This window comes from Schistosoma haematobium, chromosome 2 (assembly GCF_000699445.3).
Source record: "Schistosoma haematobium chromosome 2, whole genome shotgun sequence".
Classification (NCBI taxonomy): domain Eukaryota; kingdom Metazoa; phylum Platyhelminthes; class Trematoda; order Strigeidida; family Schistosomatidae; genus Schistosoma; species Schistosoma haematobium.
In genome coordinates, this window is record NC_067197.1 from 8,737,371 (window position 1) to 8,809,459 (window position 72,089).

The window sequence follows — 72,089 nt, forward strand, 5'->3', positions numbered from 1 at the left end:
TATTTCCATTCTTTACTGTTCGATCCTCTTATCTCTCTGCTTCCAGACTTGTTCATTACTAACATTATACACTACTTATGTCAATATAAGTAGCACACCACAATATGACAACAGTTATAGAAAAAATTCCCTTAGATGCAAATCGATTGTCACAAAATTTATGGAAATTTGATCATTCCAGTTATAGTGAGGCTGATGAAAAAGTTGCAGAGATCATTAAAAGATATAGGTTAAACAATCATTAAAAAACAGGAAGCACTGGATGTCTGTTTCGTCCTAGTATGGAACTCATCAACAAAAGCATCATGTATTGAACCCAGGATCTTCAGGTCCCACGAGAACCATTTAACCTTGAGACCAATTATTTGCGTTGTTGATTAATCATCTTCCATTGTTTTCGATGAATAGTTACTTTATGCCCGACACGGTTGAACCCAGTTGGTTTCGGTCTCTAAAAAAAGTGATGAAAACAAAATAGTACGAATTTGCTTATGTCACGATTCAGATATAAACAGAAGTACGGTGATTGAAGGTAACTAATAGGAAGTCCAAAATCTGAATTTTGTGTTAGATGGGTCAGTTTGTCAAGTTGTATCTAAGATATTGAAGAAATTTATGCTGACCGCATGATTTGAACTTTTGTGTCAGTCAGATGGATTAACACCTTAAACTATTTTGACCATAATTTTTTTCCTATAAAACTCCAATAGTTGCAATAATTAATTGCTGAATAGTAATCACTGTCATACTACTGTTGAATTGTTGTGTCTATAACTTGTCTTCTTGTTACACAGCATACAACTTGAGCAATCAAACACTTGAATCCTCCAAGACTAATGGGAAGAAATCTCATTCTACACAGTGTCAAATATCGTACAAAACACTCAGGTATTTTTAGTTTGTTTAGTAAAAGCGAAATCATTATTACAGTCATCCAACCCGCATACAGTGGTTTGTAACTTTTGTCTAATATGGAAACTACACGTTTAGATTCTGAAATGTTTTTTCAAAAGATAACTGAATGGAATGTCTTGGGCTCTTTCCAAGCTTTTTGGAGCTTCCTTGAGTTCACTGGGGGCCGTCCCTATATAAAAAAGTATTAATAATCAATCTGGAATGCGGTTACTGACAATAGCAATAAGTTTATTACACCTTTGAAAATTCGAAAAAAAAACATAAATCTTCGTAGTTCACACAACGAACTGATCACAACTAAGCAACCAATGAAAACGAGGATAAGGTGATACGTCATATTATATGATTCCCCAGTATTGTGAACCAAAGACGCTATCAGTAATTGAACAAAAGATCTCTAACCAAAACCAACACTTGATGTAAACTATAAAATTTAACAATTCCCACAAATCTTTTGAAAGAATAACACTTGAAATAATTTGCGAAATCAATAATTTGTACCTTTTTATTTAGTACGTCAATGGTCACATCTATACTGTCGTCCGTTTAAGAAAAGGTGGACACAAAACTTCTAAAATAATTTTCGTAATCTGTAAATTCTTTTTTCAGTCATTTACATTTTAATGTAATAAGTAACCTTCTATCTAATCTTATACACCAAAGTATGTTATGTAGAGATGACATAGTCGGCCTGCTTGATTATCTGGGCTACCTGTTCCTGTCATCTAGATATTTCAACAAGTTATCTATTTTTGTCTGTTTTGATATATCATTACGTCCATTAATCGCATAAACTATCCTGGCGCATTTCTGAATAGTGTAAAACTTTTCGTTGTCAAAGTTACAAAAAGCTCAATAAGAGATAATGTGGTCACTGGCAATATGCAGTAAAAAGAATATACATTATTCAGATGTTCATTTACTGGACTGCTAACATCTAACTGGTGATCACTCAATATTTATCGCCAGGATCGACCGAGAAGTAAGAAACAGGAACTTGTTGAAATACTTTGTGCTGAGAATTCTATATTGTACCAAAAATATAAGGTTGAATTAAGCTTATAATAACAATAATTGTAGCTAGAAATGAGGATATTAAAGGTGTTATATTCTGAAGGTTAAATGGTTTTGTTAAAAAGTCTTCAGTCTTCCTCTTGATAGGACCATCAGTACGTACTTCACAAGTGATTAATAAATTGTTCAGTCAATAATAAAAATTAAAAATAACCTCAAGATCTTGCGATGGTGAAGATTTGTAGCTAAGGTAGATGATTTTGGTGGAGTTTTGTTCTGTGAGCTGGATGGTTTATTCGTGGAGCTTTTATCGTTCTTCTGAACGACATCATCAACTTTAAGTGAGAATAGAACAAAACTGAAACAAACACAAATAAATACCACTTAGTTTGAGAACAAATCATCAGAATCCCACATCCATAGAATAGACTTTTAGTCAATTGTAGAGAAATTCTAAAAGTTCACTTCACTTTGAAGTTCATATAGATAATGTTGTTAAGAATGATTTTGAAAGCTTTTCAATCAAATAATCTAGTACATAAAGGACAATATCTCTAACAATGTGCCACGTTTTTTATCTGCTAATTCAGCTAACTTCTTTTTAATCTAAGTGAAAAAGTTTTTTTTTATAGTCAAATTTCCCAAAATCTCAACTGAGTACTTTTTAAGTGATTTGTTATTAAACTCAGTATACAAATTTGTCAACTATTTTTCCCTTCCTTTTTCGTATTATCAAATATTCTTTGGAAAGATTACATAATTAGATTATTTAATGAGAAAATTGTATCTTATTAATTTCTATTTGATTTGAATAGATGATAAAAATTGTTGGATACTTCATACTTGTAAACAATTGTCTAGACTTGTAACTTTAAATGCGGTTAATTATCATGTAATTTATTCGCTAATCGAAATACGACTTATTCATTCTTGTACTGCGCTAAACCGATGATGTTCGACCGGTATGAGCAACCTAGCGTTCTTATTGGTCCTTTGTTCGCCTAGCCCGTCCAATTAAGTCCAGTACACCAATAACAGCTTCCACTATGAGAATCATTTATTTCAAATATACTTGGTTTATATACCAGTCAAATAGATCGCATCGCACTATAAAATAGCAAACAGGTCCTCCGTTGGAGTCCCGCGAGGCGGGATCTTGGATGTATATTGCTGAGTAGTCCCACAATAGGACGAAACAACCGTCCAGTGCTTCCATGTTTTCCATGGTGGTCTAGCTTCAATTGACTCATGATCTCAACTATTGAAATTACTACGATCTCCACAAAACCCCTTCTGATACTATACAACATTTATACAAAATAAAGCAAAAAGTGTCTGGGAACGTGGGAGACTGTAATCAATAAACTTAACATAACTTTAGAACAGTAAATAGTACAATAACAATCTATGAGTCAAAATGAAGATTATAGTGATGAGAATATAGATATATATAATATAATTACTGAATAGTTATATCGTAAGAATATATAGATAGTATTAGTCCATTAATAGGTCTTAGAAGCTACTCGTAATTTAATCTTCCCTAGGATATAACATAGACTAATAAACAAAATTCATGAAATTATGTATCTATAATTTGCTAACAAATAATATAAGTAGTATTTTCAACAGAACATTAAAAATATCCTACTACAAATTTTATCATTGTAAACAAGTTTCATTTATGTTGTTTAATAGAACATTCATTAACTTGAAACTAATTGCATTATTTGTATTTTAAAAAACAAATGACAATGAATTGTAAATTAAGATTAAAATCCAACTATTGTAGTATCACTAGTGAATCTTGTTAAATTAAAACATTTTCAGATTATTATCAGAGTGAGGGATTTGTGAAGATTGTAGTAATCTTAACAGTTGAATTCAATCTAAGCTAGACTACCATTGATAACATGAAAGAAATCAATAGTCATTTCGTTCTGTTATTGTACTAATGCAGTCCAATCAATGTCGAGTGTGAAACAGTTATCAACCTCACACAATCGATGAATGGTTGAGAAAGATCATGGATTGATTGAAGTTAGATATTAACACCATTTGATGCCGGTCGAATCAGTGGATTAGAGGTGAAGCAAGCGTTAGTGCACGAGATCGAATATGTTGGGTTTGGATCTCACATACGGAGTCATGGATGCGCGCTGCTGAGGAGTGTTGTACCGCAACGAAACGGTCGTCCAGTACTTCCAGGTTTTCAATGTTGGTCTACCTTTGATTAACTCATGAATAAAATTATTAAAATTATCATATTAAACAAAATAAAGTTTGATCTTGATTAAATAGTTTCCTGTAAGAATCTTAGTTATCTCACAACTAAGACAAAACTATAGTGGAATTTTTTGTAAAGAGTAAACAAATTGACAAATGAATTCTATTAAAGTTCTTTGATTTTATATATTTTAACGGTACACTTACTAAGCAGAATTATTTAATGTTAGTTATTCTATACCATGAATCGACTGAATTTGAAATTCATTGATGGATCAATCGTTTTTGATGCAGTTACTGATTAGTACACTATTCGTCATACGACGTGAAGATCTTTGATTTAACTCCGTGTAAATTTCTTTATACACATTGCTAAAAATCCTGAAATATCCGTAAGCGTGTAAATCTTCACTTCAGTTTTTCATAGTTTTCATGATCGACTTACTTACTTACGTCTGTTACTCCTAATGGAGCATGGGCCGCCAACCAGCATTCTCCAACCCACTCTGTCCTGGGCCTTATTTTCTAATTCCATCCAATTCTTGTTCGTTTTTTCTCATGTCTATCTCCATTTTCCGGCGTAATGTGTTGTTTGGTCTTCCTCTTTTCCTTTGGCCTTGAGGATTCCATGTGGGGGTTGTCTTGTGACGCAGTTGGGTGCTTTCCTCAATGTGTGTCCTATCCACTTCCAGTGCTTCTTTCATGATCGAACCTCAATAAATACTGCTTGTCGAAATTTCTTAAACGTAATCTTAATCAAATTTTTTTCCACTCATAAGTTTATTGTGAAATCAAAGGTTGAATGTTGAAAATTAGTATGATGAATTTCTGAGGATCTCGGTTACATAACCATTAAAAACTGAGAAACATAATCCAACCGGAGATTGAACCAGCAACTCCAAGCCTTGTTGTTGAGCATTTAACGTTTAAATAACTAAATACTAATAACTAAAAAAACACGATCCGTTCACGTAGCATTAACAATAAAGAAATGAAAATGACTTACAAATTATGTTTACATATATATGCACATATGTTAACCTAAATCAAATAAACTCACTTCTTATTCTACATCATTACACATAACAATCAAAGCGTTGATTATATCAACTTCATTAAATTTTATTTCGGTTTTCACATTAACTTTACAATCTGGATCTAGTTCAATTGACTTTATATTAGAATATTAGAATGAACGATTTTCTATTAACAAGTGAAAGAAGTAAAGGAAAGGAAGAAGAAAAAGAAAACAATGAGAAAACCAACAACCATATGATATTAGTAATCATACCATGTGGATAAATATTTGAACAAAGAAAATATGCGTTTATGCATGAAAATTATAGTAAAATTTTCAGTAGAGTTAACTAGTTTAATTTCAGTTATATTTACAACAACTAACTTTATAAAATATTTCTATGATGTTCATTGAAATTATTCAACTGAGTTGGATAGTGGCTATCAGTGGAATTCAGGACGCGCCTTTCGTCCTATTTGGAACTCTTCAGCTGGATTAATCTGCATCTCAGAGTTGATGTTCACTCTGGGACTTATAAATTAGGGTAATATTGAGACACTAAGGACGGTAGGTTTATATGCCAATAAGAGACTGATTAATTGGAGTCCTAAACATCAATAGGTAGATTTAAGTAAAACAATACCAAGTGAATTATTCAACTAGGTATTTTAGGTAGATATACCAATGAACATTGCGAATAATTGTTTGTTCATGTTGTGTTTCGATGAAGACTGAATTTGGTTATTCGAATTGTAATGTGGTCATTAATGGTTACACCCTAAAATTTCAAGCTATGTGATATGGGTTTAAATCCATCAAAAAGAATCATTTTCTTCAGGATTATAGATAAGGTCTATTGACGAGTGTTAACTGGCACGAGATCTGTTGGTCATTATTTGATCCTCACTGTCTCCATTACCACCTAACAACTCAAATATATAACCGCCTGACAACAAACTGTTGATTATTGTTCAGAAGCCGATTGGAACTAACGTTAGTAGCAACGTATCTGATTTCGGCATATGATGATACACATTCTAATTCGACACTGGAAAAGAAAGTTCTCTCATAATATAAGGTTTCCATCTGCACAACATCAATAAGAGTATACTACGACGTAATATTACCTAATTAAGTAGTCGTTATGTCAAATTATTAATAGATAACTGTCAGCACATATAACACTGGTTATTATTCAGTAATCGCATTGTATAAATTATACATAACTCGTAGAATTTAAAACTCATTAACATCACGAACAGATTTTCAGCTAAACAGTAAATAAACACCATAAAGCAGTGGACAAATACTTTGTCCTAGTTAGGCACACAAGATTCATTAAGAGAAAGTGAATAAGTTCAAGCTTCTAGACAAATATGTATCAATTAAATCACTGAGAAGCCACTTACTACTTCACAACTCCACGAAGTTGTATAGTAATATTATTATCATATTATTATTCAATTGCATTAATATTTACTAAAAGCTACGAGATTTATTAAAGATTTACATGTAATTAATTGAATAATTTCACTTGACTTCACATTAGTAAAGAAACCAATCTCCTTTTTACTAAAACAGAATTTTATCACTATGAGGATTTATAGAGATTGTAGTATTTTCAAAAATGAATTCACAAGTCAACCTAAGTTAAGCCATCCTTGGAAGTACTGGACGGCCGTTTCGTCGTAGTACAGCACTCCTAAGCAGCGCGCATCCACGATTACGTATGTGAGATACGAATCCAACATATTCGATCTCGTACGACAACACTTACGTCACCTATAGACCACTGATTCGGTCAGCACCCAATGATGTTAATGTCTAACTTCAATCGATTCATGATTTTTCTCGACCATTTATCCATTGTGTGAGATTGATAACTGTTTCACACTCGACACTGATTGGACTCCATTGATCCCATAATAGAACGAAACGACTTTTGATTGCTTTCATGTTATCAATGGTAGTCTAGCTTAGATTGACTTGTGAAGTCAAATGTCAAAATTCAGGATTTGTTTATAATTTTATTAGCACATTAGGAAGTTATTTAAATGTTTTTAACTAAGTGTATTGAAGACATTTATTCCTCACCTTACTTTATGCCTCTCTTCTACTTTATAAATGTAAAATGAACATTACTAAAAGGATTTATAAATGGTATGCAGATAATCATGTGTGTATGTATTTACGTATATTGTGGAAACACTATTACTTTCTTTTACATTTTGATTTTGTTAATTATATATACAAGTGAACATTTATTCAATGTTACAAATGTTTAATGCTATTCTGCTAGAATCTTTGTTCTTGCTCTTTTCAAAATGATAAAGGGAACTATGTGTATGAACTGTTTAATAGTTAGACTTATAAAGAGAAATACAAATTCCACTTTCGTATGAATTTAGTGTAAAATCCTAATTTATATAACAGTCGTTTATGTTGATTAATAGTAATCTATCTATGGAATTCATTAGTGTCTAATGTTTATGACATTATTTATAAGTTATTCATTAACAATGGTCTAGACAAATGGAAAGATTAGTTGACCAAATTAACAGAAAAACACAAAAGAAATAAGCTTAATAAACTAATAAATAAAAGGGGTTATAATAATATCTATTCAAGCTATCATGTTTGACACGAGAATCAAAGATGGATAGTGGTTAGCAGTGGAATCCAGTTTAGACGCGCGTTTCTTCCGATTTGGGACTTATCAGCTGGATCCATTTGCACCTCAGAGTTGAGGTTCAATCCAGGATTCAAACTCCGTACTGTTCGCGTTATTCACTTAGCTACTGAGTCCTGATAGCCACTTGCTTGTGTAGTGGTGTGAAGTTTAAATTCACTTGGTATTGTTTGATTAAATCTTCACATTGGTGTTTAGGGCTGCGATTGATCAGACTCTTATTGATATATGTGCGTCGTGTGTGAATTGCCTCGTTATTGCCTTAAGTCAAATGGCTTTTGTATCGAACGAAATTGGGTTAGAGTCCGGAGTGGATCTCAACTGGGCAATAGAGGTACATCCAGCTGACGAGTCCTAAAAAGGATGAAGCGCGCATACTGGATCCCACTGAACGCTACCATCCAACTCTACTGATGAAGCATTTAATTTTTACAATGGATCAATGACCTCTGATGATAAGAGAACACCATAAAAGGTTGAAGTGCAATATAAGAAATGCTTCAAAACTATAGTTTTTCAATATACCGGAGTTATCCCTAAAAATATCAGGAATAAATGTTGAGGCCAATAGGAAATCAAACAAATAGTACTGCTTGTGACGAAAGAAAGACCACCTCCTAGTGACTACACAACAGCGAAATGCTCTAAATAGGCTTGGAAGTATAGATGTCATGGGTTCAGAGGACAAAGGACAAGCCACATTAGTTATAGACAAACATGAGAAGTTGCTTGAGAATGGAAACGTATACAAACCGAATCAAAAAGATGGATAACCAGATCTCTAGGTCTTTGAACAAGCCTAGCAAGGCAAGACAAATATCTACATAAAAACAATGAAGAATAAAATCCAACTGACCAGTTCACTCTAAATACTATTATAGGCCCAAACTACACCAATCAGACGTTTTACTACTCTCTCTCATTACTCCATGAAACTGATATAAAAACTAACAAAAGAAATTTGATATATATTGATCTAGTTGGTCTAGTTGGTTAAGCGCCTGGCGTGAGACCGATAGGTCCTAGGTTCGAATCTCGCGGGGAGTGGGGTCGTAGATGCGCACTGCTGAGGAGTCCCATACTAGGACCAAACGGCCTTCCAGTGCTTCCAGGTTTCTAACGGTGGTCTAACATCAATTGATTCATGATCTCGATCAAAAAATATTGAAGCATTTGGTGGATTTATCTGATTACTCATCTGAATATCTTATCCAATTTTTGGATTATATTAAAGGCATTTACATCAACAGCAACGAAATGAGGATACTTTTCGACGTCCTAGAATTATCAAACTCAATGAACCAAAAATAGAAAGGGAGACTTTTCCTTGCTTCTACCAACGAAGCAAATTAAAATCTCATGACTCATCGATCTATACCTGTCAGTGTACATTCGAGTCAAACAAATTAACGAAAAAAATATTCAAATAGACTGAAGAAACCTCTGTGACATCGTCAATATCTGGAATTGTTTCAGGACCAGTGAACCGCGATCATACCACTAGTCGAGTCAGAGATGCGGACTCGTCATTTCGTCACTACCGAATAAGACGAACAAGAACGTACTGACAATTTGGTCAGCCACTTGTCAATAAACATAATGACATTGACCACGTTTATCAACCGATTTGAAAGACCACTGAAATAAGATCAAGAACTAGGTCGAATAGGAACCCAAATAAAATAGATATACAGATAATGACAGGATAAGGGTCAACGACAACAACCAGTCAAGAACAAATTCAGTAGAACTAGCTGTTTATCAAGTGTCAAAATTCTAATAACTCTCCTCTGCCTAAATTTTATGCAAATGAAGTTGATCGGAAGGAATAGTGAAGCTTCTTGATCTAACTATCCATCTCAGAAAACAAAACCCTGTAGTGTCTAGTACCATATCGAGCCCATATGGGTTATTCTAGCTTCCAATTTATTCACTCTCCATGAGTCGCATTTCGAACTTGTCAATTATTCGCTTATTAACCTTGAGTGTGTTTACATGAGCATGTGTGGTAAATAATTACCCTACTCATGATGTGTCTGTGACTTATTTTTGTTTGACTATAAATACCGATCCATGCTTGGTTAACTCGAGTTGTATCACTCGCATTCTCCACCGCTCATCATTTCGTTACAATTTACTATGCCGTCTTTTATTCTGAATCGCTGTTTGGATAAACGAATTACTCCAATGCCACGCAAATTTGGCTTCTTATTACCGCCGTCATACAAACGGCGTTAGCCTAGGTAACATACGGAGTCGAATGTAGGATTTTATATTTATAGCATATTCATCGTTCATCCAAATATATGCCAGATAAAAGGCCGCACTCAATTGATAAACCCAACGACGAACCTAACGAAGAACCTTCCTCACTCCATACTTTCGACGGACTCAACTCAGCTTGCTCAATAGATAACACCATACCACTACTAAAACCCTACCGAAAAAGTTTCCTTTATCCATGTTGCTCTTTTCATCACCTCACTTCATTAGGATTACCAATTATATCCTGAAAATATATTTTCTCAAATAAAGACAATTTATGGAAGTCTCTTCTTTATTTTTTATTCGGTAAACTAATAATTATGCGTGAATTAACTGAACTGAGCGGCACTAGTGACTAATTATTGCCACATAACAATCACTTTAAAAATTTAGACAGTCAGAAGACCCAAACGTTCAATATATAATAACTACTCCACATTACAAAATAATAATATGAAAATTTTGCATTTTGTTTCCCTGACCTGTAGATAAATGATAGTAAAAGAGAACGTTATCTTCCACTAAATCAGGACAACTTTAGTAACATACTTTTTTATATGGGAGTTAGTTTTGTCAGCACTAAGTATATGATTAACATTACGAGCTAATTTATTCTAGTAAACGATTGAATTAAGTAGTACAAGACAGTTTAGCTTGTCTGATGAGACTTCTAGCAGTGACAATACATGACTCTTCTAGGCGATCATTAAGTAAATCTGATAGTTAGTTCTTAATTTCTCACTCTAACAAATGACCCATATAAATCATATTACATAACCCTTGATAATTTAAGTCATATTTAAACATGAGTATGAATGAATATTTGAACTCATTTTTTTCGTACAATATTTTGTACATACGTATCATTTTTACTAGGTATAACCACTCGTTCTGAGCAGCCTTTTATAGTATTATTCTATCCATTCATAATGAATTTAAATACTCTCTCAATCCCATGGATATCATATTGGTTTGGACACAACTTTTAACCATTATTACATGTAAAACTTAGGATATTATGGAACAGAAACAAGAACATACATCGAGACTACTGAATTGAATTCAGTTATTCACTTTTTTCTACTTCTGCCAATCCACGCGATATTGTTTGACCATCGTCAATCACCATTGATTTGTAACCAATTCACATCTGATATAGCTGGATTCATTTTAAATGTAATCAAGACAGAAACCTTTCTAAAGAGTACCAGATATTTCTAACTTAATGGATATGGTTTTTTGTGTGAATTACTTCATCTTTGTTCTTACATCTCTATTTGATTTGTTACTTGAAATTGTCGAAACCGAAATATTGACAATTAGAGAATATTGATCTTTGACTGAACGTTTAACATAACGTTCAATCCCTTCTAATAGGATCTTGGAAGAACATGAATGAAAAGTTCTATTTTAGGATAAAACGACTATTCAATGCTTCTTGTTTCTTTCAATGATATTCTAGCTAAGATCAGTTTATGATTAAAATCATAAAATTTAAAACAAAAATATAAATTAAATAATTTAAAATGACCAAATACCCTTTATGAATCAGTAAAAATATGTACCCATGTCTCCTTTTTTTCTAATTTGTATACTTATGTCAGTAGGGTCAAACCTCTTTTTGTCTCCCTCATTAATAATCTCGATGTTAATAATAATAATAATAATAATTATTATTATTATTATAGTTATGGCGGTCATAGCAAATAAACTATTTTATGCCTATCGAAAAACAAAAAAGAGAAAAATTGACCCACAGAAGTGGATTCATTTAATTGGTGTTCATTTAATTTTAATTTTGTTTTTTCATTCCTTTCTAACTTGTCATTTATTTTGTTATATATCAAGTTGACGATTCATTATTCATTTGTTCCAACTAAAACTCTCTTATTTCCATTTGCTGACTCAGTATAAAATTTATATTGCCGCTTATAGAGGTCAATATACAATTCATAGTGTTGGTCATTAAAATAACAATTATATCTGACCTCCTTTCTTTCTAATCTTAAATTGATTAAATCTTGATGGAATCATTATTCACTAGGTTGAAAATATTTTATTATTAAATTAGTTTATTAATTTTGATTAAGCTATCACTTGATGTTGTAACTTTGTGAGTAATATGCTATTTTAAGCAAAGATGAATAGTGGCTAACAGTGGAATCCAGTTTACACGTGTGTCGATTCGTCCTGTTTGAGACTAGTCATCTAGATGTACCTGTATCTTAGAATTGATGTTCACTCTGGAACTCGAACCCAGTACCATTCGCTTCAAATGCCATCGCGTTATCCATTTAACTACTGAGTTCTGATATCCACATGCTTGTGCGATGGGGCCAAGTTCAAATTCACTTGGTATTGTTTACTTGAATCTTCTCATTGATGTTTAGGATTGCAATTGATTAGTCTCATGTTGGCATATATGCATACTGTGCAAATAGGACGAAACGCAGTTCCTGGATTCCATTACTAGACACTATCCATCTTTGCTTACAATACTTGTGAATTAAGTCAATATCGAACCAGTCCCCATAAGATGCACATATACCAATAAGAGACTGATCAATTTCAGTCCTAAACATCAATGAGAATATTCAATTAAACAGTAACAAGTGAATTCATTATGCTATTTTAATGTTATACTTTTCAAGTTGTTTAGTTTAGTTGTGGAGTTTTCATTTTTACATTGGAAAACAATATCAGCATCTATATAATCTAGGCTCAATAATATAATTAAAAATATTCACATAAGCTGTAAAGCATATCCATCGTTTCAACAATACTAAACTATAAACCTATAGTCAATACATTTTCGTAGATTGTTTACGTAATTCACTGATATGGTTAGTTTCCCATAATTGTCTGTACATAGTAACTTTCCGTATTACAAGTATTTAATCCTTTCTTTGTAACAATTTTCACATATTTAATTTGTGAATAGTAATAGAACTTAGGACAAGAGTTTAATCCAACTTTTGATTTGTCATTGATTGAGATTATGAACCGATTGATGCTAGACCACCATGGAAAACCTGGAAGCACTAGACGGCCGTTTTGTCTTATTGTGGGACTTTTCAGCAATGCATATCCACGACCCCGCTAGCGGGATTCAAACACAGGGTCTTCGGTCTCGCGTACAAACACTTAACTTCTAGATCACTGGGCTGGCATCCAACGATGTTAATGTCTAATCTCAACCAATCGTCATTTAGATTCATCTACATCCCAGTGTTAATTTCTATACTAAAACTTGAACCTAGATGTATTCTGTTCGAAATAAGTGATTTAAAGACACATATCTACCTGAATTCTGTATTACACATTAATTTGTTATTCATTTAATTTCAAGACTACTGAAATAGTAACAAGTTCAAATTTACAAAATGTTTGAATCAAGAAGGGAAAAATCTTTGCTGTCATTTGCACTTTCATATCATACATAATACTTAAATGTGAATATGACTTCAAAATTTGATTAAACTCACTTTTAAAATTTCCTCAAGACTGTAAATTACTTTGACTTTAAGCAATATGGATCTGAATAAAATAAATATAATCTAACTTCAATATATATCGTAAGTCTGGAAAGTTATAATTTATCTATTCATTAAAATATATACACGATCTCGTCCGTGCAAGACTGAAAGTCCTGGGTCCGAATCCCACATGCGGTATCGTGGGTGCGCACTGCTGAGCAGCATCATACTACGGCGACACGGCCATCCAATGCATTCAAGTTTTCGATGGTATTCTAACATTCATCGATTCATGATCTCAATCAAAAACTTAATATTCTCCTTAACCCCACAATGTAATATTTTATAAAATCAAACTTATAATCGGCATTGACATACTTATAAATACGAAGGTGATTAGAGATGAATATGTGTATCATGATGTACCGAAGATTCCAACAGAATGAATATGGTCATAAAAATCTGTTTGTTTCGGATAAATAAATATAGTTTGAGAGGCAACGTTCCATAATGGTCAGAACTCATAAACTTAACTGACATTAGATGATTGCTTAATGAAGTAAGTGGAAACAGATTAATAGGAATAATGAAAGATATGAATCGAGATCAGTCATTTGTGAATTAAAGTAAAATGACAATGATGTAATCAAACTTCACAGAGTTGAAATAAAAAAGAAAATGTTTTCAAGACAGAATTATCTGATATTATCAAATGTCCACTTGAAAATTGACACCCAATTTGATATCGCAATTAACATTTAAATTTCATGTGGAAACGATGTCAGTGTAACCATAATAATAATCGATTTGTTCAGTTTCTTTTCGGGTATTAAAAAGGATGGTTAACCAATAATTTATGGACGACCTTCGAGCGACGCTAAGGTGACCTTAAGATTTTCTACCTACATACTAGAGCTTAGTGAGGTTTATAAAGCAGTATGAAGAATAAGGATTATGATTTACGGTTGATGATTATGGTTAGGAATTAGATTTAGAGTTTTCATCACGAACTGACATAAGCTATAATGCCAAGACTATTTAGCCAAATGAGTGAATGAATTTCGCGCCAAAATCTCAGACCTGTTATCGTAAATCTGATTGATTCGTCCAGAGATTATAGTTTCGCCTAAGGGATTCTTAGTAGTGAATGAAGAATATTTGCAAGCAATTATTCTTGTATATCTGCTTGATTAATAAATATTTAAACAACTACGTTAAAAGAATTTTCAGTAGTCACTAGCATTCATTGACCATGGTCAGTACGATTTAAGACCAGTTCAGCTCCTAAGAGTGTGCACCACTTGCTACCACTCAAACGGTTCAGTAGTTAAGCTCAAATGGATAGCCCAAAAGTTATAGGTTTATTCATGACAAACTGCGTAATGTAGATGAGTTCTCCACTGAGAATAAAGACATCTGTTTTTAATACTTTCTAGTTTCTGGTGGTTCTCTGACTGAGGTAAGTCTGTAACAAATACTATCAGAAGAGATTCTACAAAACTCCTCCAACAAATGACTGATATTTTTGTCTAACGATTTAGAATTTAATTATCTCTCTAATTCCTCCAGCGAATAGACAAAGAAGAACAATTCTACCAACCATTAAGGTGGTTTTACTTGAATTTTGATTCCCCACAATATATAAGTTTCTTTTATCTAAACATGTGAGTACATCAGCTGATTACCATACATTATTAATTGGTTAAAATAAACTTACAACAAGGAAACATATTGAGATATTTGCAGATTTGACAGGAATAACTTGGCGATTTGTGTAAGCCCCCAAGGTGTATATATTCCATATTCACTATAACTGAACGAAATGTTTATATAAAAGGCAGACAACCGAACTTAATAAAAACTTTTAAATTCAAATTTAATTCCTTATAATACACAACTATGACAAAAGAGAACTAATTGTATTTATTTATTTAAACACGTAAACATTGATACAAGGAGGCATCAAACAGATATACGCCACACAAATCATTCTATTTGTGTGACGGGCTGGGATACTGCTTGGTTGCCAAAACCGAAGCACGTGATTTTCTTAGACGGCCACACCCTGAGCCTTTGACCTAAAGGTCTAATCCACAAGTCAGTGAAGCAACATAAGGAGATACAATCCCATGGTAGCCGGTGACTAAAAATAGGTTCATACGCCATTTGTTTTCATAGGATCCTAGAACCCATGTACACCATTGGTTTGGAATCAGGGTCTTTAAACTCCGTTAGATAGATCTTCCATATCCACTAACCCAGTTAAAGAGCCAGACATTCGCTTTTCGTCCTCTCAACTTCGTAATCAACACCCACGCCGGGAGATGGTAGTGAGTAAGCTTTCCCTGGCAGTGATTGTATGCACGTGGCCATGTTAGAGCATTCGGAGAGGGAGTGCTAACTCTTCTCACTTTTGGCCGTACCAATGAATTTGGTGACCAAGGCCATTTGAGGGTAAAAGAAGAAAAAAACAGAATATAAACGATTTAGTAGCAAACATTTTCTATCACTAATATCATACCATTTCCCTATTATAGTTATTTAAGAAATATATTAGTTTGTTGAAAAGAGGTTGCGAGATTTAAATATTATATCATAAACTGTAAATATCACAAGAAGACTACGCAACAATTTAGGTATTCAAGCTGACAATAATTTACCGATTAGAATGATGAAACTTGACAGATATGAAGACAAAGAAGGAGGAGAACAAATGAAAAATAATCTAAAAGTGATACATCTGGATAAAATTAAAGGAAGAAAGATCCTAAAAAGGGTAGTAGTAGTAGTAGTAGTAGTAGTAGTAGTAGTGGTAGTAGTAGTAGTAATTGACAAAACAGGGGCCACCTACTACAATAAATCGGCTTTAATATTCTATCTTTGTTTGTGATAGATAATTAGACAGAATGCTAAAATAGTTATTCATTTGACAATCATATAAATAATAAATTGTTATTATCAATTAGTATCTCACATGTGTATATCACCTATGTAAATATTCTAAACGAAATCTCATACACATAGTTCCCGTTTATCTTTTTGAAAATAGCAAAAACAAAGATTCTAGCAGAATAGCATGAATTCATTTTATTTCGTTGGTTCTCGTCATCTGCTTACAATCTGTGATATTTAAAAATCATAATTACATAATGGGTTTAAATTGCTTACATGAGAGGGTTTGTTTGGAAGTTATATAGAAGACATATTCGTAAAGTATGACATGGGTGTAAATGAAATTAATACACTGAATATTGTAAATATATAACTAATGTGAAAGAATATTCTAGAGCATTAATTGTGACAACAGTTCAAAAGGGGGTTAGAAACAATTCATTACGTGATGAATAAACATTGATAGGAATATACTGAGTAGAGTTCAGGTGAAAGATTATTAATTTGAAAGATAGTTGAAAAAAATAAAATCAATGATGTAATGAATACAAAAGAAAAAAATAAAAAAAGTTCTAAGCTGCAGCGAAAGAATAATTGTCACCAAGGCAAGGAAAGATTAACAACCGTCTCCTTTTGATTGCACTGTTCAGAGTCTTTCTTTCCCTAGTTCTAAGACTTTTTGGAACATGTTCAAAAAATCTAAGATATGCTCTCCTTTCGGTTTGTCCAATGTAGCTGCTTTGGCGGGTACACGTAAATTTATAAATACATGAAAGGGGTGCTTGTCGACCTTTGATTGGGTTATTGAACATGTTGTTTTATAGAGAATTATAAGTTTAGCAGCCGGATAAGGTCTGGCCAGTGCAGTATTGAGTTTCTTGTTGATTACATGTGCGACGTTATCACCTTTAAAGTTAAGATTTATATATACTGGCTTTTTATTGACCTTAGTTATTTCCGTCTTGTTTTTTTGGGGGCTTTTTATATTTGTCAATAAACTTTTGTGGATAAAAGTTGTCTTTTAGACATTTTCCTACGTTCATTAATTCTTCTTCCAGTTTGTCGGTGGTACATATCTTTTCTACCCTGTAAAAGAGTGTTTTAACCAATGCTTTCTTGTAACTAATTGGACAAAAACTTTTGAAATTCAGGTAGAGGCCATTCCAATTACTTTTTCTATAAACTGAACGTTAGACTATCCCGTCTCCTCTACGTTTTATGGCAACATCAAGAAAGTGGAACATGTCGTTCTGTTCGTGCTCCATAGTAAAATGTATGTTAGTATAGGCGTTATTGAAAAGGTTTGTGGTGTATAGTATTGTTAAACATCAATAGTTGAATTCATTATTCGATTAAAGTTAGACCATCATGAAAAACTGAGAAGCACTGGATGACCATTACGTCCTAGTATGGGTCTCTTCAGTAATGATTATCCACGATCTCGATTGCAGAATTTCAATCCAAGATCTTCTAGATTTTTCATGGTTGTCTAGCATTAATCGACTCATGAATTCAACTATTAAACTATTATTTCGATAATAAGTTTTGTGACAAACGCTGTATAGTTTTCACTTTATAAAGATTTCATTTTTAGCTTATAGTGAAATTAGGTAGTTTCTCATTGAAATTTTAAAGAATGTATATTAGCAACAAAAAATTTGTTTTCTGGAAACATGAAACATTCAAATTGAATACATATATATATGCACCTCTTCTTTTCTTTAAAAGTTAATTCACTAATCCATTAAATATAGGAGACACTTTTAGTGACAATGCCATTTATAACAAACACAGTATGAAGTCTAAGAATTAAAAAAAAGTATCTTCTTCGTATACAGAGATTATGAAGAATGAAATTTAACTTCAGATGTAATTTTAAATGTAAATATGTCATATTATGGTGTGTAGTAAAAATTAAGTCTTTACTCTGTGTATTATTTATGGAAGTATGTTGAATTGGTTACCATTAAATCTCTATAATATTAATAGTTCAAAAAAGAAAAAAAATGTTTTTTTCTTCAAGCAATGATAGATAACGGAATCCAGGATAAGAGGTTCGTCCTATTTGGGACTCGTCAGCCGAAGTTGGTGTTCACTCCGGGACTCGAACCCAGTACCGTTCGCTTCAAACGCCATCGCGTTATCCAATTAACTACTGACTTCTGATAGCCACCTGCATGTACAATGGTATGAAGTATTAAATTCACTTTGTTTTATTTATTTCAATCTTCCCATTGATGTTTAGGACTGCAATTGATCAGTCTCTTATTGGCGTATGTGCATCCTGTGCGCACTGCCTCAATATAGCCTTAAGTCTATCTTTCCTCTCAAAAAAAGCTTGCGAATTAAGGCTATATCGAGGCCATCCGCATAGGGTGCACATATGCCAACAAGAGACTGATCAATTTCAGTCCTAGATAACAATGGGAAGATACAAGTGAACAATACCAAGTGAATAAAAAATGTTGAGAAATGAAGGTTAGTCCAGTTTCCTGATTGTGAAAAATTAACAAAAGCAAAGTTATATTTGTTACTGATTTAGATCAACTTTGTAAAAACGTTTTTAACCTAATAATAAAGATTTAAGAAGTTGAAACCTAACATTTAGCTAAAATAGAAGTCTGTATACTGTGAAAATAAGAATAGGAACTCTAAACATTCACAACTAGTTTTCAAATGATATATTTTAATTAAAATAAGTTCATTCATAACGAAAGCGCGTTCTGCGATTTGCCAGTTAAATGTGTCTAAATCTGTGTCCTTATTTATAATTAAACTAGAGCCATACACTAGTCTTGTAGTGAACGAGAACACAAATGGGGAATGACCGAATGTAATTGAATACAAAATTACAGAACATCTTAGTAAAATCTGAGAACCATACAGTAAATAGTTAATTTGCAAAACATCAATCAATGTCTTAAACTTGACTGTCTCTTTTGCAAATATTGTAGTGAAGGAGAACACAGGTCAATCATCTCAGAGTTCATTGTCCCTGGATTTTCATACCAATCGCTTTCCGTTCTCGTTCTTTCCTTCTCAACCTTCTGTTGCCAGACATTCTATACCTGACAATCGTTATATACTACTTATGTGGATATAACTATCTCATACCGCGGTCTTATATACAGATGAACATAAATTTATTCAACGAATGGGATGATAATTATTAGTTATAATTATTTTTAAGTCTCTATTGAAAATATGCAAATTTAAAATTAATAAAAAGAAACCCTAATCGTAGATTCTACTGTGGATGTGCACTGCTGAGACGTCCCATACTTGAACGAAACGGCCGTCCAATGCTTCCAGGTTTTCCAGGGTGCTCTAGCTTAAATTAACTTATCAATCCAACCGTTAAATTTAAAAATAAAATGAACTTATAACTTGAAAAAAACGAACAAGATGTTCATTTGCTAGCAAAGAATTATTATCCAATTAATTTTCACCGATAAACTTTCGCCACGGGTGAACTTGAGGGAGCTCTAAGAAGCTCATCAAGAGCCGAAGACATTACAACCAATCATATCTTGGATGAACATTTCAGAATCTAGACGTGTAGCTTCCCGATTAGACGAAAGCTAAAAACTACTGCATGCGGATTGGATGATTGTAATAATGATTTCGCTCATAATAAAAAACTATGAATACCTGAGTGTTTTGTACAATATTTGACAATGTTTGGAATAACATTCCTTCTCAATCGTTTGAGTGATCAAGTTGTACGCAATATATCGAGAATCTAACATCTAGATATAAAAGAAGTAAAAAACATACACTGTACTCGTAAATTTGAATAAATAAATAAATTGTTGTTGATGACATGTATTGAACTTATATAAATATGAAAAGTAATTATAATCATAGCAAGACTATAATTCACGGACAAACCAATCACATACAAGATAACAGGTCATGAATTTCAGCGCGGAATTCGTTATCCATTTGACTAAATAGCGTCTTCATATTTTAGATGATCTCAGTACATGATGAAAACCCTAAATCTAAACCATACCCCTAATTGTCAATTGTAAATCACGATCTTTATCCTTCTCACAGATTTAAAACCCTCATTTAGACTTAGTCAGTATATGGAAATTTTCAAAGCCAGTTAAGTGTCGCTCGAAGGTCGTCCATAGCGTCATCTATTTTATTCACTCATATAAATCGATTCTCGAATGAAAGATTTGAAGCACATGGAATGAAATCAATTCATCTCATCCTCTACAATTTGTCTTTGTTCTTATTTTACAAAACAAATTAATCGAATTCAATCTAGAGTAGCAAAAACTGGAAAATGAAAATTCATCAGAAATAATCGAAAATGTTTTTTCCGAAACTCCAGTTAAAATCACATCTCAACAGTCCAACTCATTTCTTATCGTTTCTAGATTTGTTTTAGTATTAGGGATTCATCTTAACTTTCTAGTGTTTGGTTTACTATCAATTTAGGCCATTTCTGTTTGTGAATCAGTACATGTAATTCCTGGAAATAATTTATACAAATGAGAAAAAGTCTGTATCAGGCATATAATCTCTGTTTATGAGAGTTATGAAACTATTGTCAATATGGCAACAATAAAATACTAACTAATTATTAAAATCTTTTAACAAATAAAATCTCATCACTAGTAAAGGTCTAGATATACATGACGATGTTCACTGATACTCAGCATAACCAATAAACTGTTCAACAAAAAGAAACTAACAGAGTCCAACTGTCTAAATATGGCTAGTTTAAACTGTATTCTGAGGCATGGCATTGATAAACATAAATTATATATTATAAGTAGTTGCAGTTTCAGTTTGAAAAGGGCAGGAGACTAGATGGCTTGTATTAGTCCTAGCAATGGTGGTCTCTTAGTTGATCCAACTTTCTTTTGAAAGATTCGACGGATGGAGCCTCAACCACGTGCTGAGGTTATAAATTCCACTCCTTGATGATTCGATGGGAAAGTCGATAGTCAGCTGACAAGTAATTTGTTCTGGGCTTGTGAACTTTTTTGGAGTGTCCTCGTAAATTACTTAGTAAAAAACATAAAATCCTGTTTCTAAAATATACTACAATCCCCTGTATTGATTTAATATTGATAAAAAAATGATCATGGAAATAAATTCATTTGATAATGAGGATATCAGTTACTATAAAGTTACCAACCACTATTACTGAAAGCTTATTATTGAAAAACGTTTAAATCAACGACTGTTTACAATATGACTCGATACAATTTTCATATGACTTGAAGGAATTGGGTTTGATCTCAGGTAAAACAATTACTGTAGAATACTGAAGAATGCCATCGTAGAATGAAACATCCTTTCCTTTCCCTAAATCTTTTCAAACTTCTCTAATCGAAGTCACATTATAATGCAAACTATTAGCATTCCACTTTTATTTCCTGGAATTTCAGGAGTTTGAATCTATTAATCATTAGATATATAAAAGAAAATGTTACTTGATTATATTCACCTTTAATTTATTTCTTAACAACATACAACTAATATTAACATGGATTAATTCAATCTGACTCTTACAATTCAAAGTGAATAGATAATAAATACCATACTGTCTAAGTGGGAAAAAAAAACAGAGACAGTGTGTGTGTGTGTGTGTGTGTGAAAGAGAGAGGGAGGTAGGGAAGGAGGGAGGTACGGAGAGAGAGAGACGAAAAACAATGTTAGTTTAAATACAATTTTTTCATGTATATAATGAAAAAAAAGAATGTTCAAATGTGAAAACTGTGTAGTTTCGGATAAGTCGATCATAATAGAATAGGGGGGGGAAAATGGTTTTTTCGACAGAGATTATAAATTAATTATTACTTGTTAACTGTTACAAAACAAAAAAGATTTAATCATAATGTCGGATTAAAAATTGAAATTAAACAATTTGTTTTCTTTATCACAGTCATAATAAAATTCATAATTAAATTATGTTGTCAGTCAGTCAATCAGTCAGCTACAACGTAGGACCAGGCACATATATACATCAGTCCAAGTTGCCATATCTTATTAGCACAATAAGATGAACACCGAATTCATAGAAGTAGTTACTTCAATGGTAGTAATACATAAAAGAAAGATTCGTGTATAAGGATTTAATACAGAAAAAATATTTGGTGGTAAAAAGAAAGGTATGAATTAATTTTAATCTTACAGTTTAAGAAAAGACAAATTGTAAATACATCTACGTCATTGTGACCGATTTTGAGCCGTGTCACCCAGAGTCCCCAACCACTGGTTACGATAGTTACGCGGACCCCAACCAGGTGGTCTGTATCTAGCAACACGATTCAGGTCAGAAGTTATTGACTTCAATTACTGATGCCACGTTTTCGTTTGGCCGCCTCTAACTCTCTTTCAACCGTCTTCAACATTAGTTAGCATTGAGCAACGTGGTAATCGGTGTTTAGGCATACGTACCACGTGGCCCAACTATCTCAGTCGGTGAAGATTTACAACCTCACTAAGCGATTTGCCATCATCCCCTAATATCCAGCGTCTAACCTCACTATTACTTACCCGGTGAATGTTAATTATTTCTTTGTCTGTTTAATTGGATAACATTGGTACAATGACTACTTGTTTCACGATAAGATGGTTTAAATATTTGGTAACTCAAAGACGATTCGGCGAGACTATAATTTACGGACAAACAATCAGATATAAGATACATGATCTTGGATTTTATAGCGAAATTCATTCAGTCATTAGGCTAAATACAGTTTTGGGATTTAAGCTGATGTCACTTCCTGATGAAAATCCTAGATCTAATTCCTAAACCTAACCATCAACTATAAATCATAGTTCTTATTTACCACTCTAGTTTATAACCTTCATTTAGTCCTAGTTAGTGGGTGGATATTCTCAAGGCATATTTTGTGTCGCTCAAAAGTCGTCCATAAATTATAGTCTTACCAACAATTCTAATATCTAAATGACCAAATGATTCCGGACAACTGGACTTTTTTGGTCCTGTTTGGCTGTTGTTAATTTATAGAATTAAATGTATTGTTTTAAAAGTATGTTCGAATATTCATGCACTAGATGATTAATGAACATTAGTTGTATATAATAATTGAGTATGTTTTAGTGAACCAAGTGGTAAAATGGAATGATAAATATAGGCGTAGTAGTCCACTGATATATGTATTTTAATTATTACTTTCGGAACCAAAATTTATGACATTTAGCTATTCTGTGTTCGAGATTCAATGCTGTGTACCACATGGAATAAAATCCAGGATTATCAGCTGTTTAGGAGCAACAGGTAACTTTAGATAACTAATAAAAATAGATGGACATGACGTTTTGAATATGTGTTATCCATTTATAGGGCTGAAATTCATGTGTTCTGCTTGATGTGAAGTCGTAGATTCTCATGCTACTGATTCTCCACTTTTTTTACTTGCTAAACCAATTGTAAGACTAATGAAAGTATATAACTTTAAAATAAGAGTTACTATAAACAGTGGTATGAATTTTATGTTCTCCGTTACATTGAAAAATATAACATTAAAACATTTGTTCAATTGCATTACTGACAGAATGGAATTTCGCAGGCAACAGACAAATTAGCATAACTCATATCTAAATCAATACACTTCACTGATTGATTCATTAAGTTAAACGTTTTCTGAAATATCATTAGACAAATAAAAACATAGATTAGGGAACAGCTGAATTCGTGAGTCAAATAATGCTAGACCACCATGGAAAACCTAGAAGTACTAAACGGCCGTTTCGTCCTAGGATGGGACTCCTCAGCAGTGCGTGTTCATGATTCTGCTCGTGGGATTCGAACTAAGGACCTTCGGTCTCAATCATTAAATTAACAAAATCTTCACAAAACTCCCCTTCAAATTAAGAAATACCAATCTCTTGGTAAGTTTTCTAAACTTTGCAACTAAAAAAACCGAATACATTGTTGATTCTATGAGTTTTGAACTGGATGGTTAGATAGATGCACAACTATCACTCAATTTTTATCAATCTTCTAAATATTAAAAATAAATTGAAGTAAAACTCTAGCCACTGAATTGAGTAAAACAAAACACAACTAAAGCTGAATAGATCAAATGCACACATGTTATTGTATTGTTGTGATAACTCCCAGACAACTATTCAAGTTTTAACTGATATGAAGCTAAATTTGGTAGATTAAACGTTTGTTAAAACTTACATTGACAGTTTATCCTTCCAAACAGATGGAAAGTTGAATACACATGTTATCAATTGATCAAACATTTACTTATCCATTTGTCTTGTATCAACATAGATGAGAAAGGTAAATAAACATGTTTTGAATAAATTATTGAAATGGAATAATATTAACAGTTGAATTCATGAGTCGATCTAAGCCAGATCACTGTTGAAATTACTACATTCCCCACAAAATACCCAATCTGATAATATATATGTGCTCACTGGTGACTAGCTTCACGATGTGACTCCTGGAGTTCTAATAAAAAGCTGTGACCAGTGGAGTCCAATTCCTTCTGGTGTGAGACAGTTATCTACCTCACACAATCGATGAATGGTTGAGCAAGATCATGGATCGATTGATGTTAGTTATTAACACCATTGGATGCTGACCGGCTCAAAGGTCTAGAGGTTAAGTGTTGTTTCGCGAGACCGAAGGTCCTGTGCTCGCATTCCACGTGCGGAATGGTAGGTATGCACTGCTGAGGAATCCTATACTAGGACGAGACAACCTTCAAGTGCTCCTAGGTTTTCCATGGTGATCTAGATTTATATTTATCCAACATGGTTAAGTTACAATGAAAACAAGTTTATAAACAAACCATTTTTTTTCATCATGTGTTTTCAATTTTAAAAAAGTGTCCCGATGACAGTGCTAACTTTGAAATGAAATTTTAACTTGCCTAATTTGGCAACATAGACAAACTACACCTGTAGTGAAGAGAGACGTGGTTGGGTTGACATTTTAGTTATATAATTAGAGATATACAATGAACAGATCTAAATACTATGTGGTTCGCATTGTCTGATATGTTTTAACTCAGTGTGTGGATTGTAAACAAAACCAAAATATGAACGATGTAATGGCGTGCAGTACTAAATGACAAATGTAGTTATTTTACGATATTTTTATGATAGAAAATTCAGAGTTCAGACTGATCAGTATCATTATTTAACTAATATAATATAATATATGATATAATATATATAATATAGTAGTAATAATATTCAATATTCAGAACGTTTTCCAAAAATATTATATCATTTTTATGTAACCATAATAATTCAAAAGTTATTATAGTACAGTAGAGAAGCAAAGTGTAAGGAGTGCAAACATTCTGAGCGTTTTTTGTTTACTCAACCGAGTAAATAACCAAACTGGATTCGGATTTTGAACTAGGTTAGTTAGAAGTGTTTAGTAAAATATAGTACAATATTAACATTCACAATGCTTACGGTGAGACTATAATTTATGGATGACCTTCGAGCAACGCTTAACTGGCCTTGAAAATGTCCATATACTCACTAAGTCTAAGTTTAAAATCAGTAAGAAAGATAAAGATTATGATTTACAATTGACAATTAGGGGTATGGATTAGATTTAGGGTTTTCATCATGTACTGAGATCATCTAAAATGTAAAGACGCTATTTAGTCAAATGGATAACGAATTTCGCGCTGAAATTTAAGACCAGTTATCTTGTATGTGTTTGGTTTGTCCGTAAATTATAGTCTCGCTATGCTTACGAATCAATAAAAAGAGCTCAGACTGAAAGTAACGCTAACCACTTTCACTAATCCTACTTACTATTGTTAGGAAATATCCTCATTCTTCATACATGAACTCAAAATACTAAATTACGAGTGTTTAATTCACTTTTGATTAGTGATTAAAATAGTCTCCTTATTTACAGTGACTGTTTGTTAAAATACATTCTAAAATACACGTAAAATAACAGCAATCAGATTAAATATATGTCAACCGAAGGGTTTCATTGATAAAAGCTTTCAACATATAACTAGTTTATCTTATATCTTGAGAAACGTTTTAATCAAGGAAGATCACTACTGAATATAGCTTACCTTAAACAAACAAAGTATAAATGCTGGGGTATAAATTGTGTTAATTATTTGAATTTTATTGATTTATTCATTGGAAAAGGTGAAGAATCGTGCCTAAAAATTAGTGATTGACGAGTACTGAAGGACTGAGGGACAAGTAGAAATGGAGAAACACTGAAACATAAAGCCTATAGATATGTTTCCGAAACAAAAATAATACGAAGTGACATTCTGCTGGATGATTAGTACAATAAATGATTTTACAAGTTGATAGCACAGAAAGCTGGATTTATTAACTCCTTAATCAACCACAAGAATTACGTCACTCGATAAACTGTAATTTTAAATCAATAAAAAGGTAGTAAGTAATGAGGGAAATGTTTTACTTCAAGATTGCTTTAGTAAAGGAAGTCTCAAATTTTCTGTATGGTTACATATAACTATTTGAATCATGGAAACGTCTATAAAGTTTGTTGACAGTTGTTCTGGAACTCAAAACATCCGTCAACCGACACCAAGGTCAGAATTTTCAATACAAATGTCAAAACAGTACTACTGTATGGGGCAGAAACCTGGAGAACTACGAAAGCCATCATCCAGAAGATACAAGTGTTTATCAACAGTTGTCTACGCAAAATACTTCGGATCCATTGGCCAGACATTATCAGCAACAACGTACTGTGGTAGAGAACAAAGCAGATTCTAGTGGAAGAGGAAATCAGGAAGAAGCGCTGGAAGTGGATAGGAAACACACTAAGGAAAGCACCCAACTGTGTCACAAGACAAGCCCTCACATGGAATCCTGAAGGCCATTATGCCGAAAAATGGAGACAGACATGAGAAAAATGAACAAAAGTGAGATAGAGCTGGGAAGGAAGGTCCAGGATAAATTGGTTCGGAGAACGCTGGTCGGCGGCCTATGCTGCATTGAGAGTAACAGGCGTAAGTAACTATAAAGTTTGTAGATAACAAGAGAGTTTGTTGAAAATTGATTAGTCTAATCAGAATGACAAAAAAACGGACACAGAAATATCGACATTCAAAATACTGATCATTAGTTGAATGTCATAAGAAAAGAGTCTTATTGTAAATTATAAAATAACCTACCTTTGTTAAAAGCATATAAAATATATATTTATTCAAAGATACACCTTAATAATAACTAATAAATATGTCAAACAATATTTTCATTGTATAAAACACAACCATTTAGTGTACTTAACACTTTAAAATACATTTATCAAATAGAAATTAATAATGCAACTTATCTGTTTCAATCAACAACAAAAGAAAATAGAGTTTAGAATTTCGAAAGTAAACACTTCATATAGAGAGAACAAACCAGATTCCAGTGGTAGAAGAAATTAGGAAGAAGTGATAGAAGTGGATAGGACTTACATTCGTGGATTGGTTGAGGTTAGACATTAACACCATTGGATGTCGGCCAGCTCAGTAGTCTAGTTGGTTAAGCGCCTGGCGTGAAACTGATAGGTCCTGAGGAGTCACATGCTAGGACGAAACGGCCGTCCAGTGCTTCCACGTTTTCCATGGTGGTCTAGCTTCACTTGAATGACAATTTCAATCAAAAATAATTTATTATAGCTCAGTGATATTATTACTATCTTATACACAAGTAAACCTCCTAGTATATATTCCATTCATTTTAGATTACAGTACATTCCAGGAACTATTGTATCCTCTTCTTTCAACTGGTAACTTATGCAGTTATATATAATGAACACTTAAAATGCAAGTTGATTTCATACTAAAATTCTTCATTTTTATTTCATTATTATTAAATACTTATATCATTAAATCTATTCCTATTCATGAACCGAATGTATTTTATGTAAATGATGATACAAATGAAGGTCAACGAATAGGTCGTATTACACATTTCAATAATAATAATAATCAACCTATCAATTTTAAAACAGATCATTTCAAAGCTGTTATTGTACGTGGTAATCGTCCACCAGCTATTTATTTTCGTTTAGATGAAAATACTGGTGATTTATATACACGTACTATTATTGATCGTGAAGTATTATGTTTAAAACAATATCAAATCAATAAAAATTTAAATAATATACAAACTAATTTAAATATTGATTATTCTCAAATCAATTATCAATATAGATCAATATTATCATCAAATTCAAAAATTATAGATCAATGTAAATTTACATTTCAAATAGCATTACATCGTATATTTATATCACAACAATTAAAAAATGATCATACAATGGAATCGAATTATCCTTATTTACCAGAATTTATTGATATTCATATTATAATTATTGATCGTAATGATCATATTCCTACATTTCAACCACATTCAATGATTAATTTATCTATACCAGAATCAGTCCCAATTGGTACACGTATACAATTACCATTAGCATATGATCCAGATTCACCAGAATTTAGTATACAACGTTATGAATTATATCCTATCACTATAACTGATTTTACATTATATATAGAAACAAAAGATATTCTATATAATACAAATATAATACAAGAAATAACTGGATTATATTTAGAAGTTAAAACAATACTTGATCGTGAATTATGTGATCATTATATACTTGAAGTGAAAGCATGTGATTCATCATCTATAACAAATACATTGATTTCATCATCAATAAATGATAATCGTAATATTTTAAAAATATATTTAACTATTGAAGATATTAATGATAATGGACCAATATTTCAACCTCAAACTAATATAACACAAATGGAATCATCTACTGATAATGTACCTATTTCAGTAATATCATCATTAACATCAATACAATCAACAAGTATATTATGTTATAAAATTGAAGTGATTGAATCAAGCTGGATCAAATCTCCTATCTTAAAATTGATTACAAAAGATTTAGATAGTACAAAATATTCATTAACAAAATATGAATTTGCTACAAATACCGAATATATGATAAAACAATTATTTAAATTAAATGAACATACTGGTGAATTATATTTAAAACAACCATTAGATTATGAAAAACATACTAGTTATACATTTGATGTATTAGCTATTGATAGTGAATATGATCGTCGTAGTAAACTAGATAATAATCTACAGTTAGTGAATTCCCGTATACAAAATAATATTTTTACATCTACAGCAAATATCATTGTCAATGTATTAGATATTAATGATGAAATACCTATAATTGAATTAGATTATTTAAGAATAGATGAAACAACTGGTAGACCAGCTACATTTGCACGTATTGAAGAGAATAATGATCCACCACAATTTATAGCGGATATTTTAGTTACTGATCGTGATGCTAATGCCTTGAATAGTCATGTCATTTGTACATTAGTAAATAAATCAAATAGAATACACAATAATAATAATAATAAAACAGATACAATCAATACATCATTTCAATTAACTGAAGTAAAACGTCAACCCGGTCTAGTACAATATAATATGTTAACTGTAAATAGTTTAGATAGAGAAATAAATGGTGCAATTCTTCGTATAAAAATTCAATGTACTGATTCTGGTGAAATAAAAAAAACATCTGAAGTGGATATTATCATACATATTATAGATGTAAATGATAATAGTCCATTGATACAACTTATATCACAAAATTTACATACAATAACAAATTCTAATGATAATCTTATTCATTTAAAAGAAAATACACCAACTGGTACAATAATTGCTTATTTTAATATAACTGATATAGATTATGGTGAGAATAGTCGTACAACATGTAAACTTTTATCAATCATAAATGATCCATTATTATCATTTAATATTCATGAATATTTTCATATTGATCCAATAACATGTAATTTAATAACACAAAAACCAATTGATCGTGAATTCACTTATCCACCATTAAATATAATTGATTTAATTATTGAAATTCATGATCATGGTCAACCAATACATAAATCAACTATGAATATAAAATTAAAAATTATTAATGAAAATGATAATAAACCATTATTTCAACATAAATTTTATCAATTTAATATTAAAGAAAATTTACCAATTGGTGTTAATGTTGGTCAATTAATTATTACTGATTTAGATGGGGATTATGATCAATTAATTGTTAAATTACATAAACAAGAACAATTACCATTTCAATTATGGAAATCAATCATTCCTTCATCATCCTCCTCCTCCTCATCATCATCATCATCATCGATCATTAATCAATATGAACCAAATGTTATGATATATTATTTAAATACAACAAAAATACTTGATCGTGAAGAAAAATCAATTTATGAATTTGATGTTTATGCAAATGATTTAATCAATGATAATCAATTATATAATCAATATAAATTATCAATCAATAATAATGATAATCATAAAACAAGTACAACAGTATTAGTTACAATTGAAGATGAAAATGATAATGATCCAATAATAATATTTCCACAACAATCAGATAAAATATTTATTCTATCAAATTTAGAAAAAAAATATTATCAATTAATGACAGTCAATGTAAATGATAAAGATTCTACATCAAATACATTTATATTTATGTTAGAACAAGAAGATTACATAAAAATCAATAATAATACGTTAAAAAATAGTCAATCAAATGAAATCGATATCGATCATACTAAATCATTAGATCCAATCAATCAATTACCAATCAATTCATTTTTAGATATTGATCGTAGTTTAGGTAATATATATTTAAATAGAGATTTACAACAAAATGATACAGGTACATATATTTATTATATTATTGTACATGATAGTATAATTAATCCACGTACAGCTTCACTTCGATTTATTGTTAAAATAGAATCAATACCATTATATACAAATCAATTAAAATCTAATTATTTATTCAAAAATCAATATAATGAAAATATTATAATGAATACAAAATATATTGAAACAAATGATGATTATACTACTTATTATTCTACTAATAAAAAATTAAATAATTCTTCTAATCTATTATTATCATCACCATCATCTATATTATATTCATCATTATCTAAACAATTAACACATCGTTTAACAAATGATACAATATTAATACTTTCATTAGGTTTAATATTATTAATATTATTAGCTACATTATGTTTAATTATATTTGCACGTCATTGGTCATCCAATTCAACGATACAACATCATTCTATCATAACATCAGATAAAATTCAATGTTCTAAATTATTTTGTTTTAGTACATCAAATCATAAACAATTAACTAATGATAATAATAATAATATGAAAATGGATAAAATTGAAGTGATGAGCATCTTACAACCAACACATTCCCATTCCTATTCTCATTCACCAAATACACAGAATACTTGTTCACCAACCAACTGTAATATTAATAATAATAATGGTAATATGAGAATAGATAAAAATGAAGTGATGAGCATTTTACAATCAACACATTCCCATTCTCATTCCTATCCCTATTCATCAAATACACAGAATACTTGTTCACCAATCAATTGTAATAATAATAATAATACAATACAATCATTCAATACATTCAATACACATTTGAATGATTCATATAAACAAAAAACTATAGATACTGATAATATTTATTATCATGATTGTAAACAATTTACATTATTACCTATTATAACAAGTTCATATAATTCAATGAATGAATTATATCCAATTGATGATTATACAACATTACAAACAATGAATACATGTAAATGTTATACACCATCATCTATAAAATCTACTACATATAATATAAATCATAATTTCAATGATTCTATTATAATACAACCTATAAAACATAATACATTACAATTCAATCAATTGACTACTACTACTACTAATAATAATAATAATAATAATAATAATAGTAATAATAATCCCATTTCATATTATACAAGTTTATCACCAAAATTAAAGTCTGATCATTTCATTGAAAAACGTAAAGTAAGAATTATGTCAATGGATGAAAATATTGATAATGAAATAGAGAAAAATTCTCCTTCTGAATATTTAACAACTTGATTAATAATAATAATAGTAATACTATTGAATATGTAAGTAGTTTATTCATAACTTTATTAATATAAATCATTATATCAGAAAGGGGTTTTGTGGATACTATAGTAGTTTTTAATAGTTGAGATCATGAGTCAATTAAAACTAGATCACCACGGACAGCTTGAAAAAGTACCAGACGGCCGTTTCGTCATATTGTGGAACTCTTCAACAGTATGCATCCATAATCCTGCATCGCGAGATTCGAACCCAAGCCCTGTAGGTCTCATGCATGAATGCTTAACCAGTGCTTTTAGGTTTTCCATGGTGGTCTAGTTTCAATTGAATCAAGATTTCAATTTGAAAATCATTATGATTTTTAGATATTATTGATAGGTATTACCGATAACACATGTCATTTTTGAGTAGAGATTGAAATTATTTGTATAACATTACATTTCACATAGCGCTTTTCTGTTTAGTGTTTTTTTGGAGAGTTAATTTTCTACGGGATGGGATTTCTAACTCCATGTTCAACCATCATACTTTATCCAAGCTTCGGACAGGTAGTAGCCACATAAGGGTTCTAAGCGGAGTTAGAACTTTTCATATACGTACATCTTTCCTACTTTTGTTTGGTTCCATGTGCGAAAATTTAAAAAATGTTTAATTCTATAGAGTAAAAGCCAGTTCAAGTGTTAGATAAGTGAAGTTGAACAAACCAATCTGTTGTTTAAGAGGTGTTACCAAAAAGTAACCCTAGAAATTTATATAAAAAGTGATAATCACTAGATTACATTCCACATAATTACTTAACTCGTATTCTGACTTAAATGTGTAGGCTAATTTCTGTGGAGCAGTATTGGTTCTATGAATACTACAGATATGCTATGTTAATGAACACTATGTCTACAAACTTTTAATGATTAGTTCAGTAATAAAATAACATCGTCCCAAATTGTTGACCAAAAATAGAATTTCTTTCAATTTAGATGCTACGTGATCTGAACAGATCTTTTTATTATAAAGGGTCGTGAAGTTCGTGAGTTTTTATTGAGATCATGAACTGATCAAAATTAGATTACAATCGAAAATATAAGATGATCGCATAATATCGTAAAGTGGTCAAAGTTAGACATTAATATTGTTGTATGCCGAACCAGTAAACTCGAGGTTAAGTGTTCGCGCGCGAGATCAAATGTCCAGAGCTCGAGTCCAGTGTGTGAGATCGTGTATGTGCACTGCTAGGAAGTCCCATACTAGGATGATGACCTGACATTGATCGGTTTGTGACCACATTTATAATGACTGTTATTTTTTAAATATCTATAAAATAATCAAGTATAGCTCTTCCTAAAAAATAACTTTGTTAAATAAAACGTAATTTGCCATTAAATTCATTTTGTATTATTTGTTTGAATCTTCCAACTGACGTTTAGGACTAAAACTGATCAGTCTCTTACTAGCATATGTGAATCGTGTACTGATTGCCTCGAAATTGCCTTAATTCACAAGCATTCCAAGTAAAGATGGATGGTGGCTAGGAGCAGAATCCTGAATCCGCGTCTCCTCCTACTTGGAACTCGTCAGCTAGATGTACCTGAATCCCAGAGTTGATGTTCACTCCGGGATTCGAATTAGGCTGGATTCGTGCACGTCATGAATTCCGCTGTTAGCCAATATCTATCATTGCTTATAATTTTTCATTAGTTTCTAATATAACATATTAATAAACATTTGCTGATTTACATTTTAAGTTAATTACAACTATTACTTACGTTAGTTACCAATGTCTAGAATTGTTAATAATCAACATAAGTACATTATTATTCTATAATTATTTGATAATTAACATAAATTACATTATTGATTCGTTTTAAAGGAAATGATAGATGATGGTACTATTGAAATATTGGACAACGATAAGAAGAAGAATCTATCATCATTATCATTCATATTATCTTTAATAGTATGACTATTACCTTCAATTAACACAAATGTCAAGATATAGAATGTCTAAATTATGAATGGTATTTACATCATCTGAATAAATAATTTAATAAACAAACACTCATGCACATGCATTCACCTAGGTACATACAAACAAATAGAAATAAGCATCTTATAAAGATACTAATCAATTGGTAATGATCAAAATATAATGAGTATCTTTCTCCTATTTTTTTATCTTTGTTTATAATGAAAGGTTCAATTTCCATGTCAATTATCATTGAAATATTACTAAACAGAAAAAATATTTGAAAAGATCTTTTGTTCATGTATATACAAGCATGTGTGTGTACATTTATTTTTGGTGTATTTTCAAACTGATGCAAAGATTTACTTATAATATTTATTTATTTATTTATTTAAACACATAAACATTGGTACAAGGAGGCACCAAATAGATATGCGCCACATAGATCATTCGATTTGTGTGAGGGCTGGGACAGTGCCCGGGTGCCCAAACCGAAGTAGGTGGTTTTATTAGGGGGCCACACCCCGAGGCTTTGACCTAAAGGTCTAACCCACAAAGCAGTAGAGCATTGTGAGGAGATGCGGTCCCATGGTAGCCGGTGACCAACGATTGGTTCATCCGCCATTTGTTCCCCCAGGATACTAGAGCCCATGTGCACCATTGGTTTGGAATCCGGTTAAAGCGCCGGGCATTCGCTTTTCGTCCTCTCAATTTCGTAAACAACACCCCCGCCACGAGAAGACAGTGAGTAGGACATCCCTGGTAGAGGCTATATACGCGTGGCCGTGTGAGAGCATTTCGAGAGCTAGGGCGGGCCCACCCCACTCTCAGCCATAGCAGGGCACTTAGAATATATAAGTGTAGTTCTATACAGAAAATAAATAAGATTATAATGATATGTAAGATACTAATACAACTGATATTGTAATTTACTTTAATCGTATATTACTGTGAAATCTTTACAACACAATAGATTACTCGATTACTTAGAATTAAGTAGGTTTAAATAAGTTTAAATCATCTATAATTTGTCAAACATTTAAAAATCTGTTTCATAGTAATACTAATACTGATATATTTAGAAAAATCGTATGCTAACTGTTAACATTTTGTGGATACAATCAAAGTGTAATAAAAATGTAAATGTGTTTCCCTGATTCCAAACACCTCCAGGTTGTATTTCTTCATTTCTGCAGCAATTCGTAAGACTTTTCCCAATCTCTCACATTGTACAAGCATTCCATGTATCTAAATTAATGGTTGTTCTAGTTGTCAGAAAAGGAATTAGCTTCATGTGTCTTCTGAAATGAAAATTTTAAAGAGATAATCTAGAATGTTTGTTTGTTTGTTTTTCTTGCAGAGAAATCAATCAATTTTCCTTTTTATACTTTTAATACTAAATAAGATTATGAATAAGAATTAACATTAACCATATCAGTTTCCCTAAGGTGGTTATTCTCATTTACTCTTCCAATTGTAATATACACACATTTTCAATGATATTGAATAGTAAAGAAAAAAATATAAATTTTTGGACATTTTAAATTATGATAAATGTTAAATATTAAATGGACTAAAATGAAACTCATAAAATATAAAATAAATTCAGAAGTAACTATATAAATAACATTAATGAATGAATGAATAAAAACTAAGCAATAAAATTGATAATACTAAATACTTATGATATTAATATCCAATTAGGTATATAATTTCCTAGGTGATAATTATAAGTTCTATTTAAAAATTAAAAAAACAAATATGGTAATCACTATATAGTTCTTTTTTCAGTAAATTTATTATCAAGCTGTACAGTCGTATAGATAGATAGATAGATAGATAGATAGATAGATAGATAGATAGATAGATAGACAGATAGATAGATAGATAGATAGATAGATAGATAGATAGATAGACAGATAGATAGATAGATAGATAGATAGATAGATAGATAGATAGATAGATAGATAGATAGATAGATAGATAGATAGATAGATAGATAGATAGATACTACATACATACATACATACATACATAAAATGTGAACTGTGAATAAACATGATGATCTAATAAAATTGTACAATTCGATCAGAAATTTGCAATATAAGATTTGTAAAAATTCTTCTATTATTTAAACCATTAGTTGATTTTAGTTAGAACAATAATGAAAACCAGAAAGATCTAGACAACTGTTTTATTCTGATGAGAATCTATGACCAGTGGAGATCAACCATATAGAATATAAGATAGATGATCACTGTAAATAATGAATGATAAAATTTTAGAATCGTGAATTAGTTGTAACTAAACGTGTACATCATTGCATACGGACTTTGTTTTAGATATTATGACTTAACTAATGAGACTGAAATTCTTGGATTAAACTCCTTATGATGGGGTCGTGGATTTCGATTACTGATGAGTTACATACTAGAATGGAACAGTTGTTCAATGTTTCCTTGTTTTTCATAATGGTCTAGCTAAGATCAGTTCGTGATTTAAAATATGATAATAGTTCTATTAAAAGATTTCTTCACTGAATATCATGGTTTCAACTTTTTTTAAATGTTTATTTCATCTTGAAATAAAACGGTTTCATATTTTTATACTAGTAAATAGATAAACATCAATGAGTGATTGAGAGAAATAAGATTTTTCACAATATGAATTAAATGAATGAGTGAATTTATCAGACTTTCGTCGACTTCCAGGTGTTGTTGGAATAAATACCTGGATATTGACTAAGTCTGCAATTTATTAATATTTTTGAATACTGAGTAACAGTGAAAGTTAACAGTGTGCATTTGGTCCAATTTAAGATTTGTCAGTCGAATCATCAATTTCAACATAAAGAGTAATTTGGAACCACGAAAAGATAGACGTACTTAATTACTTAATTTTATAAGGGATTCCCTGTATAATGTAAGAGGCTTTAATCTCCTACTATTGGTATTCATTGGTAAATTTTGATTAGTCCCAATTGATATATATGTATGAACCCTGAACATATTACTTCGCTATTCCGATTCACTTGTATGATTCTACTTAAATTGGATTTCACTTGTCAGTGAAATCTTAAGTGCACATTTCATTCAGTTTTGGACTCGTTCAATAGATGTACCTGAATTCTTGTAATCATAACAAAAATCTAAGATAATTTGATTTCACAATTAATTTAAGCCATTAGATACTGAAGAAGATTTGTAGCTCAGGTGGATAATTTTTCATGAAGTTTTGTTCTCTGAGCTGGATAGTTTGGTCATGGAGCTTTCATCGTTCTTCTAAACGACATCATCAGTCCAAACTTCAAGTAGACATTTATGCTGATGATGTCGTTCGAAAAAAAAACGATGAAAACTCCACGACCAAACCATTCAGTTGAAAGAACAAAACTCCATCAAAAGACATCAGATTGTATAACATATTTCTTTTGTAACCACGTTATCAAATGATTTTACACTTATCAGTTTACTGAACAGGTGTTAACTGTTTAAACATGTGAAATCGATGGAATCTACTGGATATTAAACATTGAATTCCATTAAATGTAAACCTATTAAGTTTTGATAATTGAAATTGATAAATGCAAGAAAAAAATATTTTAATGAATAAAACAAAAATCTCACAATAATGTTTGTTTTAAAAATGCATTATTGTATATACACCATTATTATTATTATTAAATATAAACATTATAAAATTATAAGCAGACGTTATAGATATTATGGTGAGTCAATTAGATCGGACGATGTTATCAACGGAGTTACCGATTTTGTGAGATCCATGATTCGACTCCACTTGGATCGTATGAATGATTACTGTCGAAATGTAAATCCTGGCTATTTACTTACTTACTTACGTCTGTTACTCCCAATGGAGCATAGGTCACCGACCAGCATTCTCCAACCCACTCTGTCCTGGGCCTTCTTTTCTAATTCTATCCAATTCTTGTTCATTTTTCTCATGTCTATTTCCATTTCCCGGCGTAATGTGTTCTTTGGTCTTCCTCTTCTCCTTTAGCCTTGAGGATTCCATGTGAGGGCTTGCGTTGTGACGCAGTACTTTCCTCAATGTGTGTCCTACCCACTTCCAGCTCTTCTTCTTAGTTTCTTCTTCCACTGGGATCTGGTTTGTTCTTTCCCACAGTTGGTTGTCACTAATAATGTCTAGCCAACGGATCCGAAGTATTTTGCGTAGACAACTGTTAATAAATACCTGTATTTTCTGGATGATGGCTTTCGTAGTTCTCCAGGTTTCCGCCACATACAGTAGAACTACCTTGACATTTGTATTGAAAATCCTGACCTTGATGTTGGTTGACAGTTTCTTTGAGTTCCAGATGTTCTTCAGTTGTAAATATGCTGCTCTTGTTTTTCCGATCCACGCCTTCATATCTGCATCGGGTCCACTGTGTTCATCAATGATGCTGCCTAAATATGTAAAGGTTTCTACATCTTCCAAATCTTCTCCGTCAATTGTGACTGGATTGGTGCATGCTGTGTTGTATCGGAGAATCTTGCTTTTGCCTTTGTGTATATTGAGACCTACTGCTGCTAAGACTGCTACTACACTGGTCGTCTTCACCTGCATTTGTTGTTGCGTGTGCGATAGAAGGGCCAGATCATCTGCGAAGTCTAGAACGCTAAATCCTGGCTATCCTTGTATGTAATCATCGAATTAATCCGCTTTAGTGGATAAGTCAAATACGAAAATGTAGTTTGAATACGTATATTTTGTACACTCATTGATTCAGGCAGACAATCTAATATTATAAGTGATCTCATCTTAACCTTATTATTTCTGGGCTTTTGATTTTTTGGGTGGTTTTACTAAATACTTTCTACAAATTTAAAGTAGAACACATCTGTGGTCTAGAAGTTAATGGTTTGCATGAGATCAAAGATCCTGAGTTTCAGTCTTGCATATGGTGTCGTGGATCAACCTTATTATGAAATTATAATTACTATGATCTCTAGAAATCATCATTCTGATAATAAACATGTGCGCACTGGTGACTAGCTTCAAGATGTAACTTCTGGAATTCTAGTAAGAAGTCGTGACCAGTGGAGTTCAATCCCAGTTGGGTGTGAGAGAGTTATCCACCTCACACAGTGGATGAATGGTTAGGCAAGATTATGAATCTATTGAAGTTAGACATTAACACCGTCGGATGTAGGTCGGATCAGTGATCTAGATGTTGATCGTTCGTGCACGAGACCGAAGGTCTTGGGTCCGGGTCCCGTGTGCAGGATCGTGGATGCGCACTGTTAAGTAGTTTCATACTAGAACGAAACGGCTTGTTGTTAGCTTAAATAAACTCATGAATTAAACAGATAAAATTAGTACAATCTCCACAGATTCGCAATCTGATAAAAAATCATAATCAGTCAAATATTTTAAGTCTTCATTTTCGTCTAATTCTCTGTCATTAAAGGTGTTGTTTATGAATTTTATGGTGAAAATTATTTTCATCATAGTTTGAGATTTTTTAGGGATTTGTCATAAACAAAGAGGCACTAAGCAGCTTTCGTTGTCTTTCTCAACAAAATGATCAGCACAAAAGTTGGGTAGATCTATTCAAATTTCTGTGCAAATGACTAATGGCCAGTACCACCGACGTTGACAGGTTTTTGTTAAATATTGTCCGGTTATTATCTGTATATTTAACTTTCTCTTTGACCTAATTTTTATTTTAAAACTGTCCGTGATTTTTTTTGGATCGATTCCCTATCATATTGACAGTTGATCCATCCTAACGTTTTAGTATTACATATAGCTACAAAACATCAATATCTAATCAAACATACGAACTATAATATCATTTTATCTAATGTATCAGCTTCCAAAAGTACAAATTTTCAATTAAATATTATTATCATTATTGAGTGAATATCATCCAGTCTTATTAACTACTCATTATCGACTTAAGTAACTCTATGATATGTGATAACTTTCCATTGAACAAACTTAAGCTACTCATAACAGCTAAACAATTTGCTAACATTTTCAGTGTCTTGTTAAAATAATTAAAACAAAAATATCAGTAGTCACGTACAACGAATCTACTTTATTTATTGTCATTACTCTTTATACATTATGTGATATTATATTCATTGTGACTTATGTATGATAATAACAATAATAATAATATTCAAATTTCACAGATTGAAATCATGAGTCAATTGAAACTAGACCATCATGGAAAACCTGGAAGAAGTGGACGGCCAACTCGTCCTAGTATGGGACTCCTCGGCAGTGCGCATCCACGATCCCGCAGCCCGCGGGATTCGAAACCAGGACTTATCAGTCTCGCGCCAGGCGCTTAACCAACTAGACCACTGAGCTAGCCGGCATCCAATGGTGTTAATGTGTAACCTCAACCAATCCACGAAGTTGCGCCACAGTACACCATTGTCTTCAGGGAGCTGATATCTCACAACAGACCTTGTTGAACTCGCGGGGTGCGGGATCGTGGATGCGCACTGCTGAGGAGTCCCATACTAAGACGAAACGGCCGTCCACTTCTTCCAAGTTTTCCATGATGGTCTATCTTCAATTGACTCACGATTTCAGTCTGTGAAATTTCTAAAATCTCCACAAACCCCTTCTGATAATATTCAAATTGATTTTTTCTATCCTAGAAGTAATTCCATAAAATGAAAGAATATTCCTCTGAAGTGAATAGTCATGGGAACAATCCATAAATCAACGATTTTTCATGAATAACAATGAAATTAAAAAGAAAACAATCACTAGCAAACTTAAAACGAAGCCAATTTAATAATAATGAAACATACATTGAGAAAATAATAATATTTTTTACCTTAAATCTTTATATACAGTATTCCAACTCGTTTTTTAAACTTTGCACAGGGTTTTTAGAAATAACCAAAAAAAATTTTTTTAATTTTTTTCCGCGTGTTTTGAAATAACCACAGCGTTTTTTTAAATTGAACTTCTTTAGTGATTGTGTTTAAACAATTTCAATGTATCATGTCTTAAATAACTATATAAATCTTGTATGGTTAATTCATTTATTGAATTTAGTAATGAGACTTGTAAATGATTCATTGAATTCATTCACTAAACCTTTTTTTGTAAAGTATAATCTACAGTTTATAAATGATTCTTCTTATAGATTCAATGAATAGATTTATAGAAAATACATTTCGTATTTTGGTTATGGTTTTCAATTTGTAAGATTGACAGGAATGAGATGTAATTCTATTGATTCTTTCACAGAATGAACAATCTCTCTTGTAATCTTCTTATTTCATGACCTTCTTGTCTTTTTCTTCTTCTTCTTCTTCTTCACATTTCCAATGGCCTAATAATTCACATCCATAAGAACTACAGTATCTTTAACATTATATCCGTCTTCAATAACTTTTTCTTTATGAGGTATTGTCTCATCTGATTTAACATTAAATCGTTTGTTTTTTCTATTCATCTCTGGTATGCAACGATGATAAAAAAATAATTTTTTTAAAGCGCCGTATTTATTTCAAAAACCGCGGAAAATTTTTTTATAATTTTTTTTGATTATTTTAAAAAACCCTGTTGAATTTTTAAAAAACGAGTTCAAATACTGTATATGTATACGTCTATATTTTAAAAAATATTCTATTTTTGTCTTATTCAACATTCAATTTGTTTTCTTTTTGTTTAAATGTTTTGTTGTTCAATGTTCAAATGTTTTTTTTTTAATTTTGCGTTATGTTTTGTTTTATTTTCTACCATTATGATTATGACTATTGTGAATGATAATGAAAACAAACCAAAAAAGTGTTAAAAGAAAATACATCATCATGATTGTTTATTGATTATATTTATTGAAATTATTTTGTAAATAAATGTAATGAAAATATCTTCTTTTCTTCTTTTTCTTCTTATTATTATTATGATTATCATTATTATTAAATAAGACATCTTAAAGTGAAGATTTTAATTATGTTCTTTCTGTTTTAAGTTTTTCAATGTTTTACAAAATTTAAAAAAGTATTTGATTGTGTTAGAAAGAAGAAAACACTAGGAAATTTCTACAAATCAACAATAGTAACTCACTGATAATAATGATGAATGGTGATTTAATTTTGTAGATTGATTGAAGTTAGATATTAACACTGTTGAATTCCGGCTTGATCAGTGGTCTATGGGCTAAGAGTTTGCATGCGAGACCTATAGATCCTGGTTTCGAATCCCACCATAGCAGGATTGTGGATGCGCGCTGATGAGGAATCCCATACTGGGACGAAACGGTCTGTTATGACTGATGTCCGACTTTTATCACGTGACTTATCCACTAATCAAAATACGGTCTATACAATCTTTCCACTGTGCCAAAACCAATGACGTTCGACCGGTATGAGCAGCTTAGCGTCTTATTTGGTCCTATGTCTGCCTAGCCCGTCCACTTGCGTCCAGAATTCCAATACCAGCTTTCAATATGCGAATCATGTATTCCAAACATACTGTGTTAATATACGAAACAAACATACCGCAATGCACCACAAAATAGGAAACAATATTTGTACATAATAAAGCCAAAAAGTGGTTGTGAACGTGGGAGGCAGTAGTTAATAAACTGGGCACAATTTAGGGACAGTAAGTCGTATAATAATGAATTATAGGTCAAAGTGAAGCTTATAATAAGGGGAATATAAATATACATAATCTAATTATTGAATAATTATACAATATGAATATTTATAGAATATTAGTCCATTAATAGTCCTCGGTAGTTACTTGTAATTTAACCTTCACTAGGATATAACACGGTCGTTCATTAATTTCAGGTTTTCCATAGTGATCTAGCTTCATGAACCCAACTCTTTTCTTGTTTAGGCTGTATAATTATCAATTCAAAAGTACTGAATTCCATTAAATGATATTGTAATGAACAAGAACATAAGTGCAGACAATCAAATGTATTTGAACACAAAATTACAGAACATCTTAGTAAAATCTGAAAGCCATACAGTAAATGTTTTATTTGCGAAATGTTAATCAGTCGTCTCATACTTCGTTGTTCTTTCAGTTCCATAGCAATCATTCACTGTTCTCGTTATCTTTTCTTTGATCTCCTTAACCTTCTACTGCCAGGTATTTAAATTTTGATTGATGATACATACTATTTATATCTATCAACCTCAGGAGCACACATCGCAGTATATTTGCGTATGCATTTAAGAGTTTAGTTGATGATACCAACTAAAGATGGTGTATTTTCATGTTGATTACATCTTGAGGCCCAAAAAAATGTCATGAATGAAGTCAAAAGGATATACAAAAAGGAGTAAAACAAAACATTTTATCATATGTATTGGGTTGATAAATATTGTGATGTTCTTTACTATGTTAAGCCCGTATAACTCATTCTGGCTTACTGACAAACTATTTTATCGATTTTTCTTAAATCACATTTTCACCATGTTAATTATTCGCTTAACAACTCTGACTTTTTATATTAACGTTTATGTGTGCACTTCTTATACTACTCATCACATATCTGCAACTTATTTTTGTATAACCATAAATATCGATTCACGCTTGATTAATTGGAGTTGGCTCACACACCTTCTCCACTGTGGGTTATTTCTCTTCGTCCCTCTTATTATCTGTCCATATGCATGAGTGTACAAAGTATACGTATTCAAACTTCATTCTCATATTTGACTCATTTAATTCCGTTATTCACTGACGTGATTTAAGTTGATGATTGTATACGAGGATACTTACTTACTTACGCCTGTTACCCCCCGTGAAGAAGCATAGGACGCCCACCAGCAATCTCCATCCAATCCAGTCCTCGGCAATCTTTTCCAGCTCTTCCCAGTTGTTATTCATCCTTTTCATATCTGCTTCTATTTCCCGACGCATTGTGAACTTCAGCCTTCCTCTTTCCTGCTTCCCTTCAGGATCACAAGTTAGGGCTTGCTTCGTGATACAATACGAGGATAGCCGGGATGTATATTTCGACAGCAATTACAAACGATCCAAATGAAGTCAGATATAAGGGCCGCTAAAGTATCAGCCAATAGATAAATATCATATCTGAAATATAATTACAAATTTGGAAAGATACTTTATCTTTTTTATCGTAATGATAATATTATTTTTATAATAGTAATATGATAGCAATAAATAATAATAAGAAAATTATGGATGTTTATTTAAAGATCAATCCGTGATATTGACTTTAAGATTCAACTAGCTTTATAAATCTCTTACAGTAATTAATAAATATGTACTCACCCGGGACTATTTTTAAGGGGTGATTTCAGAAGTTCCAGTGAAGTGTTGTGACTATTAGGGTTCGACCATATCAAGTATGAGACATTTACACATCAAGTACATTTCAAGATATTACGGTGATATTGCGAATTAATTGAAGTTATACGCGTAAACCATTAGATGTCGGCTCACTGTTCTAGATGTTAAGCACTTATCCGTGAGACCAGAAGTCTTAAATCTAACCCGTGGTTAGATCGTGGATGGACACGGAAGAGGGGTCCCATACTATGATGAGACATCTGTCCAGTACTCGTTGGTGTTCAATAGTTTTCTAGCCAAGATCATTTGGTTTTTTTAAATAAAAATAAGAAAGATTTATGCGTAAATATAAGTTTGTCAAAGGAAGGCTTTGGTAAAGATCTACCATAAAGAAAGAGATAGTAAATTTTATTGGTTGCGCATCAAGATGACCAGTCGAGTTAAGAATAAGGTAACCGTATTATGTGCCATTATGATCAGTGACAAATTTCAAAAATTTTATCGAAGGGGATTTTCTTTCCAAAAACATTAATTAATCATGACATGCAACTATATTTCACAGTGATTTAACAAATAAAGTAGTTTCTTGTATAACAAATAAAGAATTCAATAACAAAGTGTTCAGGAATTTCAAATGTCAAAAAGTTGTTGCATAACTGATGTGAAGTAAATGGGAATAATAACATGAAGCCAAACGTATGAAAGAAAATTGTCCTTTTGATAAATACCCGAAATTTGAGGAAGTAACCACAATCCTGGATCAGGTAAGGACAGTTGCTTTTGGTGAACTTCAGTCGTCTAACCTGGATTGTTTTATCATCAAAAGTCAACGGGACAAAATTGTTTACTCAAATACAAGGATAACTGTAGATAATTATATATATATATATATATATATATATATATATATATGCTTGAATGTCTCGGCTACCTGTTCCTGCTATCTAGATATTTCAACAAGTTATCTATTTTCTTGCTTGTTTTATCAGAATATTATGTCAATTAATTGTACAACCTGTTCAGGTGCGTTTGTGAAAAGTTCATGACCTTTCGCTGTTCAAGTTAGGAAAGAGCACAACCAAAGATATTGTGGTTGCTGGAAATATACATCGAAAAGAATGTACATTATTCAGATGTCGACTTCTGAAATGTCAATATTTAACTGGCGATCACTCAGTATTTATCGTCAGGATCGATCAAGAAATAAGAACAGGAAATGTGTTGAAATACTTTCTGCTGACAATTCTATATTGTACCCAAAATAGTAATATTGAATAAAGCAATTAATAATCATAATAATAATAATAATAATATTAATGACAATTAAGGCTTCTACAACAAACTAGTTTAAGACTCGTGGAATAACTAAGAAGCTCACTTCTATATAAACTAATCGTTGGCAATACTATTCAAAAATGCAATGAAAGCTATGCAATTGAATCATTTAGCACGGAGAATTAAGCATCATCAAAATCACCCATTTTAACTACGACTTTTCTCTGTCATCACAAAGCATAATTATAAAATATGAAAAGAGGTATGTATTAACAAAAAGTTTCTGGAGTATGAAAGAGTGTTAGGCTTATGGAAGAATGAAGCCTTGTAATTGTCACATTTTCACATAGATTTCTTACTTGGAAGTGTTATACCTTGTGCCATGTGTCCTATTAATGTATAACGTGAACAATGAATTATCGACCAAACCAATGACGCATAAAACAAGTACGAACAGTCTAGAGTCCTTATTGGTCCTGCTTCTGTCTAGCTCAACCTGTTAAGTCCAGAACACCAATCTCATCCACCGCGATATCAATCATGTATTTCAAATATACTGGGTTTATATACAAACCAAACAGACCAAATCGTACCATAAAATGTAAAATAACGTTGGTACAAGATTTAGCCAAAAGTGTTTGTGAATGTGGGAGATGGTAATTGATAGACTGTGTATAACTCAAGAATGGCAAAGCGTATAATAACAGTTCATAGGTCAAAATAAAGCTTATGATAAGAGGAACACGAATATGAATAGTTTAGTCATTTAACAATTATACGATAAAAATATGCCCATAGTACTTGTCCATAAATGAATCCCAAAAGTTACCACTCATTATTCTCATCGGGATATAACAGAAAGAATGAATTGTTGACACCACTAAAGTCCATAAGTAATTGAATAGTACTTCTTTCCAATACAAACGTTTGACTGTGTAGATAATTTTGAAGAATATTTCTAGTGAGACATTGTGATTAAAGTTGACGAGATTGTCTAGTATTAAGTTATTGACTGCTTTATATCACCTTATTTAGAATTATCCAGGGTAAGCATCATAAATCCTTTGTAACGTTTAAAATTATTAATAATTTAAACACAATTATATCAGCTATTCACTAATAGTAGTATTCAGTGACTAGTTATTTTCTCTGAAATGAGCTCCCAAAATATTCAACAGCAGCGTGTGACCAGTAAATCTATTTGAATTTCACATAGTAACTACTTTTGAATTGCCCATGAATAAAGGTTAGTTAAAAATAAATTTTAGATAATTACTTGTTGGGTAACTCATTGTTCTTAATATTGTTTATATCAGTATAAATTCTAAACTCATGGAAAAGGGATTCGTTCTTAATGATTTCCTTAGCTAACAATATTAACATCAAACCATATAACTGTGTCCTCGTTGTACAATAATAAGTTATATTATCATTTACCACAATTATTTCTTAGTTATCTAACCTGTATAAACACTGAATGATTTGATTTTAATTAAAACTACTTGTCAGTATCCTGATTTAATTTATGAAACAAAACTCTAGAATCACTATGGTGAACACAAATGGTACAGAGATATCACATAAGTTAACCATATTGATTGTCAACGGTCAGGGAGACAATTTTTTTATTTGAGCGTTTAGTTGTAATCTTTATGATTGTTATAAGTGTAAGGACATACTTTAATGATTCTTTAAATAATATCTATGAATCTCGGTCTATAAATCAAAGAAATAATGACATATAAATTCAGTATGGGTTTTGTGGAGATTTTTAGGAATTTCACAGGTTGAAATCAAGAGTCAATTGAAGCTAGGCCACCATGGAAAACCTGGAAGCACTGGAAGGCCGTCTCGTCCCAGTATGGGACTCCTCAGCAGTGCGCATCTACGGTCCCGCACCCCACGGGATTCGAACCTGGTTGAACTCCACAGTGAGAAGCCGTTACCAGTAGAGTTCAACCAGGTCTGCTGTGAGATATTAACTCAATGAAGACAATGGTGTACGGTGGCGCGACTTCGTGGATTGGTTGAAGTTAGAGATTAACACCATTGGATGCCAGCTCGGTGGTCTAAAGGTTAAGTGCTCGCGCGCGAAACCACTAGGTCCTGGTTTCGAAAAACGCAGGATGCGGGACCGTGGATGCGCACTGCTGAGAAGTCCTACACTGGGACGAGACGGCCTTCCAGTGCTTCCAGGTTTTCCATGATGGTCTAGCTTCAACTGACTCATGATTTCAACATATAAATTCGTCCATTTGTCTGTAGACGATTCATCTTCTTGAATACTTATAAGAAGGCAAATAATCTTTTTAGAAGTCCCCATATAGCTCCCGGTCAACGTTTAAGGTTAATAAAAAAAGGTTTAAGGATTCAGGTTTATAGATTTAAGAACAGGATTAGGTTTTATAAGTGTATTACATACAAAACACTTAGAAAGAAGTCAAGCATTTTTTTTGCTTAACACTGTAACTTCTATTCTATGAAGTCGAAAGAGTGATTTTCGGACACAATTTTAAATTTGCTGAACATTATCGAAAGAGATTTCTGCTGTCAATTCCCATTACTCTGACTAGCTAAACCACATCCTATATTTTCACTTCATTGACCATGGATAAACTATTGTATGAACATCAACATATGAATGTTATATGTAAAGTGTTTATATCAAACTTGTCTCACTATTATTCATACTACAGTCTTTTTTACTTAGTCAGCATGTATATCATCTATTGCAGCCTACATACCAGAAAGAAAACGAAAAAAAACCTGGTCAAAAGTCTAAATGAATAAAAGTTATGTGAAAGTGGAAAACACAATTGTTACTATGGTAAAAAAATCACACTCTAATACAATTTATAATGAAATATGCTGTCGTTAATTTTCCCGGAAAAAAAGAAAGGAGAGATACAGTCATTGTCAGTAGAAATATATTTACATATTACGTGATATTGTTTTATGTGTCTGACAAAATGTACAAATATTACAAGCTCATTTAGATTATTCTAGATTTAAGAAAAGACGATCTATTCATTCATATTGAGTCACATCTTTGAACTTGTTATTTATTCACTTATCAACTTTGACTGTTTCTTTTATGATATATGAGCATATATGTATGTACACATCTTATCCTATTCATCATATATCTGTAGTTTATTTTTGTTCGGCTATAAATATCGTTTCACACTTGGTTAAATCGAGTTGATTTACACACCTTCTCCACTGAGCTTCATTTCATTTCACTCTCTTTTCTTCGCTTCCTTTGCTTCGTCTCTCTGATTGTCTATGTAGACCAATAAGTGTACAAAATATACGCATTCAAAAAACCCATTCACATATTTAACTTATTTAATTCTGTTATTGACTAACGCGATTTAAGTCGATGATTATATGCGAGGATTAGCGACATGTATAGTTCAATGACAATCATTCATGCGATCCAAAAGGAATGAGATCTCTGGCAACTAAAACATATGTGTACAAGAAAAAACTAATTTTATGGAATGATTTATAATTAGTCAATCACCAACATTTAATATGAGAATAAAATTAAAATGAAGGTGAAATAGAACAGAAGAAAATGGTTGCTTCTTGTAAAATTTGCAGATGGTAGAGACAAGAAAGTTATAAAATCTATAAACTTTTATAACCGTCACGTCTATCAAAGCCTCCAGGTCACCCAATCGCGATACGCCAAAACGATGATTTGTCTACAATAGCGTGTAAACGTTTTTCTTTTCGTTTATCACTCGAACGTTTTATAGCTTTACGTTTCTTTTTGCTTTGTTTAACTTCTGTAGTGGGAACAAGTTCAATTCATTGTTTCTTGGAGAGTTTCACCTTACCCAATTTATATTCGACATCTTTATGAAGTTGTCCCGAATAATGGGCATCTAACTCATCTTTACCTTGTTTCAAGACAGAAACCGGATCATCTTCTTACTTCATACCTTTAGTATCACCAACGGCTGAATCAAGTAGAGTTTCCCCATTTACCCTTTTTCATAAGTAACATCTGTTTAAAATTTGCTGGAACATAATCCTCATCATTGACTTTAGGTGGACGATTGTATATTTGTAAATTTGAATCATTTGCGTCAATATTTTCTTTAACTCATTAAGCTTTTTTTTAACCAACGAGTATATTGAACAGGAGTTTTACTGTTTACACGTGACTGAACCACTTCTTTGTACTTTTTACAACGACTAGAATGTTGGCGAACTTTATTTTTATTCATTTTTCTCTTTAAAGTTTACACACAAATCACGGATACTTCATCATTATTTCAAGCAAGAAACGTCTGCAACATTCATTTGAAAAAAGACCACTAGTTAGTTAATAAACCCAGAGACATCATAAAATAGCAAAACATGCCTTATTTGTAACGTTATTTTTTGACTGACGCTCAATCTAAACTTTAGTTATAAACAAACGTATCAAACGAATTAATGTGACTTACTATAAACATGGTTTAAAGATTATTTATTTCTTCACTATCCAATTCCTTGTAAAAATCAGACTATGCAATCATATATGGTAGTAATTTGATTGCTTCCACATGAAGAGGAAATCAAGGAAAGACGTTGGAAATGAATAAGATATACATTGCAGAAATCATCAAACTGTATCATGAGGCAAGCCATGACTTGTGATCCTGAAGGGAAACGGAAAAAAGGGAGGCTGAAGTATACAATGCGTCGGGAATCGGAAACAGACATGAAAAGAATGAATGGCAATTGGAAAGAGCTGGAAAAGATTGCCCAGGACTGGGTTGGATGGAGATTGCTGGTGGGCAGCCTATGCTCCCCCACGAGGAGTAACAGGCGTAAGTAAGCAATTTGATTACTATTTGTTCATCAGTGAAGAGGGACCATGAAAGTCTCATCCCAACAATTCTTTAAAATCTTCCAGTTTTTTTAAAATAGTTTTTACATTACAAGCTGACATCACAGTCGACCGTTTATTATGGCAGTATCAAAGCTAGATATCAATGCTTTTTCTTAGATGTTGGTGTATATTTAAAATGAAATTCCTATCACATTCACTGATAAGTAACAAAAATTTTAGACTAATAAATTTATGTTACCGTATGTCTGAAACCAGTTAATTGAGGCAATTATTTAGTGAGTGATATGTACTTAGTAGAATATTAATATATACTTTGTAAATTTACTTAACGGAACAAGATTGTAGACGTTTCCGAGACTGAGCAATATATAAGGACGGTGTGATTTGTAACTCAAGAGCATGAATTCAATTAGAGTTTGTTTTCTGAGTTGTCTAGGTTTTGTACAGTTTCATTTGGGGTCCGAAATGTGGATGAATTGAAGATAACTCTGTTACGATGACAGATCAAAGTGACTATTGACTATTAATATACAATGACACTTTGATAAGGACAAGTACAAAGCAAGTAGGAAGAGGAAAGACTCAACTTCGCCTATCTCATGGAAACAAATTGAGATAAGTAAATATCAATTTATATGTAACAAAGTAATCAATCAAAGTAACTAATAATTACATGGCGTTATAATTATATATATATATATATATATATATATATATATATATATATATATATATATATATATATATATATATATATGAGCTTGTTGATATTCAAAACAACCACTTATTAATCTCTATACAAACGATAGATAGACAGATTTCCGCCTCTTCATATCCCCTTAGAATGAATGAGTTCCTGTTTGCTCATTAAACAATGGTCTAATGGCATTAATCTTACACTTAATTATTCTAAACATGAAATTGTTAATTTTAGCCTGAGACATAAATAGCACTTAAATACCCTGTTGGAATCCTATAAAGCTTGTACTGTCAGAGATGTTCTAATAAAAAACAGTATCAAAGATCATTTATCTTGGTTTAAGTCCTTTCCCTGATCTTTCTTGGTCTTCTCATGTTTTTTGTTATTGAAGAAAGTTCACCTTTTTACTTGCTACATAAAGAGGCTGCATGGTTTCGGCATTACTCGACATTTACTTTTACGACTAGTTAATTCATGAACATTACCTATTATTCCTGACTGTTCTCCATTATTCTTTCTTGAGCCTTTGAGAAAACATTGTGATATATTGTGAAGAGTGCTGAGGGCAGCTAGCAAGCTGTGTCGTGAATCTTTTGAGATCATTATTAATGTGGTTGTCGATAGACATCTAAAAACTTGCAAACTTCTGATAGGTGTTATTTTATCAAATAATAACAGTCTACTTCATTCCTATTTTTCTCCTTGTATATCTTCCGGGAGAACGAGACCCCAATACATTATAATCCATGAATGCAAGCATGCAAAGCTCTACAATATCTTATCTAGAAACTATACTATGTGATGAATAGATTATAGGAGCTGACCGAATCAGAAACTTGTATTTTCAAATATATTGCTAGTTAAGAGATATATCGTTTCTTATCTCCCAAATAGTTTATTTACTCATTTCAACTACATATATATCCAGTTATCGACTTTCTTTTACTTTTTTTGTAAAGGAAATTTGGGTGAAACTATAGTTTATGGAAGACCTTTGAGCGACACTAGGCTGACCTTGAGAGCGTCTACCTGATAACTAGGACCAAATGAGGGTTATAAATTAGTGTGAGGAATTCGAATTATAATTTACAGTTGGTGGTTAAGATTAGGAATTAGACTTAGAGTTATCATCACGAGCTGAGATCATCTATAATGCCAAAACTCTATTTAGTCAAACGGGTGAGTGAATTTCGCGTCAAAAATCCGAGATCTGTTATCTTATGCCTGATTGGTCCGTCCATAAATCATATTCTCGCCGAAACTTGTTGTACTAAATATATAACATTGAATAAAGATACTAATAATGATTATAAGGCAAGAATCTCAAAGTGAACATCAACACTGAGTTGGAGTTAAGTCGATTAATTCTGATAATGAATAAACATGAGTCCTACATTTCACTAATGGACACAATTCAAAGTTTATATTATAAATAAAACTGGCTTTCAGAAAAAGATCGAATACTATCAAGCACGGTCAGTAATATAAAACCAGAAGAATAAATTTATCATGGATTTTTATGGAACAGTGTATTTCTTAATTTATTTTTGTGGTCATCAAAACTATTAACCTTACAAAAACGTTCACTAATTAAATCGATCGAATATTTCCCTATTATCATTACAGCAGACAATCCTAATGTGAAACTCTGGAAATCCTTTATGAATTCCATTACCTGATAAACCACTTCCAAATGTAGCTTACTCTACGTTATATCGACAGCTGCTTATTGATATAAAGATGCTCATCAATACCATATAATTTGATCTAGTGAATTTATATTGTAATAAAATACTGACCTCACCAACCAACACTAATAGATAACAAATGGTATTGTAATGTGTGTTACTGATGTCGACAGATATAAGTAGTATGTATCATCAATCGAAAGTGAAATACCTGTAGATAGAAGGTTAACAAAATGAAAGAAAAGAGAACAAGAACAAAGAATGATTGATGTGGAAATGAAGGAACAATTAAGTCTGAGACGATTGATTAACATTTTGTAAATGAAGTATTTACTGTATGGTTCTCAGATTTTACGAAGATGTTCTGTATTTTTGCATTTAGATAAATTTGATTGTAATCACAATTGATTGATCACTGGGTGATGATCAATGTCATGTTTGTCTAGTCCTTATTAGTGCAGATCGAATGCTATCGATCATGTTGAAATGTGGCCACCAGTCTACGTGACTCGACACTGCGGGCACTATATATTGAGATTAGATGGTGGTTGGAGGTAGTCAACAGGAAACCCTGGACCCGGGTTTCGTGCTACTTGGCACTCGTCAGCAAGGTGTGCCTGTAATCTTGGGGGAACTGGCGCTCCCTGGCGGATTTGATCTCAGTCAGTCGCGGCTCGGATAGCTCAGTGTTAACGTCTCTGACTGTGAAGCTGGGTGACACGAGATCGAATCCACCAGGGAGCACCAGTTCCCTCAAGATTACAGGTACACCTTGCTGACGAGTGCCAAGTAGCACGAAACCCGGGTCCAGGGTTTCCTGTTGACTACCTCCAACCACCATCTCATATAAATTTGATTGTGTCTACTTGTGTCCTAGTTCACTATAGTATCCTTCGTTTCAGTCAACCACAATTATAATAAACCGTTACAAGTAGCATGTAACCGAGTAAGGTAATTGCTTTAAAAAAGTTTATCTAATTATCATACATTTAAACCAATGTAAAAATGTGTAAATGATTAAGATTTATTGGCTTAAAACTATCAAAACTGAACTAATTAGATTAACGAGACCACGTAACAATCTGAATCAAAATATGAAGTATAGGAAATTTTTATCACATTGATCAACAACCTGAAATGTTAATATCGACTATGAGAAATATTTTCCAAATTTTTTTAGAATGAAATTCACCAAACAATACCTAATAAGAAGCCTTCACCAATGGAAGTAATCCATATCGGATATGAGGCTGTTATCCACCAAAGACAATGGAAGATGATTGCTCAATTTCGTGAATTGGTTAAAGTTAGACATTAACACCGTTGGATACCGACTGGCTCAATGATCTAGAAGTTTTAACATTTTCCCGCGCGAAACAGAAGATCCTGGGTCCGCATACCACTTGCGGGATCATTGACTCACACTGTTGAGAAATCCCATACTAGAACAAAATGACTATCCAATGCCTCAAGGCTTTCAATAGTCATATAACATTCATCCATTCATCATCTCAATCAAAAGGATTAATAATTTCTTTACCTTATAAATCCATTACTTTAATCTTTACTATATTCTTTAGTAACCCATAATATTTTGAATAAAACATCTGTTAGTAATTAATACTGTTATAACTTAGTTACATTAATGGGTAACACACATCACCAAACATCATTTCGTTTCTTTTTCTTTTTTCTTTTCTTTTTTTCAACTTTTTTTAGTATTAATTTAATTCAGTTAAAATATATTTTTGGTTCAGTATCTTCAATGTTTACTTTTTAGTTTGCTAAACATTTTTACGATCTATACTTTAGAAAAATAGGAGAAGGAAGATCACAGATGTTTTGATCAAAAAATTTCCACCTGTTCTAAGTAAATAAACGATTGTTACCATGTATTAATTTATAAACAGTTTCCCTTTTTTTCTTTTTCCTCTTTTTCTTTTTCTTTTTCTCCTTTTTTCTTTTTCTTCTTCCTCTTCTTCTTATTATTACTGTCATCATTAGAATTGACTTTCACTTATTAAGTAAAATAGTTTGATTAACTGATTTCTTTTCGTTTGTTGTTTTATTAAAATTGAAAATAATTTTTATGACAAACTAATGTTATTAGTGGAATTCAGTATGATTGCGCGTTTCGTCCTATTTGGGACTCGTCAGCTGGATGTATCTACATCTCAGAGTTGATGTTCACTTTGTGGCTCGAACCCGGTATCGTTCGTTTCAAATGCTATCTCGTTATCCACTTAACTACTGAGTCCTGATAGCTATTATAGTTATTATAAAAATTATTGGAAATTGTAAAACATTCTAGTTGTGACTATTTGACAGTAATTATTCATATTATAAGATGTATTAAATTGATAATATTTATTTTTAATGGTTGGATTCATGCGGCACTGAACGGTTGTTTTTTCCTAGTATGAGACTCCTCAGTAATGCTCATCGACGATCGCGCTCACAGGATTCGAATCCAACAGCTTCGGCCTTGTGCGTGAACGCTTAATCTCTAGATCATTGAGCCGGTTGGTATCCAGTTGTGTTAATATCTAACTTCAATCAATCCACGGAGTCGCAGCACCATCCACCAGTATTTTCAGTGACTTACTATCTTACTACAGACCCGATTGAACTCCACTGGTCACAGCTTATTACTAGAACGTGAGAAAATACCTCTTGAAACCAGTTACTAGTAAGCATATGATGATTATTGTCATTATTTTTAATGACAAAACTGGTCTTACTCGAGTTCTACCGAAATTGCTTAGAGATTTTATTAATAAAAGGGTACTGAGTTTTTGATTACTTTTATTGAGTTGATCATAGACTAGAATATTAAATCTTAACTAACATGTATTATGATTGGTTTCAGTAGAGTAGGTTTGACTGATTATTATCTTATTCTAAATTTAACTCTTTCATTTCAGTAATTCATTTTTTTCTCATTAGATTATATTCTCTATTTTCAAAATTTTATTATTAATGATTCGTGTTCTTAGTCCTGTGCACATCTTTGCTGAATACTAAGTTGACAATGACTAATTGACTGTTACTATTTAGGCTATTATTTAACTGAATGTAAAATCGTCGAATAAAACCAAACAAACTTACTTACTTGTTTACTTATTTACGTTTGTTACTCCGGGTGGAGCATAGGCCGTCAATTAGCATTCTCCAACCCAACCTGTCCTGAACCTTCCTTCCTAGTTCTATACAATTGTTGTTCATTCTTCTCATATCTCTCTCTCCATTTCTCGGCATAATGTGTTCTTTGGTTTTTCTCTTCTCCTTTAGCCTTGAAGATTCCATGTGAGGGCTTGTCTTGTGACGTATTTGGGTACTTCCCTCAATGTGTGCCCTATCCACTTCCAGTGGTTCTTCCCGATTTCTTCCTCCGCTGGGATCTGGTTTGTTCTCTCACACAGTAGGTTGTTGCTGATGGTGTCTGGTCAACGGGCCCGAAGTTGTTTCGTAGACAACTGTTAATAAACACTCGTATCTGTTGAATGATGGCTTTCTTTGTTTTCCAAGTTTTCGCCCCATACAGTAGAACTGTCTTGACACTATTATTGAAGCTTCTACCTTTGATGTTGATTGACAGTTGTTTTGAGTTCCAGACGTTCTTCAGTTATACATCTCCTACTCTTGCTTTGCCGACCCATGGTTTCACATCTGTATCAGATCCACCGTGTTCAACAATGATGCTGCTCATATATGTAAAAGTTCTATACATTCTCCATCAAACAAAATTTGTTTTATATACACATACAAAAAAAATATTATGATTAGTTTACGCATCATTTTAACTTATCGGTTAGACCACAATATATCAACATTACATTGAATTGGCAATTATTTTGATTTCCCTTTTTAGATGATACATCTTATATCTACAGATTGTTAGATTCGATTTGTAAAAAATTATTAAGAAACACACACACACATATACACACAGTAACAACATAAATGAAGATTGAAATAATGAAATATAAGTTTAACTAAATTGCGTGCAATCTACAATTGTGTAATGTTTTCTATAGTAATAAAAATGTCAAAAAGAAATCTCTTACGGGTGGTTGATAGAACAATGAATAAATGAATAAAATGACACATAGTAACATCTAGAAATAAAAACAACAGGGTTATAAATATTTCGTTACTAACCTACATATATATTCAACATTTCTATTTTTAGTAGCATGAATTATGTATACCTCTCTCCCTCCCTCCCTCCCTCCCTCCCTCTCCCTTTCTCTCCTACTTGCTATTTGTTTTTCCTTTTTCCGCAAAATAAAATGCATCATCCATCTGACCTGAATATACAGTCACGGATACTTATCAAATTTTACTAATTTCACTTTTTTCGGAAAAAAAGAAGAGATTTTTTATGGAAATTACAATTTAGTGAGGAAAACAGTAATTGAAATTTAAGAAATAATAACAACATAAATTATTATTTGTATCTTTGAAAGATTAGTTCAGTTTAAGAATATTATTGTTGGTATTATGGTGTGTGCTACTGATATCGATAGATATAAGTAGTATGTATTATTAGTCGAAAGTGAAATACCTCGGGGCAGAAGGTTAAGATGATCAAAGAAAAGACAAAGAGAACAGTGAAGGATTGTTGTGGAAACAAAAAAAGCAATGAAGTCTAAGACGACAGATTGACAATTTGCAAATGAATTATTTACTGTATGATTTTCAGATTTTACTAAGGGGTTCTGTAATTTTATGTTCAAATACATTCGATTGTCTCTACTTGTGTTCTTGTTCACTACGGTATGATTTGTACGAGATTAGAGTTTGCGCGTTTATGTTGATAAGCAGTAGAGAAATATAAAACTTGTATTTCATTTTATCTAATTCACACTTGAATATCAACATTATGTATATATTAAGATATACAGGTAATAACTACGAATAATGTGACGATTTCAGTGATTCAGTAGCACAGAAAGTTACTTTTTAATGTTTGAAATATGAGTTCAAAGTCTATTTTAAACGTCAAAACTGACAGGTCTATTTAAGTGCAGCGGCATAAACAAGATAAATCGTATATACTTGAGTCTGCTGCTAGCTGTAATTCAAAAAAAATTAAACGTAACGATTATTTATATCAGGAGGGTTTTTTGTAGATATTATAGTAAATTCAATGTTTGAGATTATGAGTCAGTTAGAGCTGGACCACCATGGAAAACCTGGGAGAACTGGACGACCGTTTCATCCCACCATGGGACTCCTCAGCAGTGCGCATTCACGATCCCGACCCAGGGCCTATCGGTCTCGCACGCGGACGATTAACTTTTAAACCACCAAGACGGCATTCAACGGCGTTAATTTCTAACTTCAACCAACCCACAAAATTGGGAGACACACCCACCGTTGTCTTCAGTGAATTACTATCTCACAACTGACCCGGTTGAACTCCACTGGTCACTACTTCTCACTAGAACTCGAGGAAATACCTCTTGAAGCCAGTCAATCCAGTACATTCTTTTTAAATCGTGTATCGATGTTAGTCAATGAGTTTAAAATACTCAAAAAAATCGTTAGCAATATTTCCTTTTTTAAAAATTTATGCTTATACATGAAAAGGAACTATAATACCGATTTCTGTATGATTTTCGTCATAAAATGACTTCGATCAAAGAATGATCGGATAACAGGACAGTAGTAGTAGACATCATAAATTGTCAACTAGAAAATTTCAATTTCATGAATCATATATATATATATATATATTAATAAATCGCTGAGCAGTTTCTTGACTGCACCCATTCTCACTTTTCAATGAAAAACAGAATAACATCAAGTTATTATCTTGTTCCCCTTTTGATTGATACCATACTTCAATGTTACCTCTGCGAATTATAGGTGCTCAGTGATAGAAAGCCACTTAGCGAAACTGAAAAGATTGGCTAGTTGGATAGTTTTTAATTAAAACAATCTCTAAACCGTATGGCTTTTTATCAAATAACATGCATATATATATCTTGTTGATTGACTGATTGTTATATTGGTCATTTCATAAAATCTCACTGAAACTATCTGCTTGTAGTACGTGACGTAATATAGTGCATGCGTTTCCAGAGATTATCTGTTTATATCACCAGTACAGAAAAATAATTTAAATTACTAAACATTTTCCAAAGTAATATTACAACCACAAGCAAAAATGGATAGTGGCTAGCGGTGGGATCCAGTTTAGATGCGCGTTTCGTCCTATTTGAGACTCACCAGTCGGATGTACTTGCATTTAGACTTGATGTTCACTCTGGAACTCAATCCCAGTACCGTTCACTTCAAACACCATCATGTGGTCCACTTAGCTACTGAATCCTAATAACCACTTGCTTGTCCAATGGGGTGAAGTATTAAATTTACTTGGAATTGTTTACTTGAATCTTTTGATTGATGTTTATGAACTGTAAAGCAGGTACATCCAGCTGACGAATCCGAAATAGGACGAGATGTGCGTCCTAGATTCCATCACTAGCTATTATTCATCTTCGCTTAGAATGATTGTGAATTAAGACAATATCGAGACAATCCTCACAGAATGCACATATGCCAATAAGAGACTGTTCAATTTCATTCCAAAACATCAATGTGAAGATTCAAGCAAACAATACCAAGTGAATTACTAATACAACTGGCAGGAACATTTTCTAATAATAAGTTTCATCATGAATTGGCATTGATTAGAGGTTAAGACTAATAAGTAGTGTAAGGTTATTACCTTTTCAGAAAAGTCTTCGATTTCGGATCCACTACTTGGTGAGTTCCGTACTAAAACAAAACAGTTACGCAGTGCTACTTATTCTTCGAAGAACACAGTACATCGGGAAATAAAAGCAGATATGGAAAGGATGAATAACGACTGGAAGGAGCTGGAAAGGATTGCCCAGGACAGGGTTGGATGGCGAATGCTGGTGAGCGGCCTATGCTCCTTCACGAGGAGTAACAGGCGTAAGTAAGTAAGTAAGTAATAAAGAAATCTATAAAATACACACTGTAACCAAAATCCTGTACGTTAGCACTGATGTATTGCTGAATCATTCGTCATTATATTTACTGACTCATTCTGATTAACGTTACTTCTGAAAACAAACGACAAAATTACTAAGATGTCCTAGCTGTCTAACCAGTCGATTTTAATGTATACATTAATACTATTACTGTGTGCTTCATATATCAGTAATTAAGTTACATGATATCAATCATCAAGACGAAATTTGGAATTGCTGTAAATATCACTTGAAAGTTAAGTTTCATTTTTTGGCATATTAATGATAAGTCCAACGAAAATATTGATGAAACAATTTTATCAATATAATTAAACTACTAATCAGTAGTCAAAGTTTTAATTAAAATATTCTAGAGAAAACGGAATAAACTTATTGAGACATAAAAACAAGAAAATTTGGTTCATAGAAAAGTTTTCATAGCCTATACAGCTTTTCTCTACATCTGTTTTTTTCGGAGGACTGGATTGTCTTCAAATTTTGGCGTAAACCCATTGTCACAAGCATTTTTCCAAGACGTTTATTTCATCATCTACAAAATCGGGACCGCAAAGTTTCGTATTCCTGTAGAAAGTTATATGATCAAATCCCTTTTCATAATTTCTTTTCAATAATTACTTTGTAATAATTAGAGCTGATTTAGAGGAAATACCATTTTAGCTTACAACACTGAAAAAATGGGAGATGACTTATGGGAGATCACTCAGTATCCTGGTCACTGAGTTATTCAAACAATTAGTAAATTCTAATCGAACTGAAACTTTCTACAACTTGTAGACTGAATGAGTATAAACATATCACATGTGTATGCTCAAATACCGTCTCAAGTTCAAACGGTATATGAGGGAGTATAAACACCATTGCAACTTACATATCCTTGTCTCAGCCAGAACATCAAGTTCATATGCACTTATGATTAGTGCATAATAATAATAGCAATCATTCGCCTGAGCTACAAATATTCTCCACCATTTCTTAGTATAGTTCATTATGGTAATCCAGCCTTTCTACTCATTCTACTCTTTTCAGTTTTGGTTCACAATATGAAGTTTATCTCATCACTAAATCAGACCTCAGAGCATAACACTACGAATGAACAACACTTTCAAATCAGCTTGACTGATGGCCATACTAAAATTTCATATGGAAGGTCCCAGCACCAGTACGACGTTAGCTCTTACTAGTAAGTATTTGTTGTGAACTTTACTAATTAAAAACGGGAAAATGTTGTTTATTCCCTTTATATTCCTAAGTACTTATATTTTGTAGGTATAAAGCCGTAAATGTAAGATTACTAATTCAAATTAGTTTCCCCTAAATAAACTTTCTATCAGCTTTGTGTAATTATCACTGAAATCATCGAAACATTAATTGATAATTATGGATAGTTTTGAACAAAGTTAAACACCAAAACTAATCGTTAAAATCTATGTATGATAAGTAACAGCTCCTATCGCAACAATAAATCACGCTGGAGAAATATAAAGTACCATCTTATTAGTTAATTTCTTTGAAGTCATAAACAGATCCAAGTTAAAAACCCCTGCAAATCTGGAAGCACTGAGAGGCCGTCTTGTTTTAGTATGGAATTCAGAAGTGCACATCCAATATTCTGCACACAATAATCGAACTCAGAGCCTTCATTCGCATGCGCGAATGCTTAACCTCTAGACTGCCGATCCGGACCCCAACGGCATTAATGTCTAAATTCAACCAATCCACAACATTGTGCGAATATCTTTCAGTGCCTCTGCTGAATAATTGTCTCACACCCTACACATATTAGCCTCACTGGTCACAGCTTCTCACTAGAACTGTTTAAACTTCTTCTCTATGCTATTCATTAGTGAGTACAAGATAATTTTCAGCATGAGGTTCCACAGATCGTTGAATTTTTATTAAAATTGTGAACTAATCTAAGTTAGAGGCAGTCACCGACCGAAGACAATGAAAGGTGGTCACCCAATATCGTGGATCGATTGAAGTTAAATATTTTCGTATTCGAATACACGCTCCGTGCCCTAGAGGTTGAATGTCCGCTCACAAGATTGAACGTCCTGGGTCGGAATCCAGGTTGCTGGGTTGTAGACAATCCTGAGTAGTTCTATACAATAACGAAACGTTCTTCAAATGCACTTAGGTTCTCAATCGTTATCTAACTTAGATCTGTTAATGAATTTAGTGAAATTCAACGATCTAAATTTCTATTGAATTAGTAGTTGGCAAAATACATGAAAAAGATAAAAACAAAAAGCAAACTAAAAATACTTTTTTTTCAATTTTCTTCTTATAAACGGTGAGGGCTGTTTAAATGCTTTACTTCTGAAGATCACCTTTCAAAGTGACAATATGTTACTTTACATTGCTATTAAATTTGAATTTACCTAATCCATACATGTACATGTGTTGCTTCACATACTGTAGTGAACAAGAACACCAGTGTGCGAAAGATGATACACGAATGTCACCAGGTAGCACATACAGGCATCGCAAGAACGACGGATTTACTACGACAAAGTGCAAACTGGCCAGACATGAGAGACGATGTGTTAACTTGCCAGTGGTGTCAACTAATGAAAAGCGATCGATACGCACAACCGCCATTACAGTCAATCCCAGTAACCGCAGTCGGTGATCTATGGTCGGTGGATGTGATGGGACCGTTTTCACAGACGGCAAGCGGTAACCAGTACCTGCTAGTGATGATGGAAAATGCTACACGTTGGGTAGATGCCGTACCCATTGCAGACCAACGGGCAAAAACAGTGACCGAAGTGGTAATCAGACATATTGTAGTGTGTCACGGAATATCGAAGATGATATTAACTGACCAGGGTTCTTGTTTTGAAAGTGACAAGTTTAAAGGCCGTCTAAAGCAATTTGGCATCAAGAGGATATAAACTACACCTTATCATCCCCAGACAAACGGGCTTACAGAAAGAAACAATCGAATGTATTTAACACGAAATTACAAGACTTGTTAATAAAATCTAACAATCATAAAGTAAATGCTTAATTTGCAAAATGTTCACCAATTGTCTCAAAATGACTCAGACTTTATTGTTTTTGCATTTTCATACAAATTGCATCCTGTTTCCATTCTTTACTGTTCGATCTTCTTGTCTCTCTGCTACCAGACCTGTTCATTACTAACATCATATACTACTTATGTCAATATAAGTAGCACAAACCAAATACTACATAAAAATATTCAGTAGTTTACTTTGTTTTCAATAGTTGAGATCATGAGTCATTTGAAGCTAGACCACCATGGAAAACGTGGAAGCACTGGACGGCCGTTTCGTCCTATTGTGGAACTCCTCAACAGTGCGCATTCATTCACTTTATCTTTAACAATTTAAAGAGTTTGTTTGCTTACTGAGTACCATTTAATCAATTATATCAAACACTAATCCTATCTATTTTCATTCACATTTGATGCTTCAGTCCTTTTTTCCACATTTAATAGCAAATATTACTATTTGTCTTGCTCTAACTCTATCGTAAGCGATTCTTTTTTTAAAATTGTCTATTTCGGATGGTTTCGTCATCTATCTACATAATCAAATCTCTTACTGATATATTTTTACGATGCCTATGATCATAATTGGAACTTTATTAAATGAAAATAATAAAAAGTCAGACTTCGACTGTGTATTACATGTTATATGAGTTCATAGTATTTGTGGTACTATTAATTAAGCTATTTCTCGTCTATACACCTTATCAAATTTTGAAAGAAATTTCCAAACCAATTCTTGATTAAATGACAACTAATTACATTATGTAATTACACTAACCATTTGGTTTAATGCCCAAGTTTAACTAGGTGGAAAAAGACTTTGATCAACTGTGTAGGCTGCAATATGATAATTTTATTAACACTTAACGGGAGCACATAGAAAATCAATTTTCATCAATTTTCATATACACATTAATGTTTATACGATATAAGACTAACAGTTCATCACTTAATTAAGTATATTTCAAATCATTCGTGAATCGATAAATCACATAACTTAGTCCCTCAATCATAGACAAAGTATAACCTTGCACAAATATATATCTGTCCAAGTCATCACACTAAATACGAGGATACATATATGTATATGTTAGTGAAAATCATTAGGTTGAAAAAGTGAGCAAAGGAGATAGAGTAAACAGATGAAGACTCCAATGATCATCACCATTTCTTGGTTTGTCTGTCTCTAGCTTTATCACAACTTTATCACACTCTACTCCATACAAAATGGCGTTTGGGCGTGGATGATATTTAAGCCTGTCAAATATATGTACCAGATAACTTAGTTGGTGAAGGATTACAGTTTCTTCAGTCAATTTATCGTCTCTACCTAAAAATTCACTTTTAATATCAAAATCATTGATTCAGTGGTTTCACCAAATGCTAGTAATACTTTGAAGACATTCATGATCAAGTAATAGAGACCTTAGAAAGTTTCCTAATTTTGGCGCAACATAGAATTTTCAACACAATGTATTTCAACAAGTTTCTTTTATTTCTTGGGCGATCCTGACGATAAATATTAAATGATCGCCAATTAAATGCTAGAAGTTTAAGAATCAACATCTGAATAATGTTTATTCTTTTTTATGTATATTGCCAGCAACCATGATGTCTCTAATTGTGCTCTTTTCTAAATTGTACAGCGAAAGGTTGTGAACTTTTCACAAACGCACCTGAATAGGCTGTGCAATTAATTGATATAATGATCTGTTGGAACAAAAAAAGACAGATAACATGTCTAAATATCTAGATCGCAGGAACTGGTCATAACTGGAACTGGGCAGCCATGCACAACACATGTGCAATATTGTAAATATATATGAGGTTCTAAATGTTTAACATGAAATCTTATTTTTGAAATCATTCATTAGTATCATTGAAACTTTATGATTAAGTGATATCAATTGAAAGATAATTGAACTATCAGAAAGAAAGTGGGAAGAACAAGATTTGCAGAGTAACATGAATTCATTATGTAGCGAACGCAAACACATATGGGGACAAGCGAATGTATATGAATAGAAAATTACAGAGCATCTTTGTAAAATCTGAAAACCATATAGTAAATACTTCATTTGCGAAATATCAATCAATCGTCTAATACTTCATTGTTCTTTCGATTCCATGCCAATCATTCTTTGTTCTCGTTCTCTTTCGTTTGATGTTCTTAACTTCCTGACTGAAGGCATTTCATACATACTACTTATATCTGTCGAGATCAATATCACAAACCACAATTACATTTCAAAGTTTCTCATTAGCTATAAATTGCCTAACTTTTCATTAGTATTATTAGTACGAAAATAATAAATATATATTAATTACATCCTAATGAGTAGAAAAATTGTGTTTCCGACGTTTCGTGACCTAATGTAGACCACATCTTCAGGGTAAATTAAAGAAGTGGCTTACATTAAGTCAGGAAACGTCAGAAATACAATTTTTTCTACTTACTGGAATATAACAAAAATTTATTTATTATTAACTCTCTACCAAATGCTCAATTTATTTGAAACTATCTAGTCCAAACTTGGTATTGATACTTATTAGTACAAAAAGTTTTCTATGGCGTAATCAACGGAGTTCACTTCGGAAAGATATAAAAAAATAGGGAAAGGAAATAATGTATTTAACAACAATATTTGTTATGACTTTAAGCCCGTTTTAATACCATGTGATTTGTTCGTCAATCGAAATGCGACTTATACAACCTCAGTACTGTGCCAAACTAATGAAGTCCGACCGGTATGAGCAGTCTAACTTCCTTATTAGTCCATTGTTCTTCTATCGATTCCAGTTGAGTACAGAACGCTAATAACATCTTCCACTATGTGAATCATTTATTTCAAACATACTTGGTTTATATACCGACCAAACAGACCGCATCACATCATAAAATAAGAAACAACATTTATACAAGATCAAGCCAAATAGTGGCTGTGAATGTGGGAGACAACAATTAATAAACTAAGTATAATTTAAGAATAGTAATGTTACAGGCCAAAGCCTCCAATCATAAACAGCGAATTATCGATCGGATTAAGGACGAGTAAAACATGTGCGAGCAGCCTAGAGTCCTGACTAATCCTGCTTTCCACCTAGCCCAGCCATTTAAGTCCAGAACACCAGTCTCAGCCTCTGCAATATGAATCTTTATATTTCAAACATACTGAGTTTATATGCCAATCAAACAGACCACAACGTACCAATAAAATATGAAACAACATTTGTACAAGATTTAGCCAGATGTGGCTGTGTATGAGGGAGGTATTATTTAATATACTGGGTATAACTCAAGAATGGTAAAACGTATAATAATAGTTTATGGGTCAAAATAAAGCTTATAATAAAAGAAATATAGATATACATAATCTAGTTACTGTATAGTTATATAATAGGAATACGTATATATAATATTACTCCATTAATAGTTCAAAAAAGTTACCTGTAATTTAATCTTCACTAGGATATAACAATAGCTGAGATTGATTAGTATTCAAATATGGAATATGAAGTTATAAATGATAACAAAAGAGGTAATGAATCAAAAAGAATTATTAGCATCTGAGTGATAACTAAGGCAGCGTTGTCAGTAAATGTCAACCGAATCTACTATAAGTTATAAAATACAATGAAGAGATAATGCAATTAAGTGATGTCAAAATCATATATATATATATATATATATATCTTACCATGGTGACGAGAGGTTAACCATACTTTTGTTCTGGATATAAAGGTCAGGTCGAAAGAGCTTGGTGACTATGACCTCTCCGAAGCAAATTAAAAGTAGTGTTCGCTAATTTTTATATTTTTAAATGTCTTTTGTAATGATCACGTTATGTTTACTAACCACCAAATGTCTAATTATCTCGTATTCTTCAATGCTTCATATTAAATTTGTTTGGATATACATCTTTCCTTGGACACTCTTCATTGTATGCTATTTTTTCGGTTGAACACAATCTTCTGAACCTATTAAATAAGGTTTTCACAACCAACAGGATAAAGACCTATTTAAGTTTGTTTTCTGAATATGATCTTTGTCACACAGTTGTTCCTTCGTTTTATTTCTAGGTCAACAAAGTTAAGATGATCATAACCTTCATACTCCCATGGTCAATTTAATGTTAACAGGTACCTCGTCACTGGTAATGTGAGTTTTAATCACACACATAGATATTAAAAGTATAGTGTTGGAAGAAGCTTGAACTCTCCAATAAACCAAAATAAGCTTAAGCCCGTTATTGTTAGCCAGTCAAAAAGAAGTCATTGTAAATGACTGGTTTTTGGGAAAATATATATATAAAACTCTACTATAAAGAATTTACAAAATTAATGAGTCTATTATTATCTTAACGAAGCTTTCCTATCTATAAATAAAAAATACAAGCATAGATTCATTCATATGAATACAGAACATCCTTTTTCTTAAACCCTTATAAATATGCGAAATGAATGTTGAGAGTCCCTACATAATTAGTGGTTAATGTTTAAGAACTTAAGGCTACGAGTCTCGGGATTTATGGTTAGGAGAAGGATTACAAGTTTATAAATAGAATTGATTTACATGATAGATAGAATCTACATAAAAAGAATCAAGTGTTTGATATTTAGTTTATATTGACCAAAAATATCTTTACGTTTTACCTTTGAACTCTCTGGGCACTATTCGGTTGTCCATTTTACATCATACATGATAGAAGTAATCAGTTTGTCGATTTTCATTGGCTCATTTCCAGGCTATCTATTTACCCAAAAGGATCTAAGCATAAGCTGATGATTTTCCGAATCTCCGTAATAAAAAGAGCTTGTCTTAAGACAATTGGAACCGGCTCAAAAGTGTTATCAAGTCAGTTATAGTTTATAATATAACCTGGTACAAATATATGCTATCTCATGTTTAAATACCATAGTGACATGAAATTGACATGATGAATAGTTAAGAAGTCCAAACTGTAGTAATCTTAATGAGAAAGATCATACATTAAGAATATGATTAGAAAAGAAGGTATATTCGAAGAAATATTGAAACTAACTATTCAAGAGAAGACAATGAGTGGATGTATCAGCGATAGTGCGACCGTTTCAAAGTCATGTCACCCAATATCTTCAATTACTAAAGCCAGAAACTGAAAAAACTCATAAGTTAACGTGAAACTACCATGTATATTTAAGTTTTATTGATTATGCAGTAATAGGCTCTTGACTTTGACAATCTATTTACTCATTGTCTAATAAAAAATTCAAACATTTCTACGTCATTTCTAAAGTCATCACTTCTAGTCCCACCAAAGTAATCAGTGATGAATACAACAGAAGTATACGTATGAGTATCATACTTAAGCCGATGTATGGTTCTAAAAATTCAAGAAGTTTATTCCTCCACTATTTTTTCCTATTTGAAAGTTCTTAGAACAGTGATCCGTTATACAGATCTCAATTAATGGTAATGATTCCTTGATGTAACACTAGATGTTTGGTAACAGTAAAAAATCCTCCGTACACTTACTTACGCCTGTTACTCCCAGTGGAGAATAGGCCGCCGATCAGCATCCTCCAACCCAATCTATCCTGGAATTTCCTTCCAAGTTCTACACAATTGTTGTTCATTCTCTTCATATATGCCTCCATTTCTCGGCATAATGTGTTCTTTGGTCTTCCTCTCCTCCTTTGGCCTTGAGGATTCCATGTGAGGGCTTGCGTTGTGACGCAGTACTTTCCTCAATGTGTGTCCTATCCACTTCCAGAGATTCTTCTTTATTTCTTCCTTCACTGGAATCTAGTTTGTTCTCTCCCACGGTACTTTGTTGCTGATAGTGTCTGGCCAACGGATTTTAGTTATATGTGTACATATATATTTTTCAACATTATCCAATGAAGACTCCTCTCCATTCAGGATCATTTTCAACTAGTTTTGCTCTTGTGAAATAATATTATATCTCTCACATAATTTATTTATGACTTCTTGTTTTTTTTTCAAGAAATAGACTAAGCAAATAATATATGAACAACCGTTATAGTTTAGATTAGAGCATTGCAGTAAATCACTTCACGTTAAATTCTAAACTCCTCAAGAATTCCGATAATAATATCCGGTTAATATGGATTTTTATTTAATTAACATAGCACTGCTGAGTCCCACAATAGGACGAAACGGTCGTCCAGTGCTTCCAGGTTTTCAATGGCAGTCTAACATCAATCGGTTCATGATCTCAATCATAAATCTATACATTATTTGGAAGTATTAAGGAAAACAACGAACTGGTTAATCAATACAGTACATTTACAGAATCAGAAATCAATCCACAAAGTGCAATACTGTCAAAAATCCAATATAGATCATATAAACGTGATATGTTTTTCAAGTCATTTAAAAGTTCCCATTTATTAACAATAAGACTTTAGCTTCAGATCTCCAACAGTCAATCTCTATCGAACATTAATGAATTACAACTTTATGTCTATTCAATGCCCAATTAAATATTAAAACAAGTTAAAGAATAATTTTACTTACATCTGATCCAAATGATTATTGTTTACATTGATGCTTTGACTAACCTGATATAGAGAGCAACTCCATGACATTATGGAACTTCAATAAATTCGAAGAATATAATTGTTTCCGTCATAAAAGTGCTCTCTCCATCAGAAATAATTCATAACATTTTCTAATGTTAGTCTTATCATACACTAATTGAAATAGAATGTATCTCAATGAAATTGAATAATTTTGTATAAGATACTACATTTTATATGATAATTCTTTGTGAATGTTGTAGAATTGGAAGACTAGAATTTCATAAACACACAGATGCACACAGGCACGCACGCACACACCAACACACACACACACGCACATGCACACGTAAACAAATGAGTTGATTGAATAGAAACGGACGTTGTTTTTTTTGGTGTTTTTTTTTTGGTTTCAAATTGTAAATATGCAAATATCGTATCACCAACTATGCAACTAACTAACTAACACTATCAATCATCATAATTATAAAAAGACATACATGTACACATGAGATTAGACTAGTTTAATAAGAGTCAAAATTGTTCGATCATCAATACAAAGGTGATAGTTTATAGTTAAAGTTATAAGTTTATACAATTTGTGTTCATTATTTGTGTTATGGTTACACATATACACCAAACCATGTATATACATATACATACATTTGTGCAAGTACTATATATTTAACAAAATCCAGTCATAATTGTACAGTTTTATTATGCACATGACATAAAGTTGAATGCATATACATATATATTCGGCCATTTTATATTATACATTGAACATAATAAATAGCACTGCTTTTAAGCATCGAATCTACTCTAGATAAACAATGAAAATAGAAACTATTCGTTATATTTACTTCATCATTTACACATGATATTTAGGTTACATGCAAATTAGATAATGTTATGAAAAATGATATTCATATAAGGAATTTCTGTCCTCATTTAGACAAATGTACAAGTTTGTTTGTGTGAAGTTTGTTTTTCTTTTCTTTTCTTTTCTTTTCTATATATTTTACTCAGAACTAGTTACCAATGATCATTTCATGTTAAGAGAGCCATTCACTTAGTTGTTAGTTAGATATATCTATATGAAAATTGAAAGAAATACAAAAATTATTTAGAAAATTATTTCAATTTTTCAATGAGAATTTTCATTGACGTAAATATTCCATTTGTGTTTTTTGTTGTTGTTGTTGTTGTGTATAACCTAACACCATAAATGGAATTACATTTAAGCAAATGTTTGTGTGTGTTGTTTTTTGTTGTTGTTGTTCTTGTTCTTGTTGTTGTTGTTGCTAACCGATTAATCAATTCATTGAAAAATAATGAAAATGTATCTAACTTGTAAATTGATTAATTAAGAGAATAAATTAGTTCAAAACCTTTGCGCAATTTTGTGGATTGGTTGAGGTTCGACATTAACACCATTGGATGTCGGCCAGCTCAGTGGTCTAGTTGGTTAAGCGCCTGACGTGAGACTGATAGGTCCTGGGCACGAGTCTTGCGGAGTGTGGGATCGTGGATGCGCACTGCTAGGACGAAATGGCCGTCCAGTGCTTCCAGGTTTTCCATGATGGTCTAGCTTCGATTGACTCACGATTTCAATTATAAATGATTATTATTCAATTTCTAATTCAAAAAGGGTTTTAATAATTCGGTAAAATAATATCAATGAAATACTTGTGATTAAAAACATTTACTCCCTAATTTAAAGATCTATTTCAATCCATCATTTTTCCATAGACGATGCAATACTTGATATGGGTAAGAAACTATGACTAATATTAAGATTACTCAAATTGGGAAGTAGTATTATACAAGTTTAGTTGGGTAGTTCCTTGAAACGATAGAACGATTAGTAAAAATCCCTTAGGAAAACTTTAAATACCTTAGATCAGTATTGATAAATACATATCCTGTAAAATTTTATTCTAATCACTAAGGTAATATCGAGACAATCCTCGCAGCATACACATATACCAATAAGAGACTGATGAGTTATAGTCCTAAATATCAGTGGTAAGATCCAAACAGTTAATACAAAATGAATTAAAACTTCACTCCATTGCACAAGCTGATGGCTATGAAGATTCAATAGCTAGAGTGGATAACGCGATGGTATTTGAAGCCAACGGTACTGGGTTCGAGTCCCACAGTACAAATCAACTCTGTAATGCAAGTACATCCAGATGACGAGTCCCAAATAGGACGAAATGAGCTTCATGGATCCCATCTCT

The 72,089-nt window shown here is 32.2% G+C and overlaps 1 protein-coding gene across 1 annotated transcript; it reads left to right on the plus strand.

Annotated features, from left to right (window-relative positions):
• Nucleotides 1–28,285: 28,285 nt before the first annotated feature.
• On the plus strand, nucleotides 28,286–42,357 carry MS3_00006146 (uncharacterized protein; the record flags this gene model as incomplete). The annotated part of the gene is made up of 2 exons (XM_035731316.2): nucleotides 28,286–32,571; nucleotides 41,132–42,357. One exon carries the CDS (start codon nucleotides 28,286–28,288, stop codon nucleotides 32,537–32,539), a length of 4,254 nt encoding a protein of 1,417 aa, XP_035587325.1. The 3' UTR covers nucleotides 32,540–32,571; nucleotides 41,132–42,357.
• Nucleotides 42,358–72,089: the final 29,732 nt, after the last annotated feature.